A 70,853-nucleotide genomic window follows, 5' to 3' on the forward strand; every position below is an offset into this window, starting at 1 on the left:
ATCCTAGTCCTTTGTGCAAGCAGTTCTACAGGCCAGTGACTTCCGCGGCCCACACAGGTAACTGCACTTTCAATGCACTTGCTCTCACTTTGACCTTCCCGCGACAGCGCTACAGACGCGACTCATTGTCCCGCAGAGGCCAGCAGGTCTGCTGGGCGGCTGAGAGACTGGACGCGTTTAGAAGCTCTGTCAGCAACCAGACCCTGGGCAGGTATTTTCAAGTGGACGAGGAGATCATTTGAGCCTTGTAAGAATGCTGAAAGTTATTCATCTCACGCTGCAGAAAAGCAAACCCAGAGAAGGTTCTGGGAGGTTGAGGAGCTTGCCCATGACCTGACCAGGAAGTGGCAGCCAGGACTCAGGCTCTGTTCTGAGGGCTCCCGAAGCCCACTGTCCAAGACGGCACAAGAACTGAACCTGGCACTTAACCCTGCAGGGTGAGCCCTCGTTAATGTCTCTTTTCATACCACTATGGTCTTTGGGTTAATAAAAATATTTGTGGAAACACAATATTATACAGAAAGGCAACTTTTATTTATTCAAATTAAATTATAGTATGAGTTTCCTATACAAATAAAATCTTTTTGTAAATAAAAATACAAAATGCTACAAATCTCAATCATGTAAAAATGCAAAAATAATATCTGTATTATTATATACATATATTTTCCCTTTACCATGACCAAAATGTACAGTAGTTACACTCAGTTCACACCACATCTGGGAGACGGTCTCTCAAGCCTTCTGGGGTGCAAGAAGTTCAGTCCCTCGTCCACTTCCACGATGTGCCAGGAGGCCTTTCTTCCCACACACTGGGCTCAAGGCACTTCCGACGACCATCCCCCGTCAGGAGGGACAGAATCTAGCCTCTCAGGCTAAAGCCACCTCTGATGCTGAGCTGCTGATAGAGGACCTCACTGGTCCAGCTCGCTTTCATTCTGCAGCGTCTTCATCGCCAGCCCCCAGAGGGTCATGCTGGAGAAGAACTGTCCCTCCGAGTTCCTGTACGCAGGGGCGGATGCGCGGCTGCCCAGGGGGTCGGCGCAGTGATGGTCCAGGGCAGCCAGGGACGAGCGGATCGCGGCCATACCGTCGGCTTGCAGCGGCTCCGTGCCAGCCGAGGCCTCCACGTCTGAGTAGCTGTAGGCCTGGTGCTGTGCCTGCGGCACATGAGGCTTGGCGAGCTTGAGGGGACCCAAGCTGAGCTTCTCCTGCTCACTCACTCCATGAGACTGAACCAGGGACCGGAACTTACAGTGGCCGTCAAATTCTGCCACTGAGTCTTCTTCCACTGGGTGGACGGGGATTTTAACAGACACGGGCATCAAAGTCAAGGACACGTCCTGAGAAAAAGAATCCGAGCTCTGAGATTTCTCCAGGTCCGAGGTCTCGATGGCCTGCGTGAGCTCCTCCAGAGCGTCCTGCCCCTGGTCATCGGCCCTGCAGTGCATCTTCTTGTGCCGCCGCAGCACGGCAGAGCGGGTGAAGCACTTGTTGCAGATGTCACATGTGTATGGCTTCTCCCCTGTGTGAGTGCGGACGTGCCTGCGGAGGTCGCCGGATCCTCCGAAACATTTTCCTGGAAGAAGACAAAGGGATCTTTTCAGAGGAGAACATTCTGGAAGGAGTCCCCTCCACCCCTGCTAAACCCCACAGGACTCTGCTTTCACGTGAACTCAGCTGAGCCCTGCTGTCACCTGCTCACTCTGATTCCAGACTCTTCCACTCTTCTCTGGCTGTAGCCCCTCCAACCTGCAGCCTTGGTCTGGGCGTCTCGTGCAAGGGCTCTGGAGCCCCGTCTCCCTGCACAGGAGTGCCCGCTGGGTGGGCCTGGGCGCCTGCCCTGAACGCCCACACTGGGAAACCGCATCAGTTTTGTTCAGATTTTCATAAATCTAACACAGCCAATCTATAGTTTAGAAGCAACTTTTCTGAAGGTACTTATGTATTCAGCTTTTAACATAATTTTACGCATCTTTCTCCAGGTCCTATTTCCTTTCTCTGGGTATAAGCTAGAGGTAGGGGATCTAGTCCCATCATGAGAGTAGGTTAGAAGATCGGAAGAGAAAAACCAATAAATAACCTTATAGAAGTCATAACACATTTACCAAGGACTGAAACAAACTACACAATTTACATGGACACATATTTTAGAACTTTTCACTTATTCCTATGTCATTATATTTGAATTCTCAGCTATCCAGCCCTAGTCAAGCAACAGTGGGCTATCTGGGCTGCTTCCAACTGTTTGCTACTATACCTGAGGTTCAACTAACATCTTTCTTTTCATTGTTTCCTTAAGATAAATTCTCAGTAGTGGAATTAGTTGGCAAAAGGTGTTAACTATTTTCAGGGTCCTTAACGTGTATAAACTTCAGCCACAGTAGAGTTCCCAGTGAGAGTCGGGATATGGGAGGTGTCTCCCCTCTGCCCTCAAGTCAACACAGGGCAGCCAGGCTCGACGTGTGTCCATTGGGAGGTCACGGTGGGGCAGCGCTTGCCTCCAGGTGTGGGCCTGCAATCCCCCAGAGCACGGAATGTGAGTATGTCCCCAGATGGGAAGTGAGCCAGCCTGGAGCCTAAGAGGACTGCCTAGAGAGGCGACGGGGCGCCAACAGAGAAAGTCTCCTCGGAGGAAACTGCTTATACAAAACCAAGCGCTAAAGGAAAAAGTCCGGCTGAAAGAAAATGCACCTTTCCATCTTGGAAAAGTACAGCTGAGTGCTGGGGAAGGAGAACAGAGTGGAAGGGAAGGCTGTCTTTAGAAGAAGCATGAAATGCTGGAGAGACAGGGACAGGGACGGGGGAGGGAGGGAAGGAAGGAAGAGGCAGAGAGAGGACCAAGCTTTAAACTTAGCAAAGCTCAGAATGGGAAGCCACCTTAAAACGGAAACTGTCTTTTGAATCCAAGAAAATGAAAACATACATCCACACATAAACTTGTACATGAATGCTCAGAGCAGATTTGCTAAGTGAAATGAAGTCAGTTACAAAAGACCACGTATTACATGATTCCATTTATATGAAGTGTCTGCAACAGGCAAATCTATAGGGACCGAGAGTAGATTAAGGGTTACCTCGGGTTGAGGGGAGCGGATGGGGAGTGACTGCTAATGGGTGTGGGGTTTCTTATTTAGGGTGAGGAAAAGGTTCTAAGATTAGATGGTGGTGAGGGTAGCACAACGCTGAATACATCCAAACCGCTGAATCGTTCACTTTAAATGGCTAGATTTTATAGTATGGGATTTATCTCAATGAAGGTGTTATAATGCTTTGAACCTATCATGTAAGACCATTCCTGCTCCCTTTCTCTCTCCCCCTTTCCCTGAAAGCTGACCTTGTTAGGGTCAGAAACCATGGTCAGTGAGTGGCTGGAGGGGTGGAAACGAAGTGGGGGGAAGAGAGGGTCCTGCTGCACTGCTTTCTCTACAGGGTCTTAGCCAGCAGCAGGCCTGGCTGGGGAAGGAAGAGAACAGTGAACCTGAAATCAAGTTCGCAGTTGTAATAATAATTTAGAACTGACATTTTAAACTAGTGACTTGAGACTGCAATTGTGATTTAAAGTGATGCAATTTTATCCTTTAATAGTAATGGAGCTGTCGACATTGGTGTCTAGGAGATCTGTACACAGCGTAAGTGGGAGATACAAACAAAGCTGCCTCCCTTTGGTTACATCCCACGCGTCCTGCCCTAATTTAGACACCAACCACAACTAGAACAAGCCACTCCGAGGATGCCCCAATTCCAGGCTCCGCACAGCCTGACTCTGAGCATTTTTCCTATTTGTTCTAAACAGGTAATCATAAAAATGGTTATTCACTCATTTGCCCACGATTCAATCCACATTGTCAGGGGCACATTTGTGCACATGTGCACACCTGCACCACACATACATACAGGCCCTCCCAGTCCTTCAGAGGTTCGAACACTCTGTTATCACAGGTACCAGGAGACCTAACTTGCAATCCTAGTTTCCTCATCTGTGCAGTGATGTGCCTGGAAACTGAGAGCTGCCAGCCTTCCCTTTCCTTCCTGATGACTTTTCTGAGGTGTCAAATGCCGAAGAAATGCCCTTTGCTTCATGATACACAATATGATCTCAATATGATCTCTCCCTCTTGAGCCTACCGTGTGCCCCCGAGGCCCCAGCAGGCCACCATGCTCTAGCCCCTGCTGCTGCACCCCACGCTCTCCCCCGCTTTTCCAACCGCCAACACTCCACGGGCCCAGACCAGGAGCACAGGGCACCTGGGACTCAGCATCAGTCATCTGTGTAACTGGAGCACCCAGGACAGTTCCTGATACCTTGAAGACACTCAGTAAATGTCTGCTACACAAATGCAGACGAATCAGAGGACCAAGGTGGTTAAGAAACAGCATCACTTCCATTTTACCCATGAAAAAAGGGACGACTTATCTGAGACCCCTAACAGCCCAGGACGGGGTGGGCACAGACCCCGGTGCCCTCCCCACAGGGATGACCAGGTGACCGCGGGTCTGCGGTGGGCGGGAACTTACCACAGGCAGAGCAGCTGTAAGGCCGCTCACCCGTGTGCCGAACTCTGTGCTTTACCAACTTCCTCTGCATGTTAAAAGACTTTCCACACTCATCACAGGTGAAGACTTTATCAGCCGTGTGTGTCTTTTTGTGCTCCTTCAAATTACTGAAGTTACTGAACCCTAGAGAGACCACAACAGGGGTTAAATTGAAGGGCTGAGAACATTTTAATCAGAAATCTTCAAGGAGGAAAAGGGAAACCCTCAGCTATACCTCGACCACAGATGTCACACAAGTGTGGTTTTTCTCCTGAGTGAATAATGATGTGACGCTGGACATCACCAGAGGCTGCAAACCTGTAATGCAATTTGGAAATTCAATTAAGAGCCTTTCTACGTCACTGCAAATCTAATTGCAAGTCGCTGAGGGAGGAGATGGGCTGCTCCCTCTATTACTTCGGAAATTGATGAGGAGTGGCCTGATTTCATTTCAGAGGTTTAAAAAAAAAGTTTACTTTTTTTCTCTCTTTAAAGGAAAGTAGAAAACGATCCAAGTGTTTTGTTTCTAAAACATTTTTTCTTACCTACTTTCACTAACCTTTCTTCTTCAGAGGTGATCACTAAGTTAGCTTGGGGAGTAATTCCAACCCAACCCCCAGTATGAAGCTCTATGCTCTTTCCTTCCCACCACACTCGAGCAGAATAAGAGGTTGCATTTGGGGGAAGGTGTTGCATAGAGACATGATTTTAAATGCATGGAGCTCAGAAGGCTCACATTTAAAACACCCTGCAAAACAGGGACCCCAAGCGAAGCAGCAGGGGGCTTATGCTAAGAGGCGCCTCAAACAGGCAGTACATGTGACCTGGGCACTAAACCTGGCCTTTGGTGTTCAGGCAGCTACGGCAGAAAGGGAGACATGTCAGGCTAGGTAGCTTTTACTTCTTTGTTTTCTACCATCTGCAAAGACAACTGTCTTCCTGGAACCAAATCAAGAGTGCTGTCCCATCCTAGCAGAGGACTGTGACTATAGCTGTCCTATGCCCATCCCACCCCGCCCCCAACTCCTGAGTACGAACTTATCAGGGGCTGAGAATTTGTATGTTCCCAACACAGCATTTAGCACACAGTAGGTGACCAATAAATGCCAAGTGAATGACTGGTTAAACGAATGAAGAAAACACTGTGTGACTGGTATAGTCCTGGTTGTTGCCTGCTGTCCTAGAATGACCAACCAATAGATCACAGAGTACGTGGACTCCCGACAAACACCCCCAGTGAGGGGTGGGGAGTCCACGCTGCAGGCCGGTATGCCCAGAGGAGGGACCATCTCCTCATACTGCGCTCCACCTCCAGAGGGAGACTGTCACCAAGTCAAGTCTCACTTTGCAAGTCCAAGGCCTCCCCAGCCCTCAGGCTTGCCAGGCCTTCCTGTGGCTGAACTCTTGGCCCTTCACAGGTCTGGGTGCGCAGCTGGGGTGCCTCCTACCACCTCCTCTCCTGATTCCAGGTATTCAGGCTGCGAGTCTCATTACCCCTACCAGATAGTCACCTCCGTGGGGGCCAGTCATCTATTTTAACAGATATTTTTGTAATGAATGGAAATTTTAGCATAAGATAATGTTGTTTCATGTAAAATCACATTTCCTAAGACTTGTGTCCTAGATTCTCTTTCCTTTAATTAACATTTCCATTTCTTTTTGCTATTCTCACGTGTGTCACAAGAAAAGCCAGAGGGTTTGGCTTTACTGTGTTTCTGAGTGACAGTGAGCCCCTACGTGGCTCAGAGATGCCGAGACTGCTCCTGACGTGCGAATGAACAAGCCCGGCACTGACCTCTTCCCGCAGATCTCGCAGATGTATGGTTTCTCCCCAGAATGCCGACGTAAGTGAGTCTGCAAGTTACCCGCCTGTAAAAAAGGAAAAGAAAAAACATGCCAACAGTGAAAAAAAAATTTTAAGAGCACATAAATTCAAAAGGAAAACTGGCAGATTTAGCCAGGTTCCAGTCCAACTTCCAAATGAAGACTCCGGATGCACGACTCAGAAGCAGCCACATGCAAGGAGATCAAGGCCCCCCCTGGTTCTGAGTCAGGAGCGGCCCCGCCCAGCAGTGAGCTGAAAAGGGGAGCCTCTCAGCTCTGCTCCACGCCAGCCCCTGGTCCGTCCGCCTCAGGTGTGCATGGTGTTGCCCCCTCTAAAATGGGCCTGACACACTGTGGAGGCTGCTTTAGGGGTCGCTAAGCTTGGGCTGTAAACAGCTCTTGATGTATTTTATTTCATTTTTTTAAAAAACCTGGACCACCTATATGCAACATCATTTGAAAAAAAGGTAGCACTTGTACTTGGTTATTTCAGTATTGTTTCTTCCTGAAAAACAGCTTTTGTTTATAAAGAAAGACATTTCCAAAAAGTATTTCTTCTTGGCAGTACAGTTGTTCTGCCTGACAGGTTGGTCATTTTCACCTTCGTGCAAAAAAGCAAATCAGGAGATTCACAGTAGTCCTTCAGCTGCAGGCCTTTTACGTTTCTAATCTCTGAAACTAGCAGGGCTTTACGAAGAATAACTGATTTAAATGGAGATCACAAAATAGATTTCCATGTACTAATCAACAGGAAATCAATATTAAATTGCCTAAAGTACAGTGAAATTAAACCTGCAAATGCCTCAGATATTACAAAAGCTACTGGCAAATGTTTCAAATTAGGATTTGGAAACACAATCTCCCATTGTTGTAATTTAACACTCTCAATCTGTCATTTCCCAACTTAATTTTTTTATAGTTTTGTTACAAAAAATACTGAATAGGATGACTATATCCAAGGGTAATAATGTTGCAGGCCTTATGCACAAAATTAGCCAAAAAAAGAAAATGAACAGTAATACCCAACTCACAAACTTGGCTATGTAAAATTGCAAATTTGCTATGTATATTTTAAACAAAATGCAAAGATAGTTCATGGTTATAGGTTTGAAGGTGGTTCTGAACCTGTGGACAGGTATAAAGAATGTTGTCTGTAGATTTTATGTCATATAACATAGAAGATTCTTTATGTCTATCAGACTCTGGGAAACACTAAGTTAGATACCACATTTCAGAATATGATAAATATAGCTTAGGAAAAAACTTGTTTATTTTAGATAATCAAAGAGAAAGAATTTGGCAGAACACTGGGAAATACCCAGCTTTTAACTGAATGACTATTAATAACAGTAAAAAAACAGCAAATGTCAACAGCAATAGATATTTGGTCTACTCAGGCCTTTACAAGTACAGTATAACTAAATTACTCTTAGAAATTGGTATTATTATCTCTATTTTCTAGGTGTAAAACTGAGATTCAAATAAATAAATTACTTGCTCTAGTTACATGGTAGGCCAGAAATTAATATTAGTTTGTCTGAGTTTAAACTCTTGTCTTACATGAGGGCGTGCGAGTTTCTGTGAATAAACTAGCTTGTGCTGAATTCAGTATGACAAGCAGTCACTTTGCCATCCAGGAACCAGTTCACTGGAGTTGAGATAATGCACCACTGATGGCTTTAAATCAGTCATTTCCAAATTTCAGAAAAGCTTGTCATTTAAATAACAATTTGAATAGCACCATCTGCTCAACAGTTAAATTAGATCCCTCTTGTTTCAAGTTATTTTGTAAACTATGTATTATGATTGAAATGCATTCTGATTTGATTCTTAGCAATGCTGCATCTTTCTTTTTTAAATAAAGCATAACAATTACTTGTTTTCAAAGTAAACAAGTAAACAATTACTTTGGTTTTCAAAGTCAACAATTACTTGTTTTCAAACTGAATGATCTTCCACTTAAGATTATAGTACACAACAGTAAAACAAACTTTAAGATGTTTCCTTAGCTATTTAATACTGGACATGTCTAATGAAAGTAATTATCATTCCCCCAAATAAAGGAGCACAAATTAGTCTGATAAATGGTATAAAAGTAGATTAAATAATGGAAAGATTCAGGCAAAAAAACCCAATAATGCGTTCAGATAATTTATACCAAATTACACAGCACAGTGGGGCCCAGATTATTTGCCCTTTAGTCAGGAGTCTTTATTTTTGGTAAACTTTGCTATGCTTTATTACTAATTATACATCTTAGACATCATCTATAGTTGGATCCATGAAAACTCCAGTAAGTGCTAATACTAGTAACCCTCATTTATTAAGAGTTTACTATGAATGGAACACTTTGCTAAGCAGTTGCAAATAGTGTTTCAGTGAGTCATCACAATGTCCTCATAAAGTATAATTCACACATTACAGGAAGTAAACAGAGGCTCTGGGAGGGAAGCAGCCTCAGCCCCTATAGCAGGGATGGAATATTCTGATTCAGCTTTGTCTGTGGACTCAAAAGCTTGTGCTGCTGTTGGGCTAAAAAATATTAGCACAAAAGGAAGTTCCACCCTTTCTAAGTGGATACCATTTTAAATTAGGATGGAGTTGTCAGAATTTTGAAGTGAAAAACTCTGCTGTAGAAAAAAAGTTAACACCTGATTTGTTGAGTTTAAAAAATAAACTCCTTCTAATAGGTACCTGAAACTCAGTATTTAAACATGATCAAACCAAGCAGAGATTCTCTGTCAGAGTACTCTTCTAGTGGCTGTTGATTGTTTATATAAAAAAATAGAGAACCAGAAAGCTTTAGAGAAAGAGAACTCAGATCTTAAAAGTAATCTAGTTTAGAAGTTTTAAGACTTTGAAACAAAACAAAAAAAATATGGAGATTAACACAGAGATATCACCTAAAGAACAATGATCATTACATTGATAAAAGGACATTTAACACTGAAAATGTGGGAAATATCACCTCAGAGTTGAAAATATAAAAATTTAAGAAAAGTTCATTAAAATATTCTTATTTTTTGCATTTTCACCATGGATGGGATGACACTTTGCCACCCGTGGCATCGGGCCACATCAGTGCCCTGGAATGTGACTAAGCAGCCTCCTACGGGATACTGTATCCCGTCAGTCATGCCCTGGACACAACACAGGAGCTGCTGGGAGGGCACCGAGCCTCTCAGAACCTGTCCTTCTGCAGCAGCTGCCCAGTGTTTCTATTCTGCCTCCTTGGAGAGACAAAGCAACTCCATTCCTCTCCCCAAAGACAGCCAAATACACTATTTCCCTTTTCCTGTTTCTCATGTGACAGGCACTCCAGACCTGTCACTATCTTAGTTTTCTCCCCTGGATGCATCAAATGGCCCAGGTTCTCCTCCACACGGGAGACACGTGGCTCCAAATGGAGCCTCATTCATACTCTAAAGTACTGCGTGACTCTCACTTGCTGAGATCCAGGCCCATACAGTGTCCAGCATTATATTAATACGTGCATAGTTTGTTGTCACAATCTAGGCTTATCACAGCTTTTTAAAGCTGAGGTCTCAAACTGCTTGCTGACTCATAATTAAGGTTGTGGCTGACCTTTTTTTTAAAAAAAAGACTAACACTACGAAATACTACACAGCATAAAAGATTAATTCTTATTGGTAGGTCTGTTTTCTAAATCTTCCAGAAAGGAAAATATTTCCAGTCCATTGTAACCACACATACTCCAGTTCGTATGAGAAATGAAGGACAGGTTACTGAGTATCCGTGTGTAAACGCCACCACTGCTCTCTCCACCTGGAATGCCAGAGACTCTAGGCTGATCACTGACTCCCTGTCTTCAGTGCCCACCCCGCCCCCGCCAGCTTTCAGGTAGAAATGACTACTCTCTTCTTCATACTGTTGCCTATACAAGTGTCACGGCACTTGCAGTGTTTCATTGTGCTTTATCAGTTTATACAACTGTTTCTTCCTCTAAACACAAAGCTAATTGAAGCCTTACTTGTCTTTGTGCCCTAGCACATAGCAGAGCTTATTCACAAAATTTCATTACTTCATTATGAAATAAAACAGCGATATACATCTGTAAACTATAACTCTACATAACTTTACAGTCATAAAAATCTGGTAAACATTCAGACACCAACACAGAAGAGGAGGATTTCTGTAGCGTCTATCAGACAGGGCTGCCCTTGGTGGGACTCGAGAGGGAAAGTGTAGGACAAGGTCTGAAGCCATGGACAGGGCTGCCATCCAAACCACTGTATTAAAAAGTACCAACACTCAAGCCCCAGCCCCAACCAACAGAGTCAGAATCTCTGAGGGTGAGCCCCGGCATTAACGCCAGGAGAGAAGGCTGAAGGCAGACTCGATGCTTGAATGGCTGGGTACACTTTATTTGGTTAGCACTGAAGAGTCAAGGAAGGGTTCCAAGCAAGAAAAGGACAGAACCTAAATTATCACAATGTAAACGTATAAAGGACTTTCATGTCCATTTTTTCATTTAATTCTAATAGTCCCATGAGGTGGTATTATCCCTATTTTTAAGAATTAGAAAAATGAGGCCCAGAGTAGAGATTGCTAACTATTAATGGTCATTAATCCAGGTTTTACACTTTCCCACTACACCAAAGTAGAAAGGTTAAAATGGTGGGATGTGGGGTGGAGAAAGTGCACCTTAGGAAGACTGGTCTACAAGAGCAGAGAGGACAGAGAGGAGAGAAGGAAGGTGATGGCAACAGGAGGGACTAGTGACGTGTCCTGAGGGCTCACTGTGAGCCAGGTGTGATGCTGATCATCTCATGAACCACTGACTCCTCACACACCATGGGGGTCAGGGGTCGCACACCCTTGTTCTATAGATAAGAAAGCTGAGTGCCAAATGGTTAGGTAGCTTGTCCAAGGTCAGAGCAGTAAACCAGAGGCTGGATCCAAATCCAGACTGTCTGGCTCTAGAGGCCAAGCTCTGACCCCCAGGTGAGGCTGGTAGGAAGAAGCACAGCCCTCAACTAGAGAGGCAGGTAGAGCAACGACCCCTCCACTCAGTTCAGCAGAAGCTTACTGAACACTTGGTGGGTACACAGACCCTGCCTGGACTAGTAATACACAGGAATACGTTAGGATGAGGTGAATCACTGCCTGCAGCCAGTAGGAAGAGTGAGAAGTAATTAGATGGCAGGTCTGGGTGTGTGGGAGACTGATGAAGGGTAAATTGGAAGAGCTGGCTCCGTGGGAATGTGACAAAAGCAGGGGCCACGCTCCTGCTGTTCCCGTGCTCCGCGGGGCCACGTTGCCCTGCTCTCTCCACATTAGAGGGCTCGAGTCCTCCGTTGAGGCCCAGCCCCAAGGTCCTTCCCCAGTAAGACAGCATTTGCACACGCTATTTCTCCAGGCTTAACATGCGTGTGTAAAAAACAGTTGTGGGGTGACTGCTTCCTCTGCAGGACTGTGCACTGGGTCCCTGCGAGAAGCTTCTGGAATGCCAATGCCCGGCACGTGGCGGGGAAGAGTTACCTTCCATTTCAAAAGGAAAAGCAGGATCCCACAGCCATTCTATCATGTTCAAAATTTTCTCTAGAACATTCAATCTCTAGGTTTCTCTATGTCTAGTGCCCAGATAGTACAGAGCCCATAGGAGGACACAACACATGCCAGCTGAGTGAGAGAATACATGTGTAATGGTAGTGAAAGCAGGGAACGAAATGTGTTTGGTCTTTTCTCCAACATCCTAACATCTAGTGTCTCAGTAGGAATAAGGACATTTGTCTTGGATCCAGCCCAGCACAATCTGCAGCCCCCAAGTGGTGCTCAATATGGTTTACAGCACTTGTGGAAGAAAAGAAATATACTAGAAATGGACCCATCCTTAATGGGGGAAAAAGGTATTGTGAGAGTTCACACACTTATAAAAATGGTATTTTCTGCCCAATGAACTAGAAATTTCTTTTCTTGAAAATTATTTTTTCTTGACTTAGTCTGAAGTCTTTTAAGTCTTTTAAGTTACAAATATCATCAGAGGCTTCTCTCCCAAGTCCAAAAGTATGTTTTATCTGTAATAAAAATAAACACTGGGTTTCAGGTTTCCAATTATTAACAATAAATAAAAGTATTCCCACCTGAGAGAAATGTTTCCCACAAATGTTACATTCAAAAGGTTTCTCACCTAAAACAAAACAAAACAACAACTTGTAAAACCATGAGTAACACCTGCAGGATAGTTTTCTGTTTAAAATGTTTAAGCTGTCTCTTTGGTCCCACCTTTCAAACCACAGCATTACATACTTCATCATCAGAGTATGAAAATGGGGAGCCTCTGTCCTCATCCTCATCCTCTCTCTCGCCCTTAGATGATAGGCAGAGATGATAAAAGTGAAATCTATATTTACTTTTCTCTAAAAAATTAAATTGTTCTCCAAATTTACACCTGTGTTGAAATCAAACGAATTTATCTGCATTCAAACCATATTTAGGCTTTGGACACAGACTTTTCCTTCAGTTGAAAATCAAATGTGAGTTTTCTGGCTGAACAGCATGAACCTGGCCACCCGTCCTCAGCCTGACTCCTGCAATGACCACCGATTCCTAACAGAACCAGGGTGACTCATTCACACCACACGAGGTATGAACCTGGGACAGCCCAAAGCAGAGCGGGATCTCCTGAGAGTGTGATGGGAAAAATCCGCACCCCCCACTGCCTTTCAGCCTTGGTTGAAACGTGCTGACAGGGGAAAAGAAGATTCCATTATGAGACATGTTCCCCTACTGACTGCTTGGCCCCCTCTGATTTCAGCAACTCTGAATAATTACACTTTGGTACAGAATAGATGGAGAGAATGGACTCTACTACAAAGAAACCACAGCAGTTCTGAAGACAGTCTCTAGAAAATGATCTGTTTAAAAACATACTTCAGGTACTGCCTTTAACACCTCTAGAACCCTAATAAACAGACTGTGAAGACCAAGAACCTTCCATTTTTCCCACTCCCCTCAAATCAAGTGCTTTCATTAAGAGCCTTTTAAAAAAATAACACAAATGTTTCCCTTCCTACTGTATTGCTGGGGTGTGCCAGCTTTATGGGCTTCTGCTAAGGTACTTTTATTTTGATCTTTTCCTAAAAACTGTTTAATGGCTTCCTCAAGGATAAGGGGGGAGCTTCTGACCCCAACTACAGTTGACCCTTGGACAACAGGGTTTTAACTGCACAGGTCCACTCATACATGGATTTTTTTCAATAGTAAATATTACAGTACTACATGATGGAAGTTGGCTGAGTCTGCAGATGTGGCGGAACCAGTACATGGAGGACCAACTATAAGTTAGACTAGGATTTTCGACTGCTCAGAGGGTCAGCGCCCTTCAGCCCTGCGTTGTTCAAGGGTCAACTGTAATTATGATCATATAGATGCTGTATCTTGGACTACATTTAGGTCTGAAGTTATGGGGATAATAGATGTTACGTTAAAGTCCGCCCTATGAGATATGAGAGTCTGAAAAAAGAGATCACTAGTTCCTAAGACCCTCAAGTGACCAGGGTTAACAACCCTACTCCAGTGGTTCTCAAACTTTTTGTTCTCAGGACCTCTTTACGCTCTTAACAACTGAGGACCCTAAAGAGCTTTTGTTCATATGGGCCATATTTGGCAGTATAATCCATATTAGAAATCAAAACTGAGTGATTTTTGAAACAGACGACTAGACATTTTTCACTGGTCACCAGAGTGAAGGCCTCATCACAGGTCCTGCAGTCTTTAGCCGACTCCACTGTACACTTGTGGGAGAAGGAGAAGGAAAAGGCAAGGAGCATCCTACATTATGATACAAATAGTTTTGGCCTCAATGACCCCCTGAAAGGGTTCCCCAGATCATACTTTGAGAACTGCTGCCCTTCTCAATATATTTATGTCCCAGGAAGCAGCTGTGCCATATAACTGTATGACTACTATTATCCAAAGATGTTCTTGCAGAATAAACAATTCTTGTTTCCTTTAAAGCTAAATAGGTAAGTTTCTCAAAAATTGTAGTGAGGATTAGGCTCCAGAAAATTACAGAATGACCTAAATTAAGTTTTTACAGGGCAAAACTGAGTCAATGATACTGTTTTCATATGGAGTAATAATAATGATAGTATTTTATATTCAAATACACCAAAATTTATAAAGGGCTTTCATAAATATTAATTCAGTCTCAACAGTGCAATGAGGTAGTAAACACCTAAGCAAACAGGGAATCGAAAGTGGTAACAGGACATTACATCAATGGTCACAATTACACAAGTACCTTGAAAAGCAGTTACTTTAGAAGGATCCTATAACATATTCCTTCTCATGCCTCTAAGATAATTGCCATTAATTTGTAACGTGTACTAGAGTCATCATGCTTAAATGCAGGAAGGAAAGTAATATATGTATTATATTACATAATGTATATAACATTATGTATAACTGTATAACACTTTCTTTTAAAGCTTTTGGAAAAAATAAACATTTTGGAAAGGGGAGGTATGAATTAAGGTAACAAAACTTTGAAAATTCAATGCTCAGACGGAAGGATTTTCATTTGAAAATATCAAATGGTTAAAGCTGATCCTTATTAAAAGTTTTGCCTGGGCTTCCCTGGTGGCGAAGTGGTTGAGAGTCCACCTGCCAATGCAGGGAACACGGGTTCGTGCCCCGGTCCGGGAAGATCCCACATGCCGCTGAGCGGCTGGGCTCGTGAGCCATGGCCGCTGAGCCTGTGCGTCCGGAGCCTGTGCTCCGCAACGGGAGAGGCCACAACAGCGAGAGAGGCCCGCGTACCGCAAAAAAAAAAAAAAAAAAAAAAATTTGCCTCCTGCCTCTCAAATCACAATTTTTAAAATCTGACATTCAAATTACTTTCCAAAGCTTTCAGGATTACTCAAACTAAATTACTTCAGTCTGAATTAACCTACATTATGCTTTTAAAAAATAAACAATCTAATTCTAAAGAGAGAACTAAATATTGCTTATCTGTTTTAGAATTAATTTGAAAACCTGAGTGCATCAAAATAATCTGCCATACTTTAGAGATGGAAAGTTTCCCATATACAACCGCAATTAAAATTAAAATGAAAAGTGTACCATCCTTTTAAACTAGCTCTATGAAAGCATTTACAGAACTGAAGATTATTCTTTAAAAGGCATCACCAAAAATATAAAAAATAGCTAACACTCTTTGATTTTTTTGGGTAAATATCAATGACGTCATCAAGCAATAGCAAAACTTCTTACAAAAACAGGAGCTGATCGTCTGCATTATTTCCTTTCCTTTTGCCTGCGGGGACCGAATCAGTGTACCTGTATGAGACCGTTTGTGAAGCTCCAAATTGCTGGGATGTTTAAAAGGTTTTCCACACAATTCACACGCATACTGTCTCTGAGACTGAAGTGTCTGGGATTGGTCTTCCAGGGCCGCAGTGTCTTCGGGCCTCTCCATCTCATTCATGCAATTAAAATTCTCAGAACTGATGAGTTCTTCACTTTCTTTTTCTTCAGCACTTTGGCTGTTAACTTTCTCTACACTATGGTCACTGGCAGATTCTATCCTCTCGGTTAACCTGTCATCTGATTTGGGTTCAGATGGCTGCTCTGCAGATTTCTGTGACTTCAGGAAATTTAGCTTCTTAAGGTGAATGGCCTTCTTGAGCCTCATCTGTCTGGTAGGTTGTTGGCTTGCATTGTCTGGCTCAGGGCCTGGGGGAGGTTCACTCAAAGGCTGGGCCAGGAAGTTGGAAGGCAAGTGCTCGGAGGACTCCAGGACACACTCGGCGTGACCAACAGCACAGGGCTGGTGTTCCGCGACATGAAGGTCTGAAGATGTGCTGAAAGTGAAAGGCTGCTTGATTATTCTCTCATGACTGGGACAGGTGGCTTGTTTATAGTACTGCTTACTGTACAAGTTTCTGAGCTTGTAGTAATAGTTTGGCTGTTTGAAAGGCAGTTCTGTGCAGCTGCCATCTAATGTATCAGGGGCTTGTTTTGAGGTTTCAGCTGTGGAAGTATGAAGACCAGCTGAGGGTGGAGCATGAGAATGTGATTCATCCACAACTCTATCCTGCTGAACACCTGCTGAGCACTCCTGCAGCAAATGAGGGGCGTAGTTTTCACTGATAACACAGTTAGCGTCAGGAGTCAAAGCACTTTGCAGGGAGAATGTACTGTGACAAGGCAGGCTGGGTGGCTGGTCTACACCGGCTGACTTTAAGAATGTGTGACACAGATTCAGAACATTCTGAACTTGCAAACACTGTGCCGTGTCCAGCATGACTTGTATATTGTCCTGGTTAAGGTCCAGATGCGATGTGTACATGAAGTCCAGGATCTGCCCGATGCCGCTTACATTTTTAATATCCAAGTGAAAAACATCATTCTTCTGACCTGAAGAATTCTGAAAGAGGCTCCTGATAAAAGAAAGGATACCTGCTTACAGTGTTAACAGTTCATACATTCTGATAGCTTTTTTAAATAAATAATATTCATGTTAATATTCAAAATTACTATCCTTCTATAAATGCCAAGATTTTAAAATTAAGTATGCTTTAATCCTTTAAAAGGTTTTGGCAAGCCATCCAATAAAGCAATTAGGATGCACTGAATTAGTGTGTTGAATATCCAAACTTCCAAGGAAATCTCAACATAAAATTTTGAAATATACTCATTGTTCTTTTTTTCAAAATGCAATTATCCAAATGTATTACTAATTGCAGAGTATAGAAAACTAAAGAACACACATTTTTCAATATTTTGTGTTTAGTCTGACATAGTACATATCAGACCATAAAACACGTACAAAAATATTTCCATATCTGTCTTAAAAACATCTGAAAATAAAAATAGCTATAATAAACCAACCCTAGATATACACTCATTTTTTAAAATTTCAATTTGTTAATTGTGGCAAAATACACATATCAAACACTTGACTATGGTTCATATGATAAATTCAGTGGCATTAAGTACATTCACATTGTTGTACAACCATCACTACTCACCATTTCCAGCACCTTTTCAACATCCCAAACAGAAACTCTATACCCGTGAAACAATAACTCCCATTATCCCCATCCCCTCAGGCCCTGGAAACCACCATTCTGCTCTCTGTCTCTAGGAATCTGACTACTCTAGGTACTTGATAGATACTCATTTTTTAAGCGGTAATTTATCTGGCTGTCGGATGTTTCTCAGCAACCCAGTGGTCCATAAACCAGCAGTGAGAGAGCCCTATAAGTTAATGGGGGGAAAAGGCACCATAAAGCCCAGGCACTTTGTTCTGGGCACAAGTCAAGTTCACAGGTGAATGAATTTGTCGCATGTAAAACTACCAAGTTGAGTCAGGTAAATTGTCTTGCAAGTTTGTTAAAGACGTTTTGTCAAATGCAATCACCTGCATCCCCCAAATAGCCTTCAGTTCTGTTCTAACATGTACTTAAGGAAAGTACATATCAGAAGTAGAGTGGGGAAAACTCAAAATAGCCAATGTATCACAACATCTAAACCTAATTGTTCTATGAAAACAGAACAGGCAAAGACCAAGTAGGGGACCATTTTGCACACGGGCAAAAAGTGCTGCCTACCTCAGTGAGCCAATCCACTATAATACAACTTGTAGCATATATGACAGCTGGGATTTAATTTGATGATTCGGGATTATCAAGGAATGAGTAAATCCTGTTCCATATGTTGTTTACTAGAGCAGTAAAATAGTATGAATTTTAGGGGAAAAAAGGTACTGAAAAAGAAGCTTTAGTGCTTAAAGAGAGATAAATCTAGTTAATCAGAAAATGTACATAGAATATTTAATCTAATGTTAAAAATAAATGAAATACTATTGCTTGACATTATTATTTATAAGTAAATCTTTCACTGAGGCAAAAATGATTACAGGGGTAAGTAAATTGAGTTCAAACCTGTTTTCTTAGAATAGTCAAATGAGAAACAAAAACTAAAATGTTTTAATAAAAAAAATTAGCATATAGAATGCTCTCTGATTTCTTATCACAGAAATGTTCTTACCAGAAATTCTATTCCTCAATCTTTTTATCCTGAAAGGATAAGAAATGTATACAGAAGACAGACATTAATTGGAACTATTAAAATCAAAGACAAAGTGCCAAAATAGTTTCAAGTGCCCCAAATATATTTTAGTTAAAAGGCTCTTTCCCTCTCAGGTTACCCTAAATATTCAATACAAAAGCAAAAAACCCACAATGTGCTACAAAAGATAAGGAGAGTGAAATCCAAGGAGAAAATAAAATTTAGTCAAAATAGTTCCATTCTAGAAGAGCTTTCGCTCCGTACAATTGGAAGAACAAAGTCTAAAATATGTACCTAAAGTACTGGCTGAAAGCTGCTAGAACATTCTTATGTGCTTTAAAGCAGACTCCTTTCACCACCAACATACAGTCACAAAGCAGGCCTTGAATACGCTGCTCGTGCAGCTGCTGGAGGAGATGGCAGCTGTGAGTAGCAACTGGGTCCATGCTCCACCATCCAGGAGACCTAGGACAAAGGACATGGATAAGTTGTGATTCCTGACGCCATCACCAGAAATCAAATGGCACCCAAACCCAGTGGCTGACCTGTACTTCACTGTCATGATTCCCTGTCACAACAGTTTAAAAAAACGAGCAAAAAACACAGCTTCTGAAGCATCTAGACCAACGCTGTTCAGCAGAACCATCAGCAGTGATGGACGTGTTCCTTATCTGCACTGCTCCATACAGCAGCCGTGAGCCACACAGGGCCGCTGAACACTGGGAATGCGGTGAGTACGACCGAGGAACTGAACATGTAATGTAATTTATACTTAAATAGTCACCATATTTGGCAGTGCAAATCCAGAATATGACCATGCTAATACTACATGCACGTCTCTCATTTCTACTTAGATTACTTCAATGAAAAAGTATACATATATAATCACTTATGAGGTTGGGAAATGGCCAACTGGATAAGATGAAATCAATACTTATTGAGCAGCTGTATATGGGGCACTGAAGTAGAAGTTGAGGAAAATTACGAGCCTATTTGGGGAGATAAGACACAAGCCAAAATAAATGAACACACACCATAAGACGGCAATAAGAGAGGTACCGCAAGGCAGCACCTCCATCCATTCATCCCTCCAGCCTCTCTGACAAGGCACTACTTTAGCAGAGACCTGAGGAAGGAATGGGAATGAGCCGGGGCTCCTGGAACAGAAACACTGGCAATCATGAAGCCTGAGCCGGAGCTGAGTGGGCAGCTGAAGCCAAGGGAGAGGGAGGACCTGACACCAGGGGGAGGGGAGAGGCAGGGAGGGGAAGGACAAGCAGAGGGCCAGACCACATAGAGCCTTGTAGGGCTTTTTAAGAACCTTGACTTTGACTCTGAGTGAGACGGAAGCCATTATATGGATACAGAAAATTCATCACTCAACATCTACTTACTGACTCCTCTGTGCCAGGCTCAAGGGCTAAAGCAAAACACCCAGGTCCCCACCCTCATGAAGCTTACATTCTAGGGGAGGAAACACACACACAAGTACATGACAATGAAGCCAAACAGTCTGAGCTAGATACTTTATGAGTTAAGACATGGGCTCTGACGATGAGGAGCTCAGTCTAGTAAGAGATGGTTTTTGGAAGAGGAAAAGTGGGGAGAAATGGAGTCAGATTGAGATGAGACTGTGGAAGTTAAAATGGCAGTTTGGTAGTAAAAACTAAAAAGCCATTACCTGCTTTATTTGCTTTCATTCTCAATACATAAGCATTACTGAAAAAGTCACTAAACCATGAAGGCAAAATCTTTTTAACATGGCCTCTACTTTTATTGTTATTATTATTATTATTATTAGGCTTACTTCCTATTAATCCCAGGTGTGCCCTCCAAAATAAACTACCTGCAGCTCCCCAAACAAGCTGTGTTCCTGGCCAGTTTTGGACCCCTAGCCCACTACTCACTAGCTATACGACTGGGCAAATGACTTCTCTGTGTCCTACTTTCCTCATCCTATCTCACAGTTATTGAGATAATTGTGAGAACCCATGTGAACATTTAAAATAGCCCCTGGCATGTATTAAATATTCAACTCATGTTATCTAGGAGGAACACCTAGAGAGCCAGTTAAAATGCAGAGTCCTGGGGCCGAGGCATCTGCACTGTACGCATCCAGGTGATTCTGAAGCAGGTGGACTGCAGACTTCTGCCTTGCTCTCTTCTCAAAAGTCTCTGGTTCTGATACTTCCTGTCCTGGGAATACTTTATTGACAAATGACTCTCCCACCTTCCAGATAACGCCCACTCTCTGAACAGGGTTTGGCTGAGCTGTCACCTGCTCCTGAAGTCTTTCCGGCCACGTTTCTTCTTCCCCACCGTTCCCTGCTCAAGTCTGACTTTGGGGTCACATCTGTGCGATCTTACCGCATAAATACTTCAGTAAGATATCCTGTCATTATGTCCTATCACCTGTGTCTCCAACTCTGCCGTGAGTTCTGAAGGTACCATCTTATCCACCTTCACCTGGCACACAGCAGATACTCAACCACTAAAATGCACGCTAGCTGATCTCTGCTGCTGGTTAGTAATGTCTTCTATTTGTTTCTTTTCAACTCCGTCTACGTTCCCCACAACAGTGCTTCTGAATCCTTTCCATTCTCTTCATTCTCACCACGTCTGTCTCCCTCTTCCATAAAAATGACTGTGACCCTGACTTCACTAAGGTTGATTCTTACTATACCCTGAGTACCTTTAAATTCCTTTTGTGATTCCAAATTTTCCCCTCACCCCCCCAATCCCTTCACCTCAAAGGATGAAGTGCGCCTTCTCCTTCCAAAGCTAACTTCCCTTCTCCTCCTCCTCTAGGACTCTGCTTCATCACCCCTTTCAGTGCTCCACTCTGTCCTCCACTGGCTCACCAGTCCCTGTAAACACGCCAAGATGGCCCCGTGCTGAAAAAAGCAAAGCAAAACAAAACAGGACAACAAACCTTTCCCCCAGGTATATCTAATCATCACAGGCCCCCCCCTCACACGTTTGAAAGAGCAAGCTACACACCCTTTCTCACCACTCCTTTTTTCACCTTACAACCTGCTGCCCTTCTCACTGTGCTGAAACAGACTCCCCCCAGTGGCCTGCCCTCAGTCCCTTCCCCCCAGGCTTTCCCACAACAGGTGGTGGTGCAGCCTGCCCACCTCCACTGTGGAACTCCTCCTGCCCAGAAGGCTCCCGGTTCTCCATGTCCCTGATCTGTCCCATCTCCAGGCTGCACTTCTTCCCCTGTGGGCCCCCCACACGTTAATGTCCCTTAAGATTCAGCACCTGGGCCCTCTTCTCTTTCCCGTCACCATCATATCTATTCTTGGCTTTCACCTGTTCAGAGCAGACAATTCTTAAATTTGAAACTCCAGCTTCAGCCACCAGTTCCAAATGTCCAGCTTTCTGCTGAACATCTCCAACCGTATGACCCTTCAACTCAGAATCTCCAAATCTCACCTCCCATCATCTCACCTCCTGGTTCCTAAGCCCTGGAGCCCATGCTCTTATGTCCATGAGAAAAAGGACATTAAAAACACAACATAGAACCTTCCTCCAAAGACTTAAATGTTAAAATACAGCAAATATTCTGAATCTATATTAGACATTCTCTAGCTATAGAGAAGTGACACGCAAAGTTATGAACCATTCCACAGTTTACTTTGACTATAAAAATTGTAACTATTCTATATTACTTAGTATAGTTCTCTAATTGCTTCATGATGTCAATCCTGTGCCTCCCCAATAAGATTATAAAAAACTCCAGAAAACGAATTTGCATCTTGTATTTCTTATGTGTTCTATGAATAACAGCTATGAATAATGTATCATGTACCTAGTAACAATAATAACAACAAATATTTATCAAATGTTTCCTCTATGCCAGGCAGTATTTGAAGCTCTTTACACATATTAACTCATTTAATCCTCAGAATAACTGTAAAATAGATACTACATACTATTAGCTTCATTTTACAGATGAGGACAATGAGGCATTTGGTGGATAAAAGAGGTCCACAACTTCTCGACCCTCTTCCCAAGGGGAGGTGGGATCTAGGTCTCCTCTCCTTGAATCTGAACAGCCTTTACCTTAATCAACAGAACAGGTAAAAGGAAGGGTGTAAAGTTGTGCCCATTTCTGGGCCCAAGACCTACAAGCCGACAGCTTCCACCTTCCATGTTTTGGACACTGCCTCTGGAAGGCCTGAGTCAACAGCAGGACTGTAAGATACCCAGCTGGAGAGAGCACACGGCGCAGACGGGCTCAGCTGAGCCCAGCCTTCCAGCCATTCCTTCCCAGGTACCAGATATGGGAGCAAAGCCACAATGAATGCTCCACACCAGCCCTTCCAGCTGATCACCACTCCCAGTCCATACCATATGGAGCTGAAGAACCACCCAGCGCGGCCCTGCCTGAATTCCTGACCCACAAAACCGTGAGATAAAATAAAACAGTTTTTAAGTCACCAAGTTTTGGGATAGTTTGTCACACAGCAATAGATAACCTGAACAGAGTTACAGAGGACAAACACAGCTAATAAGTAATAGGTAATCAATAAGGCACAGAATTGGGATTTAAACCCAGGGAATCTGACTCCAAAGTCCACATGCTTAACCACTTCTCCAAGTTACATGCAATAGCTCAAAGGCCTTCCTTAGAATAAGTCAGTAGCCTCTTCAGTCTACTACCTATACCTGACTGTCCAGGTGACCCCAGAGATAAGCACCAAATTAAAGCACAGCACACATGAGGATGAACATGTGCAACACAGGCCTTGTGTTGTGATACAAGAAGCACGGGGCTCTCTATATATGTGCAGCTAACTCACTTTGTCACAAGGTAAAAAAATTCCTCTGTCTTGTTGATCAGCGTATCTCTGGTACCTAGAAGAGTGCCTTGGACACAGTAGGTGCTCAATACATGGTTTCAGGATGGATGGAGACTCTGGGCCTCAGTTTTTTCCTCTGTGAAAGTGGAGGGGTTCCCCCATTGAGTCAGATAATCTCTAAGGTATCCTCCTGTTCTAAATGCTACAAATCTATACCAAGATAGTATATATTACTATCTTGCTGACACCTTGACCTTGGATTTCTAGTTCCCAGAACTGTGAGAAAATAAATGTCTACTGTTCAAGGCCCCCACCAGGCTGCGGTATTTTGTTATAGCAGCCCTCACATACACCCTCTGTTCCATTCCCAACCCTGCTCACCTCCAGAATGAAAGCCTCCTTACAGCCCCACTCTAGGCCTAATGCTTCTCACAATTCTGTTCAAACCCCGTTCAACCTTCATTCACTCATTGAAGCAACACACAGTCTCCACCGCTGTGTGCGCGACCTGTCTTAAGGGCTGAGAAGAGCAGCCAAGCGATTAAGCCGCAGGCACTCTGAGTGCTTTACATTCACCAACTCATGAAATGCTACAAGAACCCCACCACGTAGGAACCGTTATTACACCCGTTTTACAGACGCGGAACCGAGGCACGGAGAGGTCTTACGCCAGTGGGGCTGGGGGGGCTAGGAGCTCTGTAGTCTTAAGCACTATTATCAACTACAGCGTGATGCAGCGAGCCGGGGCGGGGAGGGACCCGCTTCTTCCCGCGGGCGGTGCCCGGGCGGCCGGCAGCGACGAGCCGGAGGAGGCCGGGAGGGGACGCGGGTGGGGTTTCCATGCCGAGGGAGCTGCACGAAGGGGAAGGCCCCGCTCGAGGCCCCGGACCGGTCTTCGTCTCTGAGCCAGAGCACCGCGCGGCCACGGGTTAACACGCCTGACCCTGCAGCTCCACTGACCCTCGCGGTGCCCGGAGATGCGAGGGCGGCGGTGGTTCCATGCCCTGCCCGGCCCTCGGGAACCCGGCCGGGGTTCCGGGGTGCTCCCACCGCGCCGGACCCGCACGCCCTCGCGAGGCCGGCCTCCTGGCCCGGCGCCCACCTTCCCCTCGGAGGCCGCTCCCCGCCCCGCCGCCTTCTCTTCTCTTGCCGCCGCAGCCGCCGCAGCCGCCCTCAGCGCCGCTCGCCGGGTTCCGCCGGCAGCCGAACCACCCAGACAACGCCCCCTCAGCCAGCAGGATCCGCCTCCGGCTTCCGGTTGCGTCACTTCCGTCACGAGGTGTGGCCGCGGCGCGCAGGCGCGCGGGAAAGCGCATAACCGAATTTTGCTAGGGGAAGTTCTGGAGGGTGGTGGCGGCTCCGCTGGGCGGGCGGTGGCGATTCCACGTGCTCCTCGCGGCCGGTTGAAACCGTTGGCGGGCGCTGGCTCAGAGGTGAGGGGCGGTGGCCCAGAGGTCCGACCTAGGAGGCTGGGGCTCAGAGAGTGGGGCGGGGGACGCGCTGTGGCCGATGCCTGCGTTTCCACCGTTAGAGAGTCTCTCCTTTGGCTTATACGCATGGAAGGAGGAAATGCATTCAGGTCCCATTCGTACTCTGGGGAAGTGGAAGGAGTCCCGGATTTGGGATGACCAATCCCTCCGGGTTTTAAAATGGAAAGGTCTTCCTGCAGGGAACCCACAGAGGGGGTTGCAGCCAGGATAGTTGTTCACCGCTGTACTGGGCTGCAAGGCTTGCGGCATGTTGGGGACGAGGCGCTTGCCTTCTCTGAGTCTTGGGGAGCTGGGTCCCAAAGGAGGAGGCCTTAGGGCATAGTGGTTGAGAGCCCGGGACTTAGGGCCAGAATAGCTGCGTGTGAATCCAGGTTTGCCACTAACTGGATGTGTGACCTGCTGCAGGTTACTGAACCACTTCGTGCCTGGTCTGTCAAAAGGGAATAATATAGAATCTAACTCAGAGGATTCTTGTAAGGATTACATGAGCCCAAACGTGTTAACCGCCTATGATAGGGCTTGGCACATAGTAGATGCTCAATAAATGTCAGGATTTTCTGCAGCCCCTGCCTCTGAGGAGAGATTAGGGGCCTGAGGTGGGGTGTGAATGCGTGCAAGGCCGCCTTTCCTGCAGAGGGCCCATCTGGGACTTATTCAAAGAGCGCCCCCAGCCTTCCCCACCAGTGCCTAGCACGGTGCCTGACAGGTAGGCTTGCAAGATAGTTATTACACCAGTGTTTAAACCCGTGCTGGTGATGTAGTGTGTGGGGAGGGTGTGAGACTGGAACTGGGAGGCAGAGAGACACGGCTCAGCTTCTTCCAGCCTCAGCTGGCTCATCTGTCCAGTGGAGATGGGTGTACCTGCCTCCTAGAGTTTTTGCAGAGCAAGGGAGAGGTCCTCCCTGAGTGCACATCCAGACCCTCATCACCCCACATTCAGAGGTTTAGGTGTGATGGTGGACAGTTTGTACTTGTCGATCCTTCCCTTTCACCATACCCTTCGTTTCTTGGAATTCTCCCTCCTCCCTGCCACCCGCCAAGGGGCTCAGGGCTGGCGTAGTTGACGAGATGCATTGTTTCACAGATGGGAGAATTTAAGTTCTGAGGGTTGAGTGCTCAAGGCCACAGAGCTCACTGGGGGCTGTTGACAGCTTGGCCCCTCAGGTGGGCTGTTTCCATGTGTGATGGTGGCAATGGGGTTTAGGTCTGTGTGTGTATATGTGAAGGAATGTTTTAAGAATAGTTTTGTTTTTTTTTAATAAACAATACAAAAATGTGTAGGGAGGAAGGTAAAAAGTCACTCCAAATACAATCCCAGAACAAACCTGAGTTCATGTCATCAGGGAACACAGCAGTAGCGTGGGCACCCATGGGGTGGGGAGCCATAGGAGACTAGAGAGAGTTTATGAAGATGGATGGATGGACTGAGGGTCACATTTAAAGAAGCATGTGTTTGGAGGGGACTGGGAGCCATGTCACTGATGTGCAGATTAATAGATCACAAGAAATTCTACCATTGGGCAAGGCTCCATCACTGACATCTGGTATCTTATTTAACTTTCTCTATGATAGATAATAGACCCATTTTACAGATAAACAGAATCTGCGAAGTTTAGGTACCTCAAGGTCATTTAGTTTTCACTTGGCAGATGCGGGCTCCAGCTCAGATCCTCTGGCCCTGACTCCAGGCCCAGGTCAACAGAACTCGGCCACCGTCTTGATAAAAGGAGACTGAGGTGCCTGGATTGCTTCACAAGTTCCCGGGCCTGTACTGATCCTGTCTGTTGCCCATCAACTCAACGCTACTGTCCAATACCCATCATACTCTGCTGTGACAAGGGTGGTCTCCTTGCCCAGTGTGGCCCGGCTTTAGGCTAAAGACTTAGGTTTCCTTTAAATGGGCGGTCATGACATATGGCACCTGAACCCAGTAGACAGGTGTCCTAAAAGTCTTAATGCAGCCTGTTTTTAGCTTTTCTAACCTCGGAGCTACAAATGTTACAAATTTACCAAAAACATCATTTGAAAGTTTAATTATTTAAATTTCTTCCACATTTATTTAGTCTTGTGAAGTTTGAATGAGTTGAGTCTTTTGTTTCAGGAAGTGCACTGCTATCTTCAATTAGAGGAGCTGAATTTTCACAGGGTGTCTTTTTATAAGTTTGTAGCGTTTGCACTTCTGAAATTGTCAGCCCTGCACTCAGACTTGCCAGGCAGGCTGTGCAGTTAGGGTGGTTTTGAGCTTGCTGTTTTGTAGCCCCTCCCTCCTCTCCCCACACAGGCACACAGGCAAGTGTTTACTGCATAAAAGAAAGGGGTAAGCTCCTTACAGACCATATCTCCTTAGCAAGCAGGTGGCCACACTGCCCCCATTGCTCATCAACTCTAAAAATGCAGTAATGGCTCTAAAAATCCAGAGGCACCGTGAGACTGAGTTCTGGCTTACTGTGCAATCTACCCATTCTGCCTTTTAAAGAATCGCAACAAATTTCTGAATGTGAACATATGCCACAAAAGACCAAATGAAAACGTTTGGAGGGGTATTTTTCTGATGGACATGTGACCAAATTCTAATCCTCTCCTGAACTGATGTTTACACTGTGTATGGTTAATCCCCAGAGGTAAAACACGTCTTACGCAGATATTCCGAGCATCTTTTTTGTCAACATCACTGGCTTCTTTGAGTTGATAAATTTTGTCTCCAGCGGTCCTCTTTGGGCCTTTAATTCCTGACCTTCCACTGCAGCCTGCACCTCCCAACTGGATCTCTAAGCTTGCCTAAGCCTCCTCCCCTCCCCTCTCCCCCTTGATTAAGATGCAGAATAGACCTCAAAAATGAAGGTTGGAAAGCTTCAGTCCATAGCTTCAGTTTGAGGGGGTATTTTTTTCATTGTTGAATCTCATTATGAAAGTACTTTTAAATTTTCCAGCAGGTAATTTGGCTCATCGCAGCTGCTTCTACCTTGTGTTGTACAATGACAGTCCATTTCTTGGTGATTAATTAATGGTTTACTCTCATTCTTAGACCAAAGTGCCGCTAGAGACTACTTATTTGACAGTGTGGTGTTGGCTTTTGTTCTGGCCTTGTTCTTATGAGGCAGGGTGGCTGCTCTGTTGCCTGCCAGTAATTTATCATCCTGCTGGGTACAGAATGCTGGCTTCGGGGGAATAGGTCATAGTCCAAGTGATGCCAGCCCCCCAGGACTTGTGACTGTTTCACATGTCTTTACCATAATCAGGTGAGAAGATGGTCTTTGTTGGTGCGCATCCCAGAACAGTCAGGTTTGTTTTCCTCTGGATTCTCTGCTAGGCTGTAGCTGACCACATGTAACCCTGATGGTGAGCTGAGGAGGGGGTCCTGGGGTCAGGGACCCGCGTTTTGTGTGTAGCACATCAGGCAAACTGACATCTGACAGTGCTCCGCAGGGCAAGAGGCCCCCAAGAGAGACCAGCTGGGCCTCTGTAAACCCTGGAGTTGCAGCCAGGATGTACATTTCCATTCAGGTTTGAATGGATGGGAATAGCCCTGATCCTTGCTTAGGTATGTCCCCTCCAGCAGTGACTCAGAACGTGGGAGTGGAGGAGAGACAGTGATTTCATACATGAGAATTTTCCACGACCCAGGAGTCACTCATTTGTGCTGAAGGATTCTCGAATGAAGTCTTATCCTGAAACAAATTGTATCAGTTTACTTGATCCTTACCTTCACCATGAGGAAGAAAGTGCAGGGTTAAACAATTGTTCTCAATATTTTTGCTGTGAAACTTATTTATAATGTAAAATGACAATACTCTTAGAATCTAGTGATAAAAAATTATATAACCCTGGAAAGTTACTATGACTTCTGTCACACTTTTAGGTGAATTCGTGTTTTGTTGAGCACAATAGCATCTCCGTGAACTTTTTAAATGGTAGTTATGTGTAGGTGTGGACCCACTTAATCATGGAGCAGTGCTCGGGACACTTGGGTTTGGGAACACCCTCCAGTAATGTAGCACCCAGCATTGGGACACCTGAATATGGTCCCATTTCTTTCTTATTGATCTGACAGGGAGCCACACCTACTCCTGTCCATTAAAACTGAGAGGCACATCCTCATTTTTAACATCTGGGAGGTACATAGTTATGCCTATATGAGTGCTTTTTGTGCTTATAGAAATTATTTTTAGGCCTCTTCTCCACTTTCTAAACCTTCCTCAATTCCCCGTTTGCTGTGTTCTTATTGTATTTGGGGACTTGAAATAATTTGCAGCGCATACCTAGAGGCATTAGAAAGAAAGAGAACGCATGTATGCACTTTTAAGTTATTGGGAAAGGTAGGATATTTCATTTAACACCCCCAAAGCTCTTCATCTCTAGAGACAGCCTGTGAAGCTTAAATCCTGGTTCTGCTACTGTGTGACCTTGGACAAATTACTTAATCTCTCTGAGTCCCAATACCTCATGTAAATTGTGAACAGTAATAGTTCTTACCTCATAGGGTTGCTGTGAGGATTAAATAAGTTCATTAGCATAAAGCTCTTAGAATAGAGCCCAGCACATGGTAAGCACTCAACAAATGTTAGCCATATTATTATTGTTGGTTATAATTTTACTTATGTGGTGGTAGAGGTTTATGTGGATTACTAATCAACTTTGATTCTGTTGTGTTGTTTTCATGTGAAAAGCTAGCTGTCTGAATCATATATTTGGAAAAGAAGTTTCAGACTACAATGATAATTATCTTTTTTCCTTTTTGATTTTTTTTTAGGATAAGACTTAACACCTGTCTTGGATAAAAAAAATATTTAATCATTTAGCTAAAAATGGTATTTTTTACATGCAATGCATGTGGTGAATCAGTGAAGAAAATACAAGTAGAAAAGCATGTGGCTCTTTGCAGAAACTGTGAATGTCTTTCCTGCATTGACTGTGGTAAAGACTTCTGGTAAGTTCCACAGAATTCAGGTAGATCCATAGTAAAGGTCCAGACCAATTATGGAACCCCTGGTCCCACAAAGCAGTAAAAAAAACCAAAAAGAATAAGCAAGAGGCAAATCTGAGAAAAGAAATTAAGAAAAAAAATTAAAAGTGCCTTACAAGACCATTTGCCTTTTAAGGGTGATTTAAAGAGAAGACTCAGGGAAAGGGAATTAAGGGTTCGGTCATAATCTGTTCAGTCTGTGACACTTGCTGTTGTGTCCTTGGCACCGTTACCAGACCCAGGGAGGTGACCACGTGGAGTAGGGTTTCAGGGGTGTGGTGTGCTGATCACAGTGAAGAAATGGATTTATAGACCAGAAAATGAATTTATTAATTCACAGTGGAGGAGCTATCTGGGAGAAGAGGCTAGGCCCTCCCTAGAAAATCGGCGGTGATGGTGGCAGTGAAGCTCCTGGCCCCCCGTGTGTCAAGTGCTTCCACTGAGAGGGTCTCTGGAAAGGGGAGGACTGAGGGGAGGGGGCAGGATGGATCTTGCTCGTCCACTCTTTCTTCAGGAGGGTCATTTGCAGTTGGCCAAACTCAGCCTCATACGGATTCCCTTCAGCTTCAGGGGGTTCAGGTAAAAAGGTCATTTTTGGTGCATCTGCCCTAATGGCCTCTATGGCATTTGGGGGATATTTGCTGACAGTCCCTTTTAATTTCTTTCTAAAGCAGTGATACTTAAAAAAAGAAAAAAAAAGTTTGGAAACTGCTAGAGTCTTCATTCGTACCTAATCCTAGGAGGAAGGATATATAGAACAGGTGAAAATTGGGTGGTTTCTCCTTAGGGGACTTTGCCCTCAACCTTGTCCCAACGTTTCCCTGAGGACCCCATAGAGCTTCAGAAAGATCGTTTGAGACAGAATCGAGTTTCCTTTTTTTCCAAGACTCCTAGATCTTTTTTGTGACCTGATACCACCATTTTACACCACCTTTTAACTTAGTCTACAACTGTTTATTGATTGCCTGCTATACTACCAGGAAGTCCTACAGGTTTTGTAATTTAATATAAAGCCACCCTGTTGCAGAGAATTCTTTTCTTTTTTATTTAGTATATATTCACATATGACTAAGAAGAATGCTGCCTATCAATTTGATTTTAAGACATTTGTATATAAAAATAGGTGGAAAGTTTGGTGATGGGTTTTGAACAGTTGGGAAGAAGGAAAATGTGATGTGACCAGGAGGTTACCAGTATAGTAAGTTAAAGAGGTGAGATGGCTGTGCAGAGCACAGATGTGAATGTAATTGTGGATGGCAGAAGGCTGGGGCAGCGTGCTAGCTTTAGACGGAGACTCCAATTTGAGAATCAATCTAACGGTGGAACTTTCTCACTTTAAGGGGTGACGACTATAAAAACCATGTGAAATGCATGAGCGAAGATCAGAAGTATGGTGGCAAAGGGTATGAAGGTAAAACCCACAAAGGTGATGTTAAACAGCAGGCATGGATTCAGGTAAGGTCTTTTTTTTTTTTTTTTTAATTATGATTTTACTTGGACTGTATCTCTCTTTTTTTAAAGACTTCAACTGTTTTGTTTTTTTATTTTTTTATTTTTATTTTTATTTTTATTTATTTTTGGCTGCATTGGGTCTTTGTTGCTACACGCGGGCTTCTTCTAGTTGTGGAGAGCGGGGGCTACTCTTCATTGCGGTGTGCAGGCTTCTCATTGTGGTGGCTTCTCTTGTTGCGGAGCATGGGCTCTAGGTGCGCGGGCTCAGTAGTTGTGGCGCATGGGCTTAGTTGCTTTGCGGCATGTGGGATCTTCCCGGACCAGGGCTCGAACCCATGTCCCCTGCATTGGCAGGCGGATTCTCAACCACTGTGCCACCAGGGAAGCCCTGTAAGATCTTTCTAATTCATCAAGAAGCTTCATCTGACATCTTCTACTTTCTTGGGACACCTAAGAAACCAAGAATAAACGTATCATCCATGCAGGCAAGACCCAGAAATATCACGTCTTAGGATAGAGCTCTTTATTTCTCTTTCAGTGCAACTGCAGTGTATTTTGTCTTTAATCTACACGTTTTGCAGATTTCTTGCAAAAATATTTCCAAATTCTCACTGACTTTCCCTTGGCTACGAAACCAAACGGAAGCTTTCTAATCCGTATCTGTATCTAGTGATGATGCAACTTTTATAACTCAAACTATGTTAAGCTGTGATGTCTGTCATCAGAGTCGGGCAAAACAGAGACATTTTCATAAATGTGAGGAATTTTCTACTTCTAAAATAAAATGAAAGCATACATTATAAAAGTGGCAAAAGCAACGAAATCCCTAGTTTACTGAGGTATAATTTCCAGTATGTTATTCACCATCTACAGAAGAGTAGCAGGAGGAAAGATTCAGAAAGGAAGGTAGGAGAATGAAAAGACAAATGTCATCTGTGTGGAAACTGTATTTTCCTGGAAATCAAATAAATAGTTATTCTCTTTGATGACAGAGTTTAAATGTGAAGTTTCTGATGTTGACTAGCTTACTGAGTTAGAAAACTCCTGGGAGGGAAAATCGGTTCACGAAGGACTAACAAAGTCTGCCAGTGCAGATTGAGAAGCTAGTGAGACCCCTTGTCTTAACTGAGATATTTGGGCTGGCGGCCATCAGCCATACTTTGGGGCCCTAGGTCTGCTGTCCCTGAGTACCAGATGACATTCCTAGGCCCCTGAGCTGGAGGTACCTGGTGTGTGAGTTCTGTGTCTGTTGACATCACATCTTGAATGATCCTCTAGAGCAGAGGTCAGCAAACTACAGCCCACAGGTCAGATCCGGCCCACCGCCTCTTTGTAAAGTTTTATTGGCACCCAGCCATACCCATTTGTTTACACATTGTCGGTGGTTGCTTTAGTGCTTCAAGGACTGCACTGAGTAGTTAGGACAGAAACTGAATGGTCTGCAAAGCCTCAAATCTTTTCAGAAGAGGTTTGCCCACCCTTGTTCTAAACTGTCAGGCTTCAGCAGCCGTACCACTGTATTAGAGATCCGAGGACTTTGTTCCGGATTCTGTCCTGGTGCGCCGGTCCGCTCCCCATCTGAGTCCTCTCTAGCTCCCTAGCTGGCATCGTTAGCAGACACCTGAGACCGAATGTGGTCTGCTGGGAGAGTGCACAGGTCCTGCTGCAACCTGTCCAACAGACATGGATTTGGGTATTTATTCTTTTCCTTAAATCCTTAAATTCTCCATTTTTAAAGATTGAATTTTGGAATCCCATCAGTGTTAATGTTCACCGAGCATCCTTCCCAATGTCTCTGTGCTTACACACGGAGAGTGGATAGTGGGTCAGGGAGAAATACCCTATCTGGCATGGATCTCAGTGTTTTCCTCCAAACTTGGTCACCGGTACGCTTCTCCTCTGGTTCAGCACGCGGCTCTGGCCAGTGCTGAGCTAGCCTGACTTCTTCCTTGTTCATGCTTTCTTGATTTGTTTTTCTGCCTGGGTGCCTTATCCTCTTTGTATCCTGTATCGGTTTTTTTCTGGTCTGTTTATATATAGCTGCAGTTCTTCCCTAATGCAGGGACCCTTTCCTGCACTATATTTGTTTAGCTGCATTATTTGTCTTTATTTGTTGGCTCATAAGTGACCATCTTTCTTATGTATTGCCATCTCCCTAACTTTAATAATTACCTTTTTCCTCTGCCTTCACTGTGATTGCCATAAGCCCTTTCTCTAGATCACTTATTTATCTTTCATCTCTGTTCTTGCTATGTCATGTTTGTTTGTTAGATTTTAATATTGTTGTCTTGATCTTAAATTTATTCCCTAGTCCCTAGAATATCCATTTTTGTCTTATTCTTTTGATCACTTTTGGTTTGTTTATATTTTTTTCTTTCAGTTTTTAAAAATTGTGATAGAGGGCTTCCCTGGTGGCACAGTGGTTGAGAGTCCACCTGCCGATGCAGGGGACACAGGTTCGTGTCCTGGTCTGGGAAGATCCCACATGCCGCGGAGCGGCTGGGCCCGTGAGCCATGGCCACTGAGCCTGCACGTACGGAGCCTGTGCTCCTCAACGGGAGAAGCCACAGCAGTGAGAGGCCCGCGTATCGCAAAAAAAAAAAAAAAAATTGTGATAGATTATACATGACATATTGTTTACCATTTTCAAGTATATACAACTAAGTACATTCACAATGTTGTGCAACCATCACCACCATCTGTCTCCAGAACTTTTTCATTTTTTGATAGGTATTACATTTGAATCTGTAGCTCTCTTTGGGTAGTACTGACATCTTAATAATATTGTCTTCAATTCATGGACATGGGATATCTTTCCATTTGTTTATATCTTTAATTTCTCTCAGCAGTGTTTTGTAGTTTTCAGTATATGTCTTTCACCCCCTTGGTTGGTTAAGTTTGTTCCTAAGCATTTTATTTGTTTTGATGGTATTATAAATGGAATTGTTTTCTTAATTTCTTTTTCGATTTGTTTACTGTTAGTGTATATAAATGCAACTTGATTTCTGAGTGTTGATTTTGTATCCTGTAACTGCTGAACTTGTTAATTGGCCCTGAAGATTCCTTTTGTGGAATCTTTTGGGTTTGCACCATATAAGACTATGTTATCTGCGAACAGAGATTATTTTACTTCTTTCTTTCCAGTGTGGAGGCTTTTTATTTCTTGCCTAATTGCTCTGGGCTTTCAGTACTATGTTGAATTTGTAAACATAGACATTAATACAAAATCTATACATGAAGTGTGAACCCTTTAGTTTGACTTTCTTGCAACTCATCTGTCAATTATTTATTGTTTTTGTTTTATCTTCGTTTTTTGCAGAAAATTAATGAATTAATAAAAAGACCCAATGTCAGCCCCAAAGTGAGGGAACTTTTAGGGCAAATTAGTGGTTTTGACAACGTTCCCAGGAAAAGGGCAAAATTTCAGGTATGTATTTGATACGATTTCCTTGAATGGAAGGGATATGGGCCTATTGGTGACAGCTTATGTATACCTGTCAAAATATGGGATAAGTGGGTTTTTTTCTTTTTTTTTCCATACAGAATTGGATGAAGAACAGTTTAAAAGTTCATAATGAATCCATCCTGGAGCAGGTGTGGAATATCTTTTCTGAAGCTTCCAGCAATGTAAGTCAGATCTCACTCTAGACTTGCAGTGTGGCAAAAATGATTAGTAATAATGAAATGGGAATGTCTTATTTTTGGAGGTCAAGACAGCCTTCTTTTTCAGAGAGCCTCTCTGTGCCTTCATTAATGGGAAGGAATAAACAGTGCACTGCAGAGATTTCCTTATTGTGCCAAGAAAGGTATTTAATCCCAATGTTTGATAATGATACCAGCTAACATGAATTGATCCGCTTAGAAATCAGGCAGCGGGAAGTGTTAGAAAGAACAGGACCTTCGGGTTTCTGACAGACCTAGTTTGAATCCCTGCTGTGCTGTTTGCCAAGCGTTTGATCTTGAGCATGTTATTTAACCTCTCTGAGCCTAAGTTTCCTTATCTTAAATAAAAGTGGGTATTTATACTCAATACTCACTGGGTACCTGATGTGTGTCAGGCCCCAAACGAAAAACAGAAAATATCTCAGGTGTGATAGTGCCACCAAGAAAAATAAACAGGGTGAGGACAGAGAGGGTGACTAGGTGTTCTTTTAGGTGTGGGGTGAGGGGTCACGGAAGGCAAATGAGGGTATACAGGCATCCCAGCTCATGCCCAGCAGGTAGGGGGCACTTGGTAAGTGCTGGTCTCCTTCCTTCTGCTGGACGGAGAAGTCATTGGAGTAAATGAGTCAACCACCTTCAGTCAAAATGGTTTGATGAGAGAGGTCCCAGATGTGGAATACACATGCAGAGAGTCTTCCTTTGATATCTTGTAGGCACATTCTTGGTTACATTGTTAAACATTTTTGTCATTAATTCAGTTGCACTTAGCTCCTACTTGGAGCTTAAGTCCCATCTGGAGACATATTGTTAGTGTTTCAAAAAAAACAGCGGGGTCTGACTGGTTTTTTATTCTAGTCACCTTGTCAGCAATTGATTTGCTTTTTTATGTAGAGAGAATAGTTTTGGCCACAAATTGGGATAAAAATGAAACTTTCTCTTGGCAGTGTATCTAGCGTTTGTCTCTAAACATACAAACTAGGCCTTTAAAACCTTATAACCAGTCATTTAATTGGCAGTTATGTGGCACCTGCTTTTTAAAGGTTATTTACATTTTAACTAATAATCAGAAGTTTAAAATTACTTAGTTTAACTCCAGAGTTCAAGAAAAAAGTGTTTTCCACTTTCCTTTTTAAAGCTGTGAACATACTAAGAATTAAATAAAATAACCAGGAAGCAGCTCGTGGTAAACTCTGAGCTCTGTAAAACGAGGCTTGTTATTGCATTGCCTTTGTGCAGTAAATGTCCCAGCACGTGCCTAGAGATCGTGGTGCAAACAGTTCAGAGGCCCCGGAGCTGCTGGGCTGGAGGCTTTGTATTCTTCTCAGCTGCAACACTCTCTGTACCCTGGTGTACATCGCACCTGGTCACTGTGGACGCAGCCATCCTCAGGCCCAAGTCCTGCCCTCCAGAGCTGTATTCTAGTGGGGGAGACAGACAGCTGCGTATAAGGGTTGATGCTATGGTGTCAGGTGGTGATACGGACCAGGAAGCAATGGGAGGCAGGAGACGGGGCAGAGAGTAAAGGAGGGTGCTCTGTCAGGAGAGAGTCGGTGAGGTCGTCCCTGAGGGGACCACGCTGGAGGAGAGCCTGGAATGAAGTAGGAAGTAGATGGGGAGTGAATTTGTTCACTCATTTATTGAGTGGCTGCTGGGCTGGTGAATATGTATCTCCCTCCCTCCTTCCTTTCCTCGCTCTCTCCCCTCCCTCTCTCCACCTTCTTCCAGCAGCTGGGGGATTGGTTTGGAAGTGGAGGCGAGGCAGCAGCTGGAGACTTAGCTGAACGGGTCAGTCTCGGGGCTGCGGCGCTCAGACCCTGGTGTGAGCATGCTCGCTACACACCGTACCCTAGGAAGGAGCTTGTAGGACAGGGTGTCTCTCTTCCTCCTGAGATCCTTTCTGAACTCATCCCCTGCCTCCCCCGCATGTACATGGGCGACTTGACTTCTCTGAACTGCTGCTGAGTAAACTCCAACTATTTAGTTTAATCTTTAGTATTAATATCCTAAATGCTACTCTTGGAGCCGGGGGCTGGGCATTAAGGGTTGCCTGAGGCGGGAGCTCAGTAGACTTCTTGTTTGTCAGTGAAAGCCAGTCCTTCATTTGGTCCAGCTTGGGGGCAGCATTCCCCCCTTGTGACCTCGCCTCTCAAAGGAGGAGGACTGCGGTGACTTGTGCCAGTCACCTGGCCGGTAACTAACAGAGATGGAACGTGGGCCCTGGCCTTGGACTGTCCACCACACCTGCAGCAGCCCCGCAGCCGCCAGCACTGACCTTGGCCCTGTCCCTCCAGATGCATCAGGACTCCCCGAGCAGTTCAGTGAATTGCTCCACATCCTCTCTCGAGAAAGGGCAGGCCTAGAGACTGCAGCATATTTATAGTCAGAGGACAGCAGGCAATGGGGCTGGCTTTGCTGAAGTCATTTTTTAAAACAATCTGTGTGCTGGTTTGAATAAGGTGGTGCAGTAAATGGGAAGTTTATCTTATTCCAGCTCATATTTCCATGGTTCCTTACTCGCCACTTTGTACTCTGTCCAGGTGTTCCTGACAGTCCGCTAAGGGTAACCATCAATCTAAACACTGATGATAACAGCGCCTCTGTCTAGTACTCAGTAGTTTACAAAACTCTTCCCGTACATCTGTCTGCTTTACTGAGCATCGCTTTTCTCATTTCATTCGTACAGGAACTGTATCAAGTAGATATCACTAGCTTTCTTTTCACAGATGAGGAAATAGTTTTGGAGCAGATAAATAACTTGCCCTGAGTTACCTGGCTAGTAATGAACAGAGCTGGACCTTGAACCCAGGTCTGCAGATGCATAAATCTGGTGGTTTCAGCCACACCTACACGCTCATCTTCTACCTAAAAGGCAAATAGCGAGCCAGAATTAAAGGTCTGGCTTTTACGTGGCATACGGATTCTTCACTTTTCCAGTGGAATGAAAATGTTAAGTGCAGAGAGGAATGTGGACTGGGGTAGTTTTTTCCATTTTTGTATATTTACTGCCACATGTTAACTATTTTTTTGAGGGGGGGGGTCACAGTTGTAAAATGGTAAGTAATAACAATTTCCTTAGAAGAATTTATTCAGTAGATACATGAGATGATGTGTCTGGAATGAGTATTTATGTGTTTCTTTGTTTTGCTTAATAATAAGGAACCAGTCAGTAAGGGGCAAGATCAGCAGCCGCTGGAGCAAGCGGTCAAACTATGTGCAGAGAACAACGCCAAGGTCGCGTCCTCCAAAGCAAATGACAGCATGGAAGAGCCAGCAGAGATGAAGAAGAATAAGAGAGAAAGGAAGGAAGAACGGCAGAAGAAGAGAAACAAGGAAAAGAAAGAACTAAAATTAGAAAAACACCAAGAGAATTCAAAGAGTCAGAAGCCTAAGAAGCGCAAAGCAGGACAGGAGGCCGAGCAGGAGGCTGCAGGGGAGGCTGTCTTCGAGGCCGCCGGCTCTGCAGGGAAGAAGAGCCAGAGGAAGAGGAGCAAGGCTGAGTGCACCCAGGACGGGGCGGTGGATGGAGGTGTGGAGCGGGAAGGAGAGACAAAAACCAGTCTAGGGAAAAGAAAGCAGAAGCATTCGGAAGGTTTGTGGCTAGCTTATGCTCCAGGGTTTGTTTTTTGTTTTGTTTTGGTTTTTTTTATAAATTTATTTATTTATTTTTTGTTTATCTTTGGCTGCGTTGGGTCTTCCTTGCGGCGTGCCAGCTTTCTCTAGTTGCGGCGAGTGGGGGCTCCTCTTCGTTGTGGTGCACGAGCTTCTCATTGCGGTGGCTTCGCTTATTGCGGAGCACGGGCTCTAGGTGCTCGGGCTTCAGCAGTTGTGGCTCACAGGCTCTAGAGCGCAGGCTCAGTAGTTGTGGCGCACGGGCTGAGTTGCTCCACGGCATGTGGGATCTTCCCGGACCAGGGCTCGAACCCGTGTCCCCTGCTTTGGCAGGCGGATTCTTTTTTTTTTTTTTTTTTTTTTACAACTTTATTGGAGTATAATTGCTTCACAATGGTGTGTTAGTGTCTGCTTTATAACAAAGTGAATCAGTTAATACATTTGTTCCCATATCCCTTACCTCTTCCGTCTCCCTCCCTCCCACTCTCCCTATCCCACCCCTCCAGTAGGTCACAAAGCACCGAGCTGATCTCCCTGTGCTATGCGGCTGCTTCCCACTAGCTATCTATTTTACATTTGGTAGTGTATATATGTCCATGCCTCTCTCTCGCTTTGTCACAGCTTACCCTTCCCCCACCCCATATCCTCAAGTCCATGCTCTAGTAGGTCTGTGTCTTTATTCCTGTTTTACTCCTAGCTTCTTCATGACATTATTTTTTCTTAAATTCCATATATATGTGTTAGCATACGGTATTTGTCTTTCTCTTTCTGACTTACTTCACTCTGTATGACAGACTCTGGGTCTATCCACCTCATTACAAATAGCTCAATTTCATTTCTTTTTATAGTTGAGTAATATTCCATTGTATATATGTGCCACATCTTCTTTACCCATTCATCCGATGATGGACACTTAGGTTGTCTCCATCTCTGGGCTATTGTATACAGAGCTGCAATGAATATTTTGGTACATGATTCTTTTTGCATTATGCTTTTCTCAGGGTATATGCCCAGTAGTGGGATTGCTGGGTCATATGGTAGTTCTATTTGTAGTTTTTTAAGGAACCTCCATACTGTTCTCCATAGTGGCTGTACCAATTCACATTCCCACCAGCAGTGCAAGAGTGTTCCCTTTTCTCCACACCCTCTCCAGCATTTATTGTGTCTAGATTTTTTGATGATGGCCATTCTGACTGGTGTGAGATGATATCTCATTGTAGTTTTGATTTGCATTTCTCTAATGATTAATGATGTTGAGCATTCTTTCATGTGTTTGTTGGCAGTCTATATATCTTCTTTGGAGAAATGTCTATTTAGGTCTTCTGCCCATTTTTGGATTGGATTGTTTGGTTTTTTGCTATTGAGCTGCATGAGCTGCTTATAAATTTTGGAGATTAATCCTTTGTCAGTTGCTTCATTTGCAAATATTTTCTCCCATTCTGAGGGTTCTCTTTTGGTCTTGGTTATGGTTTCCTTTGCTGTGCAAAAGCTTTGAAGTTTCATTAGGTCCCATTTGTTTATCTTTGTTTTTATTTCCATTTCTCTAGGAGGTGGGTCAAAAAGGATCTTGCTGTGATTTATGTCATAGAGTATTCTGCCTATGTTTTCCTCTAAGAGTTTGATAGTTTCTGGCCTTACCTTTAGGTCTTTAATCCATTTTGAGCTTATTTTTGTGTATGGTGTTAGGGAGTGATCTAATCTCATACTTTTACATGTCCCTGTCCAGTTTTCCCAGCACCACTTACTGAAGAGGCTGTCCTTTCTCCACTGTACATTCCTGCCTCCTTTATCAAAGATAAGGTGACCATATGTGCGTGGGTTTATCTCTGGGCTTTCTATCCTGTTCCATTGATCTATCTTTCTGTTTTTGTGCCAGTACCATACTGTCTTGATTACTGTAGCTTTGTAGTATCGTCTGAAGTCAGGGAGCCTGATTCATCCAGCTCCGTTTTTCATTCTCAAGATTGCTTTGGCTATTCGGGGTCTTTTGTGTTTCCATACAAATTGTGAAATTTTTTGTTCTAGTTCTGTGAAAAGTGCCAGTGGTAGTTTGATAGGGATTGCATTGAACCTGTAGATTGCTTTGGGTAGTAGAGTCATTTTCACAATGTTGATTCTTCCAATCCAAGAACATGATATATCTCTCCATCTATTTGTATCATCTTTAATTTCTTTCATCAGTGTCTTATAATTTTCTACATACAGGTCTTTTGTCTCCTTAGGTAGGTTTATTCCTAGATATTTTATTCTTTTTGTTGCAGTGGTAAATGGGAGTGTTTTCTTGATTTCACTTTCAGATTTTTCATCATTAGTGTACAGGAATGCCAGAGATTTCTGTGCATTAATTTTGTATCCTGCTACTTTACCAAATTCATTGATTAGCTCTAGTAGTTTTCTGGTAGCATCTTTAGGATTCTCTATGTATAGTATCATGTCATCTGCAAACAGTGACAGCTTTACTTCTTCATTTCCGATTTGGATTCCTTTTATTTCCTTTTCTTCTCTGATTGCTGTGGCTAAAACTTCCAAAACTATGTTGAATAAGAGTGGTGAGAGTGGGCAACCTTGTCTTGTTCCTGATCTTAGTGGAAATGCTTTCAGTTTTTCACCATTGAGCACGATGTTGGCTGTGGGTTTGTCATATATGGCCTTTATTATGTTGAGGAAAGTTCCCTCTATGCCTACTTTCTGCAGGGTTTTTATCATAAATGGGTGTTGAATTTTGTCGAAAGCTTTCTCTGCATCTATTGAGATGATCATATGGTTTTTCTCCTTCAATTTGTTAATATGGTGTATCACGTTGATTGATTTGCGTATATTGAAGAATCCTTGCATTCCTGGAATAAACCCCACTTGATCATGGTGTATGATCTTTTTAATGTGCTCTTGGATTCTGTTTGCTAGTATTTTGTTGAGGATTTTTGCATCTATGTTCATCAGTGATATTGGCCTGTTGTTTTCTTTCTTCGTGACATCCTTGTCTGGTTTTGGTATCAAGGTGATGGTGGCCTCGTAGAATGAGTTTGGGAGTGTTCCTCCCTCTGCTATATTTTGGAAGAGTTTGAGAAGGATACGTGTTAGCTCTTCTCTAAATGTTTGATAGAATTCGCCTGTGAAGCCATCTGGTCCTGGGCTTTTGTTTGTTGGAAGATTTTTAATCACAGTTTCAATTTCAGTGCTTGTGATCAGTCTGTTCATATTTTCTATTTCTTCCTGATTCAGTCTTGGCAGGTTGTGCATTTCTAAGAATTTGTCCATTTCTTCCAGGTTGTCCATTTTATTGGCATAGAGTTGCTTGTAGTAATCTCTCATGATCTTTTGTATTTCTGCAGTGTCAGTTGTTACTTCTCCTTTTTCATTTCTAATTCTATTGATTTGAGTCTTCTCCCTTTTTTTCTTGATGAGTCTGGCTAATGGTTTATCAATTTTGTTTATCTTCTCAAAGAACCAGCTTTTAGTTTTATTGATCTTTACTATTGTTTCCTTCATTTCTTTTTCATTTATTTCTGGTCTGATTTTTATGATTTCTTTCCTTCTGCTAACTTTGGGGGGGGTTTGTTCTTCTTTCTCTAATTGCTTTAGGTACAAGGTCAGGTTGTTCATTCGAGATGTTTCCTGCTTCCTAAGGTGGGATTGTATTGCTATAAACTTCCCTCTTAGAAGTGCTTTTGCTGCATCCCATAGGTTTTGGGTCATTGTGTCTCCACTGTCATTTGTTTCTAGGTATTTTTTTATTTCATCTTTGATTTCTTCAGTGATCACTTTGTTATTAAGTAGTGTATTCTTTAGCCTCCATGTGTTTGTATTTTTTTTACAGATCTTTTCCTGTAATAGATATCTAGTCTTATAGCATTGTGGTCGGAAAAGATACTTGATACAATTTCAATTTTCTTAAATTTACCAAGGCTTGATTTGTGACCCAAGATATGATCTATCCTGGAGAATGTTCCATGAGCACTTGAGAAAAATGTGTACTGTGTTGTTTTTGGATGGAATGTCCTATAAATATCAATTAAGTCCATCTTGTTTAATGTATCATTTAAAGTTTGTGTTTCCTTATTTATTTTCATTTTGGATGATCTGTCCATTGGTGAAAGTGGGGTGTTAAAGTCCCCTACTATGAGTGTGTTACTGTCGATTTCCCCTTTTATGGCTGTTAGTATTTGCCTTATATACTGAGGTGCTCCTATGTTGAGTGCATAAATATTTACAATTGTTATATCTTCTTCTTGGATTGATCCCTTGATCATTATGTAGTGTCCTTCTTTGTCTCTTGTAATAGTCTTTAAAGTCTATTTTGTCTGATGTGAGAATTGCTATTCCAGAGTTCTTTTGGTTTCCATTTGCATGGAATATCTTTTTCCATCCCCTTACCTTCAGTCTATATGTGTCTCTAGGTCTGAAGTGGGTCTCTTGTAGACAGCATATATATGGGTCTTGTTTTTGTATCCATTCAGCCAATCTGTGTCTTTTGGTGGGAGCATTTAGCCCATTTACATTTAAGGTAATTATTGATATGTATGTTCCTATAACCATTTTCTTAATTGTTTTGGGTTTGTTATTGTAGGTCTTTTCCTTCTGTTGTGTTTCTTGCCTAGAGAAGTTCCTTTAGCATTTGTTGTAAAGCTGGTTTGGTGGTGCTGAACTCTCTCAGCTTTTGCTTGTCTGTAAAGGTTTTAATTTCTCCATCAAATCTGAATGAGATCCTTGCTGGGTAGAGTAATCTTGGTTGCAGGTTTTTCTCCTTCATCACTTTAAGTATGTCCTGCCAGTCCCTTCTGGCTTGCAGAGTTTCTGCTGAAAGATAGGCTGTTAACCTTATGGGGATTCCCTTGTGTGTTATTTGTTGTTTTTCCCTTGCTGCTTTTAATATGATTTCTTTGTGTTTAGTTTTTGACAGTTTGATTAATATGTGTCTTGGCGTATTTCTCCTTGGATTTATTCTGTATGGGACTCTCTGTGCCTCCTGGACTTGATTAACTGTTTCCTTTCCCATATTAGGGAAGTTTTCAACTATAATCTCTTCAAATATTTTCTCAGTCCCTTTCTTTTTCTCTTCTTCTTCTGGAACCCGTATAATTTGAATGTTGGTACATTTAATGTTGTCCCAGCAGTCTCTGAGACTGTCCTGAGTTCTTTTCATTCTTTTTTCTTTATTCTGCTCTGCAGTAGTTATTTCCACTATTTTATCTTCCAGGTCACTTATCCGTTCTTCTGCCTCAGTTATTCTGCTATTGATCCCATCTAGAGTATTTTTAATTTCCTTTATTGTGTTGTTCATCGTTGCTTTTTTCATCTTTAGTTCTTCTAGGTCCTTGTTAAATGTTTCTTGCATTTTGTGTATTCTATTTCCAAGATTTTGGATCATCTTTACTCTGATTATTCTGAATTCTTTTTCAGGTAGACTGCCTATTTCCTCTTCATTTGTTAGGTCTGGTGGGTTTTTATCTTGCTCCTTCACCTGCTGTGTGTTGCTCTGTCTTCTCATTTTGCTTATCTTACTGTCTTGGGGGTCTCCTTTTTGCAGGCTGCAGGTTCGTAGTTCCCGTTGTTTTTGGTGTCTGTCCCCAGTGGCTAAGGTTGTTTCAGTGGTTTGTGTAGGTTTCCTGGTGGAGGGGACTAGTGCCTGTGTTCTGGTGGATGTGGCTGGATCTTGTCTTTCTGCTGGGCAGGTCCACGTCTGGTGGTGTGTTTTGGGGTGTCTGTGGACTTATTATGATTTTAGGCAGCCTCTCTGCTAATGGGTGGGGTTGTGTTCCTGTCTTGCTAGTTGTTTGGCATATGGTGTCCAGCACTGTAGCTTGCTGGTCGTTGAGTGAAGCTGGGTGCTGGTGTTGAGATGGAGATCTCTGGGAGATTTTTGCCGTTTGGTATTATTTGGAGCTGGGAGGTCTCTTGTGGACCAGTGTCGTGAAGTTGGCTCTCCTACCTCAGAGGCACAGCACTGACTCCTGGCTGCAGCACCAAGAGACTTTCATCTACACAGCTCAGAATAAAAAGGAGAAAAAGTAGAAAGAAAGAATTAGGAAGAAGGAAGGAGGGAAGGAAGGAAAAAAGAAAGAAAGAAGATAAAGAGGAAAAGGGGAAAAAATCATAAATCTTGGCTCTCAAAGTCCACCTCCTCAATTTGGGATGATTCGTTGTCTAAAGGAGGGAAGGAAGGAAAGAAAGAAAGAAAGAAGATAAAGTAAAATAAAATAAAGTAAGATAAAATAAAATAAAGTTATTAAAATAAAATAATTATTAAGAAAAAAAATTAAAAAAAAAACAGACGGATAGAACACTAGGACAAATGTTGGAAGCAAAGCTGTACAGACAAAATCTCACACAGAAGCATACACATACACACTCACAAAAAGAGGAAAAGGGGAAAAAATCATAAATCTTGCTCTCAAAGTCTCCCTCCTCAATTTGGGATGATTCATTGTCTATTCATATATTCCACAGATGCAGGATACATCAAGTTGATTGTGAAGCTTTAATCCGCTGCTTCTGAGGCTGCTGGGAGAGATTTTCCTTTCTCTTCTTTGTTCTCACAGCTCCCGGGTCTCAGCTTTGGATTTGGCCCCGCCTCTGTGTGTAGGTCGCCGGAGGGTGTCTGTTCTTCGCTCAGACAGGACGGGGTTAAAGGAGCAGCCACTTCGGGGACTCTGGCTCACTCAGGCCGAGGAGAGGGAGGGGTACGGAGTGCGGGGCGAGCCTGCGGCGGCAGAGGCCGAAGTGATGTTGCACCAGCCCGAGGCGTGCCGTGCACTCTCCCGGGGAAGCCATCCCTGGATCCCGGGACCCCAGCAGTGGCGGGCTGCACAGGCTCCCCGGAAGCGGGGCGTGGGCAGTGATCTACGCTCGCACACAGGTCTCTTGGCGGCGGCAGCAGTAGCCCCAGCGTCCCACGCCCGTCTCTGTGGTCCGCGCTTTTAGCTGTGGCTTGCGCCCGTCTCTGGAGCTCCTTTAAGCAGCGCTCTTAATCCCCTCTCCTCGCGCACCAGGAAACAAAGAGGGAAGAAAAAGTCTCTTGCCTGTTCGGCAGGTCCAGACTTTTTCCCGGAGTCCCTCCCGGCTAGCCGTGGCACAGTAGCCCCCTGCAGGCTGTGTTCACGCCGCCAACCTCAGTCCTCTCCCTGCTCTCCGACCGAAGCCCGAGCCTCAGCTCCCAGCCCCGCCCGCCCCGGCAGGCGGAGCAGAAAAGCCTCTCGGGCTGGTGAGTGCCGCTTGTCACCGATCCTCTGTGCGGGAATCTCTCTGCTTTGCCTTCCGCAACCCTGTTGCTGTGCTCTCCTCTGGGACTCCGAAGCTTTCCCACTCCGCCACCCGCAGTCTCCGCCTGCGAAGGGGCTTCCTAGTGTGTGGAAACCTTTCCTCCTTCACGGCTCCCTCCCACTGGTGCAGGTCCCTTCCCTATCCTTTTGTCTCTGTTTATTCTTTTTTCTTTTGCCCTACCTAGGTACGTGGGGGAGTTTCTTGCCTTTTGGGAGGTCTGAGGTCTTCTGCCAGCATTCAGTAGGTGTTCTGTAGGAGTTGTTCCACATGTAGATGTATTCCTGGTGTATCTGTGGGCAGGAAGGTGATCTCCGCGTCTTACTCTTCCGCCATCTTCCCTGGAAGTCCGGCAGGTGGATTCTTAATCACTGTGCCACCAGGGAAGCCCCCCAGGGTTTGTTAAATACTTTTTTTTTTTTTGCGGTACGCGGGCCTCCCACTGTTGTGGCCTCTCCCGTTGTGGAGCACAGGCTCCGGATGCGCAGTCTCAGTGGCCATGGCTCACGGGCCCAGCCGCTCCGCGGCATGTGGGATCCTCCCGGACCGGGGCACAAACCCGTGTCCCCTGCATCAGCAGGCGGACTCTCAACCACTGCGCCTCCAGGGAAGCCCCTGTTAAATACTTTTTAAGCTGTGATTTTGGGATGTCTAAAATCTGTTAGACCTTACATTTTGAGCCATGTAAGGCAAAGAGCATGAGGTTTGGGATTAGACCGTCCTGGGCTTAGTCTGGGCAGGTGCCATCACCTCACAACTGCCCATTTTGTCATCTGCCTTGGAGGAGAAACCCCACGGGGCTGGGGTGCTTGGGGAATGAGCAGGGTGATGGATCTGAGGGGCCTGGCCATGTAGGCCTCTCATTAAATGGTAGCCGCTAGTATAAATGTGAAATATTTTTTTAAATCTTTCTAATTACTTAGTTGAAGCAGATTCTAAGAAGAAAAAGATTAAGCTCCCGGGACATTCTGAGGACGGAGAACCGGAAAACCATGAGGCTCCTGCCAAAGGTATGGCTGCCATCATTTGGAAGCTCTGCCCTCTTTAGGTTGGGGGAGGAGGAGGAGAGCTGGGCCCATCTGATGGTCATGCCCTCCGGCGGCACAGGCATGTGGAAGAGCTTGAAGCAAAATCCATTCTCTAGGGTGTGACTGCTAAGTAATGAGTGAGAGCTGTGTGAGTTGGTCTTACAGGGTCTGTCCAGCTTTTAGGATGGAATGTAAAGCTGTTTGGATTGGAAGCATGTGTTATCTTTGGAGCTTAAAATAAACCCTGGTTCTGAGGCCCTGTTCGCTCTCCCTGCTTCCTTGTCCCTGCCTCTCATCGTCTCCTAGAAGTACCCTGAGGTCCAGCTGGGCTTGGCTGTTCCTCCTCCCGTCTCTGTGTCTGTCCCTGCTGTCCCCGTGCTCGGAGCCCCACGGCCACCCCGTCCCTCAGCCAGAGTGTGCACTTGTCAGCTCCAAGGTTCCTCTTAAATGCTGCCCCCTCCGCAGAGCTGTTCCCACTGCTCAGGCCTAGAGCCCTCCCTAGGGTCCTGCCAGTTAAGAACAGGCCCGAGGACTCGATGGGAATCAAGACTTTATTCACAGAACTTCAGTAACTGCCCAAGTTGGGTTAGATTTCTTAGCTTGTAACTTTGATTATGTGAAGCTTCTCTTTTTTTTTTTTAAGTTAAGTTTTTAGTTTTTGAGATAATTGTAGATTCACGTGCAGTTGTAAGAAATAATACAGACTTACGGATCCTTCTGTAGCCTTTACCCCATTTCCTCCAAGGCTGATACCTCACACAGCTGTAGGACAAAACTCCACTGGGCTGTTGACCTCGTACAGTCAAGAGACAAACATTCCTGTCCCCGCGAGGACGCTCCTGTTGCCCTCTTATAGCCACACCCACTTTCCTCTCACCCCACCCCCTCCTTTACCCTAGAGGTCAACACTGTCGGTTTACCTCTCCATTTATATAATTTTATAATTTCAGAATGTGACATAAATGGCATCATTTAATATGTAACCTTTTGAGATTGGCTCTTTTCACTCAGCATTATTCTCAGGAGATTCATCCAGGTTGCTGCACATCTCAATAATCCATTCCTCTTCATTGTGAGCAGTGGCCTGGTGTGAATGTACCACAATTTGGTTATCCATTCATCTGTTGACAGACATCTAGGTTATTTCCAGTTCAGGGTTATTATGAATAAAGTTCATGTACAGGTTTTCCTGTGGACATGTGTCACGTTTTCTGGAATAAATGTTCAGGAGTGCAATGGCTGTCTAGTACGGTAGTTGCATGTTTAGTTTTTTAAGAAACTGGCAGCTTTCTCAAGAGTGGCCGTACCATTTAATATTCCCACCAGCAATGTGTGAGGGGTCCAGTTTCCCCACACCCTGGCCAACATTTGGTGTTACTGTTTCTTATTTTAGCCATTTTAATGGGTATGTAGTAATGGCTCATAGTGGTTTTAATTTGTATATCTCTAATGACGTTGAATATCTTTTCATGTACTTATTTCCCATTTGTCTATCACTTCATTAAATTGTCTGTTCTTGTTCTTTGCCCATTTTCTAATTGGATTGTTTGATTTTTTTTAACTGTTGAGATTTGAGAGTTCTTTATATATTCTAAATACTAGTCCTTTGTGAGATATGTGGTTTGCAAGTTTTTTTTCAGTCTGTAGCTTGTCTTTTTATCCTCTTAACAGTATCTTTTTGTAGAGCAAAAGTTTTTGATTTTGATGAAGCCTCATTTGTCAGTTTTTCCTTTAAGAGATGATACTTTTGATGTCACCTAAGAACTCTCTTTGCCAGCCCTAAATCCCAAAGACTTTTTTTCTGTTTTTTCCGAAATGTCTTAACAGTTTTAGATTTTTTACACCCAAGTCCATGATCCATTTTGAGTTAATTTTTATGAGGTATGAAACTTGGTTCAAGGTTCATTTCTTTGCTCATCAATGTCCAGTTGGTCCACACCATTTGTTGAAAAGGCTGTCTTTTCCCTCAGTGAAGTGCTTTTGCACCTTTGTGTAGTTCTGTTCTGGGTTCTGTTTCATTGGTTTGTGTATCCATCCCTCCACCACACATTCTTGACTAGAGTAGTTATATTCAAAGTTTTGAAATTGGGTAGGCTTATTCCTCTTGCTTTATTCTTTTTTAAAATTAGAAGATTTAGAATAATCTTTCCTATGTCTGCAAAAAATCTTGCTGTGATTTATATAGGAATTGCATTATACCTGTATATCAGTCTGGGGAGAATTGATCACTTTACTGTGTTGAGTCTTCTACGCCATGAACATAGCATGTCTTTCTGTGTATTTAAATCTTTGATTTCTTTCATTAGCATTATGTATCTTCAGCCTACATGTCTTCATCTTCCCAGAAGCAGAGGTTCCCTAGATTAGTCCTAACCTGCTGACAGTAATTATTTGTGGCTGTCCTCTCTGGTTCAAGGTTCAGCCCCTTTTGCTCATCTTTGCCTTGCTTACTGTGCTTAGAAAGCCCCTTGATCTTAGTGGATCCTTAGTAAATCTTAAGTTCATTAGATACAAGTCCTATCTTTTTATAGGAATTTATAGGATGGTGGTACTTAATGATACTTAGTTAACCTGCTCACTCTAAGAATGAGTTCTGTGGGTGGTAGTCAGCGCTTCTCGGCCACTGTGATTGGACGGGTCAGGTGTCTGCAGCACGGTACTGTGGCATCCTGTCCGTTCCGGGCTTCTTTTTTTTTTTTTTTTTTTTTTTTTTTTTGCGGTACGCGGGCCTCTCACTGCTGTGGCCCCTCCCTCCGCGGAGCTCAGGCTCAGCGGCCATGGCTCACGGGCCTAGCCACTCCGCGGCATGTGGGATCTTCCCGGACCGGGGCACGAACCCGTGTCCCCTGCATTGGCAGGCGGACTCTCAACCACTGAGCCATGAGGGAAGCCCCTGGGCTTCTTCATTCCTGGATAGCAGCAAATAGATGGTGCAGAAATGGTTTCTTAACCCTTTTGGTAGTACAACAAAATACAGTGTTTTACATATAATTCTCTATATTGTAGGTAAATTCAACTGGAAGGGAACTATTAAAGCAGTTCTGAAACAGGCCCCAGACAACGAAATAACAATCAAAAAGCTAAGGAAAAAGGTATGAAGTATGAACCAGGTATATATAAGCTGGGGAGAATCAGTCTATTTTAAAATGTACAGTTTTGTTCTGTTTTTCTAAATCTGAAATACTGTAGTGTGTATGTGTGTGTCTCAGTGACTTTCAAGTTGCTCCTTTTAGCCCCTCAGGGCTTGTGGGGAAGGGATGGAGCCAAACCCCACCCACACTTCCTCAGCCAGAACAGCGCCCACATGAAATATGAAAACTACTGCTCTGGATATGTTGCTATCTTTTGATTATTGCAGAACATTGTTTTTTTCTCATTGTAACTTTTTATCCATGTCTGAAACATGCAGCCAAGTGCTCACACGTGTACAGCTACATGAATTGTCACGAGCAGGACACCCTTGTGTAACCAGTACCTGAGTTCTTTCATTTGTCCCTGTCGGCCTTATTGTGGGTCAGAGAAAGAACATTGTAGGTCAATTTTCAGGACAAATACACCCATTTGACAGTTGTTTTTCTTTGTGAAGGTTTTAGCTCAGTATTATGCAGTGACAAATGAACATCACAAATCTGAAGAGGAACTCCTGGTCATCTTTAACAAGAAAATCAGCAAGAACCCCACCTTGAAGTTATTAAAGGACAAGGTCAAGCTTTTAAAATGAACATTTTTATATTTAAAAATCGAATCCATTTCGTTGATCTTCTTCTTTCACAACTGTTTGTAAAACATGTAATGATTATAACAACTCAAATTTTGCTTTCCAAAGCTGTATTTTTAAGTTAAGAAAAAATATATTTTGGTAGAACTTATATGAGAAAATAAAATATATTCTTGTCCCAAGTTCTAAATTTGTGGTAGTGAAAATATTTTTAAATGTGACAGGTCAAAAAATAACTCGGTCAGACTAGAAAGCAGTTGTTTTGTTTTGTTTTGTTTTTGTTTGTTTGTTTTTTTGCGGTACGTGGGCCTCTCACTGTTGTGGCCTCTCCCGTTGCGGAGCACAGGCTCCGGACGCACAGGCTCAGCGGCCATGGCTCATGGCCCAGCCGCTCCGCGGCACGTGGGATCTCGCCGGACCGGGGCACGAACCCGTGTCCCCTGCATCGGCAGGCGGATTCTCAACCACTGCGCCACCAGGGAAGCCGGAAAGCAGTTGTTTTAACTAAATCACTTCTACACATTTTCAATTAGAGGGTTTTGTGGGTTAGTTTTTTGCGTGGTTTAGTGTACATGTGAATTGTAGTATTTCATCCAGGAACAGTCGAAACAGTCTTTTGTGTGTCATAGTACTTGCCCAGCCAGAAGTTCTGCTCTTTAGAAGGGATTTCTCTTTAACAGTTTGGCCCATCCACTCTGGCCCAGTCCATCTTCGGCCACAGATGGCAGATTTGTTGGTGACTAGATTTTGGGGTGTGGCCTGTGACCAGGTATAGAGAACCAGCTCGTTTGAAACTGAATCCATTATTCGGTGCTCCAGTTGGATTGGCATGCTTTCAGAACTGGTCCTCTAAATCCTAGTTTATTGTGCAGGAGGAGAGCCAGGCCACTCTTTGATATTTGAGTAGGTTTTGCCCACAAGTCCCTTCACAGCTGGTGTGTGTGGTAAGAATCACCCCTTTAACCAGTGTTAACTATCATCGTTAATACCTCTTACTACAGGTGAAAGCAAGAATGGGGCATGGAACAAGTGTTAAAAGGATTGGGGGGGCATTAATAGGAGCGGCAGGGGGGTGGGCAACAGGGCAGACAGAGATATGCTGTGAGCCTCTGAGTTCCAGATGAGCCAGCTTTCCTCCTGCACTTGCACTGTGTTCTGTTCTGATTTGGGGATGTGCTGCTGGGATTCATGGCGGGATTCAGTGGCACTGTGTCAGGAGCAGTGAGGACCCGGGCTTTAGAATCAGGCCTGGAGTCAGGCCCTGGCTTGGTCCCTTCATAGTTAACTGCTCTGAACCTCACTCTTTTCATCTGGACAGTGGAACAGTAAAGGTCCCTCTTGGGTTGTGAGTGAAGGGACTAATTTGTGTAAAGCTCACAACACCATACCTAAGCCCAGAGACACCCATTCAGTGGTTGCCATCACTACTGTCAGCAGGAACAGTTTCTGAGCGACGAGAGGCTTTAGACGTTTTGGAAGCAAAGGGGGGAGAAAAGTGGGAAAGTGAAGCTTGACCCAGAACACATAGAGGGACAATGCAGAGCCCTGAGTCCAGTCCAGGACGTCCCTGTCCCAGCACTCCAGGGAGCAGAAGAAAGCACCGTCGTCCTCCGGGGATGGGTGTGGAGCTACAGCACTACTCCCTGTGGGTACTACAGGCACCACAGTATTTCAGGATTTGTGTTGATTTCTATTTTTCTGTCAGTTTTACTGCGTTTAAGTAAAACTGCGTTTAAGGCTGTTCCAGAATGCTAGCAGAACGTTGGGCCGGAGGACGTAGCCCCTCAGCTCCCTTGAGCTCTACGAGGATGAAGCAAGGCCAGCAAATGGCGATTCTGATGGTCAGTGTCATGGGCAGGTCTCTTCGTTGGAAACTGCAGTTGGTGGCAGGAACGTCTCTCCATGCCTGTAGTTGTCCCATGGCTCTGGCTGCAAAGCACAATCTACAGATCCTTCCCAAGGTCTTAGCACAGAGACCACCCTTTGGTTTTGGCAATTGCCTGCCTGACTTGAGCTCAAACACAGATGATATTGGAACTCTGGGGGCTTTGGAACCAATCTAATGACATTTGTTTGGGGCTTTACAGCTTCATTTTGTCTAAGTTGAGTATAAGATTGAATTCTACCATGTTCCGCCTGTCCCTATGCTGGTCCGATGGGTCTGGCACTTGGGTTTCCCCAAACCTGCCAGGCATGCATTTTGACACACTTAAAAAAAAATTTTTTTTTGATAACATCCTTTCTGGCGTTCCTGGTATTTGTCAACTGTATGCACTGGCCATTTTCTGTGATGCTGTTTACAAATAGGATTTGGGAGAAGATGGGCTGTATTCTGCCTGCCAAAAGATTAAGATGTGTTGCCAGCTGGGGTCCTCCTTTATGTCAGACACACAAGGCATTTTGCAGTCTGATGAGGAAACTGAGGCTCAGAACAGTGAAAGGGAGGCCAAGCAGGAGTGAACCCAGGGCTGCTGTTTCTTCTGATTGGCTGTGACAGCCAGACTTGTGCTGATGCAGAAGTCTAAATAGTCAAGCAGCTGAAGGCAGGGGGCATTTAGGTGGAGAGAATTTAAAAATTGCAAAACCACTCAAGTTTCCCCAGGTTAATCTTGCTCCAGGCAGGTACGAGTGGTTTGTTACCTGGGTGTGAAGTAAGAAAAAAGAGGCTTTCAAAGACCCTGTTCCTAGTTCTCTATTTAAACCCACCTCACAGGGTGGTTATAAGAATAAACTAGTAAAAGTCAAGGTTAATCGCATTGTAACAGGTCTGCAAATTTTTATGAATATCCTTTAAAAATTATTGTATTATCCTTCTAAACATGTCATTTTTCTTTCAGAGTTAAACCTTGAGCTGACCAGGTCCTATTAAAACAATTTGGCCAAACAGTTCGTTCGGGTCTATCCATAACATCTTACAAAAAAACCTGAACAGACTTGTTGGCCAACCCAGTATCAAAGCAGCCTGAATTTCCTCTCTTTTCTGAAATAGATTTCTAGGACTTGGGGAGAAAAAAGAAGAAGCAATCTTTGGTATAGATTGTTTTCTTTTAGATAGCACTTTTGCAGTTGAATAAGGAAAGTTTTAAGGAATCAGTAGTTTTATTCAGTTCACCTCCATTGGTGAAAACGTGTAGTTCTTTATTCCACCACTGAAAACTGATCCTCCTAGGTGTTTTTTTGTTTTGTGTGTGTGTGTGTGTGTGATGCCCCCTGCCCTGTCTCGGTGATGAAACTGGACTCCAGCATAAAGTAGATAATCGTATATTGTTGACTTTTACCTGGATATAGAACCATGACACCATAGCACTCTTAAGATTATAACTCCTTCCTTGTGGAAGGAAATTAGAGATCAATTATGCTCAGATAGGAGAAAAGGCATTTTATATGTACTTACCAGTTCTTTGTGGTTACTGGAACTCTGTGTATGTTCAGCCTTTATCCCTTCTTCTAATTAAGCTTTCAAGATGGCTAGAATAGGCCTTCTAAGTTTCTTTTCTCCTTAGCCAAGGAGAGTGTATTGTATTTCTCATTTCCTAGGTACAGCAGTGTTAACTTTATGTTGATTCCTAAATGACACATGGGCAGGAGGTGGGTTGTGTAGTTAATCCTCACTCTCTCTCAGGTAAGCTGGATTTTGGCAGAAGAGTTGGTACACGTGAGAACCTCGCCCCTCTCAGGTTCGGAAGAGGAATCACTGATCATAAGCATGCAGTGGGATTTCACAATTAAGGAGATTCTGTTGGGAAGTCGTGTGCACTGATTTTTGCCTTTCCTCAAAAACATATGTTTGGACCTGAATCTTCCAGTACCCTAAGAGCCTGCAGTTCTGCTCTAAGCCCTCTTGTTGTTAAAATTATTCTAAGTCACAGGGACTAATGAGGTAATTCCAGAGTGCCCACCCTGGGCCAGGCTCTGTCCTGTCTTCAGGGAGAGGGAAACAGACAACCTCAAGGCAAGCACAGTAAGAAGTCCTGCGGATGAACCAGCTGTAAGGTACACCCAGCGGGAGAGGGAGTCATTCCGCCTAGGGTGGGGATGGAGGCTGTTAGGTTATTACTGGCCCTCTGGATTGAGTGACAGGTATTTACTAACTCCTTGCGGGCTCGGGTCATCTTTCTCTTACTCCTGCCACCTCACTGTAAGGAGGACCCTGTGAGGCCTTCCTGGAAGAGGTCCCCACCCACGTCCTCCGCCTGCCTTTTGTCTTAGAAAAACTTTAGTCAAAGAATAAATTTAATCAGAGAACTGAGAAAATGCAGAAAGAAAGGAACACAGGCACGACAAAATAATCATACTTTAGCCATTAAACAAAGTCAAGGACCTTTAAACAAAGTCAAGTTCTTCCTCAAGGACTGTAGATAATATTCTGAGCCATGTCCTTTGAGCTGTTTTGTAGACTAAAACCCTCACCAGGTAGAAGAAATGAACTGTATGCTGCCCACAAGCCACGGAGACCCCAAACCCGTTGGAACCTGAACGTTGATGATGCTGATTCCTGATTACTTCACCACCAACCGATCAGAAGAACGTCATGAGCTGATCACGTCCTGCTCCTTGAACACTGTTAGACCCCTCACTACACCCTCCAGTGGGGAACACACAGTTTTGAGGGTGTTAGCCTGCCGTGGCCCCCTTTGCCTGGCAAAGCAATAAAGCTATTCTTTTCTACTTCACCCAAAACTGGCTGCGTTTCTATTTGTCACTGGTGAACAGAGGCCGAATTTCGGCAACATCACCTACTTTCACCCTGACTCTCATTCCCACCCACAAGGGAGGCAGTGGGAGGCGGTAAACGCTAAACAGGGCTCCATGTGCCAGAATGAGACTTGACATTGAATCTGACTTCATCTTATTAGCCAAGGGCAGGTTATGTAGCCTCCCTGAACCTCAGGGGTTTTGTCTATTATACTGCCTTCCTAGGGTAGACAGAGTGAAATTAAAATATTGTACATGAGGTGTCCGGCACATAGTAAGTATCTGATAATATTTCATCTTCCAGTGTGTGAAGTCTGCCCAGACGGCACTGTCTACCATGGATTGTCTGAGGCACTGGCACCAGGGAGAGGCCACATCCTCTAGATACCTTGCTTTTTTCCAGCACATGGCTTTCCAAGTGACTGGGCTGTTAAAGCAAAAAAGAACCACAGTGGCCAAACCGAGCAGTAAGGCAGCATGTTTTAATGTAGAAATCCACTCTAATTCTGAAGTAATACTCTAGTTTTCAGTTATATATCATCATTTTTCAAGATACAGATACAGCCATAAGACTGTCACACAAACTTATATTTTTGATAAAAGCTTTCTATTGAAGTCTATACATACAGAAACATAAAAACTTGCATGGACAGCTCAAAGCATTTCACAGAGTGCACACACTTAAATGCCGTTACTACCCAAATCAAAGAAATAGACTCTTTAGCCGAAGGGTAAGCATATCCTTACTTCTGTCAGCATGGATTGATTTAGCCTGGTTTTGAATTTTATGTAAATGGAATCATAGGGCATGTACCCTTTGGTGTCTGGCTTCTTTCACTTAAGATTCCATGAGAGGACTTCCCTGGTGGCACAGTGGTTAAGAATCCGCCTGCCAATGCAGGGGACATGGGTTCGAGCCCTGGCCCGGGAAGACCCCACCTGCCGCAGAGCAACTAAGGCCATGCGCCACAACTACTGAGCCTGTGCTCAAGAGCCTGCGAGCCACAGCTACTGAACCCGCGCGCCACAACTGCTGACGCCCACGCACCTAGAGCCCGTGCTGTGCACAAGGCAAGCCACCACAATGAGAAGCCCGTGCACCACAACGAAGAGTGGCCCCCGCTCACCGCAACTAGAGAAAGCCCGCGCACAGCAAGGAAGACCCTACACGGCCAATAAATAAATAAATTTATTAAAAAAAAAAAAGATTCCATGAGATTCATCCATGTTGCTTTGTAACAGGAGCTTATGCTGTCTTTATTGCTGTCCAGTATTTCTCCATTCTACTGTCAATGAGATGTTCAGCTTTTCCTGTGGGGCGGGGGCGGGGGAGGGCAGCTGAATATCTAATGAAATCAACATCTACACGTATACTGGTGCATACACTTTCTCATTTCTGCTGTGTGCCTGCCTTGGAGTGGAATTGCTGAATCATCAGGTGGATTTCAGCTGTAATAGATACAGCCAAACTGTTTTCCAGGGTGCTTTTCCCAGTTTACATTGCCACCCTCAGTGTGTGAGGGGATATGTGTTTATTTTGCCCCAAAATGCGCTGAAATGGAATATTTCTCAAATTTCTATCTCTGTATCTAGCTCCTCTAAATAGCTGTTAAATTTAGTGCTGTCAAGTATGATCCCTGGGGGTTACCACTAGATTATAAAACTGGAAAATGTCATCTCCAAGTTTTCAGATTTCAGTCTCGAATGATGTTAAAAATAAATCAGAATAGCAATTTCCCTCAGCTTAAAAAATGACAACTACTTAGATACTCTATGACTGTCCTTTTAGATTTTAGATTTTTTAACTTGCAATTTGGGGCTGAACCTTCCTTCTGTCTGTCTTGGTTACAGACAATGAGGATTTCAGAGAAACCACTGTATGCCCCGGTGAAAGAGAAGTTTCTTTGTTTTAGAGGTGAAAGGCTAATGTAGCTTTTTTTCTTCTGGGATCCAGAGAAGCTTTAATTTATTCCCTTTGATATAAGTGATTAAACTGCCCTTTTAGTAGCTTAAATTGTAGTTGCTGAGTAAATACATGTGTTTGCCAGAGTTGAAAGGTCAGACATCGCTGCGAAGGTCAGGCCATTGTTTGGCCACAGAGCCAGTATTGTGAGCTGCTGAAATACGACCTTTGCTGCTGTGCCTTCCTGGTGACCTCAGGCCAACTTCTGTTGGCGGCCTGTGGTGGTCCATTTATTATATTTCTCCATTGTAGATCAAAGGTAGGTAAAGACTCAGTCCTACTGGGTAGTTTGAACAGCGTTGCTCTTGGGATCTGGCATCAAGTTCACATCGGGATACTAATAGTAATGTAATAGGATAGCCCTGCTCCAACCAATTTTATCCTGAACAGAGAGGTATTTTACAGCTAAAATTGAAACGGCAATCTCTCAGTTTTAGAAAAAGTTTAAGGTAATAGAATTTTCTCAATTTTAAGGTGTCCCTGCATAAAATTTCTTAAGCTTCTTGGCCCTTGTCACCACTTGATTCTAGTTTAGATTCCGTGAAACCTGGCATAAACTTTTATAGCACTTGGTTATTTTTTGCTTAATTTATCCATATTTCATGATATCCCCCAAAAGTGGTACTCTACTGTATGAGGATGTTTGAGAATAGTGGGTCTAGAAGGAGAGACGGTGGTTCCAAAGCATTGTCGTGGTGGCAGGTACTGCATGTAGGTCCCTAATATCCATCTTCCCGTTTCATCCAGCCTGATGCTGGGTTTCATGGTGTGGCCGCCCTTCCCTTGCAGCCAGTTCTGCTCTCCGTTGCCAGTCTTTTTTTTTTTTTTTTTAAAGTTGATTTACAATATCGTGTTAGTTTCAGGTTACAGCACAGTGATTCAGTTTTATATGTATATATATGTTAATAACCTGTATATATAGGTTATATACAGGTTATTAGAAAATATTGAGTATAGTTCCCTGTGCTATACAGTAGGTCCTTGTTGGTTATCTATTTTATATCTAGTAGTGTGTATATGTTAATCCCAATCTCCTAATTTATCCCTCCCCCACCCCCCTCTCCAATGCCAGGCTGGTGTTTTCCCCTCCTTGTTCAGTTTTCTTAACCTGAGGGCCTGCAGGTTCCTCAGGAGTTGTGGCCGTGCTGGTGGAGGTGATGCCCAAGGGGAGGTCACAGAGCCCAGCTGACCCTCTGTGATCAGGATTTGCCCACCAATACAAAACTGAAGCACCTTGATTTTCCTAAGGTTGGCAGGGGGGCCTCCTTATGGATTCTGTTTAATATATGTATGTTTGCATATTTACTTTAGTGATTTTCAGTTCATCTAGATGAGTGAAGTGAGTCTTTTAGGGAAGATTCTTAACTGATATAAAAGCAGTCCCCAGCTAGCATTCTGTACTGTTGTCTGGCATGTCCCAAGCCCTCAAGCTAATACAGCTAATAGACTGTATCTGACCTATCAACTCCAGTTAATTGGGGGTTTTCTGGTGTTCTTGAGGATTTCTTGGTTTTCTGGTGTTCTTGAGGATTTTGAGCCCTTATCCCTCTCTTAGGAAGGGGAAGAAATGCTGTTTTCTGTTAGCAATGCCTGCCATGGGTTGGGTAGGAAAGGGGCAACCAGGTCACCACATGTTCCCTTCTGGGTTTCTAACAGGATAAGGGAGTCTGGCACCAGGGAGCCAGCATTCGGCAAGAATGAGCCCTCCGGGCACTCTGACTTTTCCACAGTTTCTGTTCTGAGAAGCTCTGAGTCATTAGCACGGCAGCTCAGTGCTTAGGCTGGGAGCCTAAACCGCTGTGGGTTCAAATCCCAGCTCCACTTCACTAGCTGTGAGTCTTGGCAGAGACCTTTACACTCTGGGAAACTAGGTATTCACTCAGCAATTACAATTAAACTGCCAAACAGGTAGTTCAATCACACTCAAACCTTGTTTTATTGTAATTTGCAAACACTTGCATTTTTTACAAATTGAAGGTTTGTGGCAACCCTGCATCAGGCAAGGCTATGGGTGCCATTCTCCCAAGAGCATTTGCTCACCTTGTGTCTCTGTGTCACATTTTGGTAATTCTCGCCATAGTTCAAACTTTTTCGTTACTATTATATTTGTTATTGTGATCTTTCATGTTACTATTGTAATTTTTTGTCTTGCATTTTAAAGTTCAGGTATGTGCATTGCTTTTTTTAGACATAATGCTATTGCACACTTAATAGACTACAGCATAGTGTAAACATAACTTTTAGATGCACCAGGAAACCACAGAATTCATGTGACTCACTTTATTAATTTATTTTTTAAAACAATAGAAATGCATTCTCCCACAGTTCTGGAGGCTAGAAGTTCAAAATTAAAGTGATGGCAGGGCGGAGCTCCCTCTGAAGCCTATGGAGGAGAATCCATTCTTCCCTCCTCCTGGCTTCTGGTGGCTGGTTGTCGATCCTGGCGCTCCTCCGAGCTCCTCTGCCCTCCTCGGCTCACAGTGTATGCAGCACTTCAGTCTCTGCCTTCCTGGTCACAGGGCATTGTCCCCTTGCCTCTCTGTGTCTCTCTTCTTCATATAAGGACAACAGTCACTTTGGATTAAGCCCACCCTTCTCCAGGATAATCTCATCTTTGCTAATTACATCTGCAATGACCCTATTTCCAAATAAGGTCACATTCTGAGGTACTGGCGGCTAGGGCTTCAACAAAGCATCTTTGAGGGACACAGTTCAACCCATAACACTCAGGGTTGCTTCCCAGTCCACTGTCAGTTCCCTTAGCCCTGCCCCTAGCTTGTTAAAGAATCCTTTCATTGAACTTTCTTCATTTACCCCTTTGAGTGTGCGATTGATTCCTGCTCTGAAATGGATCTTTGACCCTTACGAGTTGTGTGACCTTGGGCAAGACACTTAACCTCTCTGAGGTTCCTTCACCTCTAAAATGAAAATAATTTTCGTACCTTCCCTACCTAATTCACTGAGTTGCTGAAAGGTCTTTGTAAACCAAAGAGGCCCATAGCACTGACGGGGATCATTATCACTCTGTGTGTGTTGAAAGGTACGGCTAGGAAAGGGCCATGTCTAGATTGTTCTCTTTGATCTGAACGGAACCTAGCACCACATACCAATACATGCTGAATAAACGCTTCTTGAAGTTGTTGATGACCTATCTTGTGCATCGTGGCCAGTACTGAGAGGCTGAACACTGAACTGCTCCCCGGAAGACATGCTTTATTGAGGACATTTAGTTCCTCCTCAAGGGCTATAGATAATATTCTCAGCCATATCCTGCGAGCTGTTTTGTAGATCCTGAAACCCCTACCAGTGGGTTTCTTGTAGACAACAACACATACAGTGATGGCCTTGGCACCTGGGAAGGGAGTCTTATCATCAAAGGAGGACCAGCATTGGCATCCCAGGAAGAGGGGCATTTAATCTTTATTTTTAAAACAGACATTCTTTACATCTGGTCAATGTGCCCTTTTCTTTAATAATTAAAGCAGATGTACAGGGCTTCCCTGGCGGTGCAGTGGTTAAGAATCCGCCTGCCAATGCAGGGGACACGGGTTCAAGCCCTGGTCCAGGAAGATTCCACATGCCGTGGAGCAACTAAGCCTGTGCGCCACAGCTACTGAGCCTGTGCTCTAGGGCCCACGAGCCACAACTACTGAGCACACGTGCCACAACTACTGAAGCCCTTGCACCTAGAGCCTGTGCTCCGCAACAAGAGAAGCCACCGTAATGAGAAGCCCACACACCACAACGAAGAGTAGCCCCCGCTTGCCGCAACTAAAGAATGCCCGCGCGCAGCAACGAAGACCCAACGCAGCCAAAAATAAATAAATTATTTAATTTAAAAAAATAAAACATGTACAAAGTAGGTTTGATAGGCCACAAACAGGCTATTTTAGTTAGCATAAAATTCTAGTTAACTCATGTAGAAGCCAGAATGATTTCCCTATATCTCAATATGTAAAAATTTCTTTTATCACCTGCTATGTGCCAGGTGTTTGCAAAGCATTGGGGAGCAGCTATGACATGGTTGTAGCCCCCCGTCAACTGGGAGCGCACAAGCAAAAGGAAAATTGCAACAAAGAGTAACTGGAGCCCAAGGAGAAGGGAGTAACTGATGAGGAGGTAAGCAGGAACCAAATCCAGAAAGCCTGGCAAGGCCAATTAATAACTACTACTGCTTGAACATGCGAGGCACTAGCCTAAACAATTAGTATACACTTATCTTCACTCTGGTACCCACTGTGTCACAGATGAGGAAACTGATACTTAGAACAATGAAATAACTTGCCCAAGGAATCCTGAGTGATGGAGCCAGGATTCAATAGTCTATGAACACCTTGGATTTAACCACGTTGCTAAGGGAAGGCCAGCAAAGGTCACAAATTTATTTTTTCCCCAAAAGTAACCCAAAGTCAAAATGAAATTTCTTGGTTGGTAGCAATCTGATATCATACATCTATCATTTCGGTGCACAGTACGCACATTGAAGAACTTATTTAATGGGCCCTAGCAATGAAGATGTGGTCATTAAATACTGGATTTTTTTCCAACCTGCTTTTAAGTATCATCAATATGGTCTTCAAGAAGTGCATTTAAAATATCGGGGGCGGGGGGGAAAGCTAAAAGGCATTCGGATACAAATACAAAGGCCCTGAAACCACCAAAGGGGAAACTGATATGACCCGAACATACTACATATGGAAACCCTGGAATGGTTGTGATGCTCTGGGGAATATTCAATTACAAGGGAGACCCAGCACTGACCTTTTTACAAGGAGACAATCAACAGAAGACTGTATTTGATAAGAGGAATTCACTTCCTGTTAACAAGGCTTCTAACCCTGTACAAGCAAAAGGAGAAGGGAGGGCAAAGACCCCAGGTGGCTTTGAAGAGATAAACCCTGGTTCTTTAGGAGTCTGAAAAGAAAAAGAAAAAAACAAAATGGGAAAAAGGAGGTATTGTGTAGAAAGGCCATATGATCCACCCAGTTGTTAAATCCTTTGCTCCAAAGGGTTTGCTACAAGGGCTGAAGAAATGATAGAAATAAACCTGTAGAAACTTGACATTCTTTTCTTGAATATTTATTGCATTTCTTCTGGAAACACTCACAACACATAGAGATATTAAAGAGTGCCTACTAATTCAGATTTTACTTCCTGGGTGGCTTTCTGGACTATCCATCCCTGTATTCAACCTACCTCAAGCCACTCTCCCTGGTCCCCACGTACCACAGCAGAATGAAGGGCTGCCCTTTATTCGGTGCTACCATAACCCCATATGCAGTATCTCTGTTATGGCATTGGATGGAAATCTTCTCCACCACTAGATTCTAACTTGCCCCTGTCCTCAACATTTTAGCAGATGTAGCTGCTCAGAAAATGTTTGTTGACTGAATTAATGAAACGCTTCCATACATTTATAAATAGTGCTTTCTACTGTACTAGGTCTCTGTGGTCATTTTTGGCCCTGGAGCTCCTCAAGGGCAACGTCATGTCTTATCCATCTTATCTCCATTGCCTCGCATGGTGCCTAACAGTTCCTAGCAGACAGTAGGTGCTCAGCAAAAGTTTGAAGGGTTAAGCACAAAATTTCTCAACATATGACACGGTAGGAAGGAGGCAGGAGAGTAGCAAACAGGATTACTGATGGAGGAAAACTTGTTAATTAGTGACACAGTCTTTTTCAGTTTATGAGCGTGAGTGATGGGAACTGACGGATTTCTGGGAAAGTACAAATTTAGCTTTCACGTTTCTGGCTGGAGGCAATTTCTTACAAGCCGTAAGAAGGGGGCTAACACGAACCACATACGGGTGCTTCACATTTAAAACCCCAGAACAAATCCATGCGGCAGGTATAATCCCCGTTGTACAGAAGAGGAAACAGGCCCAGAAAGGTTTATTTCTTGCCTGAGCCCACCCGAGCGGTCAGCGCCAGGCCGACTCCACCGCAGGTTTCCGGGCCCGGCCCAGCGGTCCTTTCCTCCTCCTGGGTGGCCTCTGACTCTTTCAAGTCTAGCTGGGCGACTCCTGAGGAGGAGGAGGAAAGAAGCTGGGGGCTGAGATGCTTTGGGCATACAGGAGCCACGAGGTTCAGGACGCAGAGCACAAAAGCTACGAAATGCCCCCGTAGGGCCTCGCACACCCGCCCGCGCGCATTCGCCGGCATCAGCGAGCTAGACCCTTCTGGGCTTCCGTAGTTCGGAACAAACTGGATATCTTTAGGTGGGGAAGGATAAATATTTTGAAGTTCAAATCATGTTTGCGGATTTGAGCACTAAGATAGTAAAGCCAAACCCTCCATACGTTCTGACGAACTAAAACCACAACAGTCTCTCTCCTTCACAAAAGGAAATCCCTCCCTCCCCCGGCGAACCGATGCCGGAAGTTCCGGTAGGCTTGACGTCACTACCGCCCAGTTTCTGGGCGGTGCTAAGATGGAAGCCCTACAGGCTCGGGAGCGACTCCGGCGGAGATACCTGTTCCCGCGGGACGCGGCGGTCCAGGTGGACCGCGAGGGCTACGCCGGGCCGGGTGAGGCACCCACCCTGGCGCGCTCCGAGTCGCGCCGAGTTTCCCGGAGGCGAGGCGCCGGATACGGCCGGCCCCGCGGGCCTCTCGCAGCCCTACCCAGTCAGGAGGGACCGGGTTTCGTTTTTTCAAGGCTTACCAAGTAGTTTTGCAAGTCGGGTATTTACTGTCGTAAAAGACCCTTAGAGATCAGGTAGCCCTGCGCATCTTGGTCTTCAGGATTCCCAGGAGAGCTGGTTTAACACCTGTTTGGCAATATCCATTAAAATAAAAAATATCCGCAGATTGTATTTCTAAGAACCTAACAAAGGAGCGTACTCGTAGCAGTACACAAGGGCGTGTGTGCAAAGTCTTTCATCTCAGCTTTGCTTGTAATAGCGAACGACTGGAAACATCTAATTGTCCGTCAGCAGGGAGCTGGTTAAATACACTTGGCTGTTTATACATGACAGCAGGCCGACTTTTATGTACCAATGTGGATGCTTTTTAAAGGGAGGCGCAGAACAACGTATGGTATGCCACCATTTGTGTTCAAACCAGATACCATGCGGTGTGTGTTCACCTGTAGATGCATAGAATATGCAAGAATTCAGTAGACGTTATTACTGGTAGCTGCTTTGGCGCTGGGGAACTGGGGTTAAGGGTAAAGAGAGAGATTTCGCCTTAAATCTTTTTGTCCTGTATGTTGTAAATCTTGTGTATTTATTACTTTTAAAAAGTAAACGCAGAAAACATCATGCGCAGGCATGCTGGTTTATAAATTTCGAGGGTGTCTCGCAGAATTTGTATTATGAATAAGCTTCCCAGGAATTCTGATGGTCAGCTAAAGGCTCGGGAACCTTGGCTACATACTAGTGGTGTTCACATGAACTGAGAGAGAGGGCATGTCAGTCACATGAGGAACTTGTTAGACCCCATTTGACCCATTCTTTCAGATTGGGTCCCACATGGCAGGAATTTGGCTTGTCCATCACCTGTCTAAGACAGTACCATGTTGGGACTGGACCTCCAGTGTGCCCTTTCCACTTTTGAGCTGCCCCAAAAGGTTGTGTTTGTTTAAAAAATTAAAATATGTACTTGTAAGTAGTGTTTTTGGAAAATCAAGTCCATTTTGTGTTCTAATGTTTGCCACTTGCATTTTTCTTAATTAACAGGACTAATCACTTTCCTAGACTATATGTGAAGCATAGCATTAAAATTCCTATACTACCAGATGGCATTATTCTTTCCAAAAGACTATATAAATAAATTTGGTTGCAAAACTCATTTAGCGGCAAAAAAATTGACTATATTGGACAGGTTTTATGGCAGGCTCCTATTAATTATTTCTAAAAATATAAACCTATTTTGGTGGTTTTACAGAAGAAATTGGTACTCTAATGGGAGAGAATGTGGTTCTTAGAAAGCTCTAGGAAATTATTTTATTTGACTTAAAATAGGTGTAATTAAAAAAAAAAAGGGGGTGGTGGAATTCCCTGGCAGTCCAGTAGTTAGGACTCCACGCTTTCACTGCCGAGGGAGCAGGTTCAGCCCCTGGTTGGGGAACTAAGATCCTGTAAGCGGCACGGCGTGACCAAAAAAAAAGGTATAATTCTTCCTGTGAAGTTAATGGTTACTTCATAAGTTGCACTCTCCGTTATTTGCAGAAACCTCTACACCTGTTGAGAAAAAGGAGAAACCTCTTCCAAGACTTAATATCCATTCTGGATTCTGGATTTTGGCATCCATTGCTGTGACCTATTATGTCGATTTCTTTCAAACCGTTAAAGAAAACTTTCACACCAGCAGGTAAGAAAACTTTATTGCTTCGTAAGTTAAACACCCGTGTTTTATTTTTCACGTTTTGTGAGCCGAATTCTTCAGATGTTTAGTAGGCACCTACTTTCTGCCGGGCATGGTGTTGGAGGTGCTGGTGACGCAGAGTTGAAAAAGAGAGTGTGTGTTCTGGGCACGTACCGCAGAATGGGTGAGGCTGGAAATTATTTCAGTGGGCTTTTTCAGCACAGATATTTTGTAGGATGAGGACGGTAGTGAATTTAAGAAGGACCTAATCCATTTGTAAACCATGCAGAGAGAATGACTGAAGGTCTTTAAGAAGATCAAGTACACGAGCATTGGGAGGAGGGAATGAGAATTGTGGTGGGTGGGAATTGGGCCTCAGAGCTCGTTTTCAGAGAATAGTTACAGCCAACAAGTTAACTACATGTACAGGCTGTGACTGAATTAGAGTTGCGGTCGCTGGTGGGAGGAGTCAGGAGCTTTGAGGCAGGATGTCAAATAGTCCATCGTTCATGAGGATTGAAATCTCTTCAGTATAATCTAGGAGTTGACGCGGAGGGGAAGGTTGTTCATCACACTCCTGAGTCCTCACTGAACATTGGAGAGTGTTCTGGAGGCCCCTAGATAACAGAAAAAGAGGGAGAGGCGTTGGTGAGCATCGGAGCTGGCATCGAGAGGGGTGGTTTGCTTAAAGTGCAAGTGTAATTGTTTGGAAGTACCAGCAGGGCTAGAAAGGTGCAGACGGGACTGTTTGATCCGGTGATATCGTTGGGGGTTGGGGGACACACAGTCTCTCCCGCAGAGGCCCTCAGGAAGAGCAGTGACTGCTGGAAGGGCGCCTGAGGAGAGTGAGGGAGCAGGTGGTCTGGGGAAAGCAGGCGAGGTGGGGGATGTTATGTAAACTATGGGAGAGAGAGAGCTTGTTCCCGTTCCTTACTTCCACAAGCAAGAGCTTTCCCTAAACACTCCCATCTTCTGGCCCTTCCCCTCACTGGCTTCTTCCCTGGGAGGTGCTAGAACTCCTGATAGAGTTTGGGAAGAAGAACCAGACACGTAGCTCAGCACCTTCTTCCTCTTGGGAGCCAGCTGCCCATGGGAAGCACAGATTCTGGGCTGCTTTTCTGCACCATTGTTTTATGGGGCGACCCTGACATGAGAAGGTCTCTAGGTTTTCACTGTGACTTGAAACCCAGTGGGTAAGTCTGTCTCTGGGTTTCAGTGTGAGGAAGCACGTTGTCACCATTCACCAAAACTGACTTCTTTTTGTAGCTCTATCAGTAAAAAAGCTGACAGTTGGTCTTTATCAGTTTGGTTTCTTTGTGTCTTTCAATTGGTCTAGAACTTGGGCTGGGAAAAGAAGGGATGGTTGTTTCAGACACCATCAGTAGCACCTGCTGCTTCGTTCATGAAATATCTCAAGAGAGCCTAAGATGTATCCAGTTATGGTGACAGTGATGAACAAGGCACGTTTCTCACCCTCCACCAGCTCATTTTAGGCTGTGATAGATGAGTAAGTCATGTGGTGCGTACTGTTTGCGTGTACGAGGGTATGTGCGGGATGCCGTGAGTGCACCTAGAAGGGGCACCCAGTCCAGCCCAGCCTCAGGAGGTAGGCCTTTTTGAGGTTTCAGGAGAGATGAGAGGATTTATCCATTTGTGTCCTATGTATCCTTGTATATGAGAATACTAAGTATTCTTAGTAGTTAAAGGAGATGGTGAGGTAAGGAATAGCTCACTACACTGTAAGGTGTTTGGGGGCGCCCACAGGAGTAGTGGCACCCAGTAGCCCACCGGTGGTATGGGACAGAGCCTGGACTCAGCCTCCAGACCAGGACTGGGGGGCATGAAAAGAAAGTGGGAGTCATAGGCCTGTCCTCAAAGAAGTGTCATCTTAGAGGAAAAGAGACAGAAACGCATGGCCGAAGGCTGAGGATTTTGAGTAGAGTAGTGTTGCATTCTTGCTGAGGCCTCGGTAAGCAGCGGGGAGTTGGGGCAGCTGTGGCGGGAGAGCGCTACCCAGAGGCATTCCGTGCAGGCTGCCTTCTGCTTTCTCGAAAAGGGTTCATTGCTCTGATTCTCCAAATCTGGCCTCCTCCCATGACCCGCAGGGGCTGGAAGGAAGGGGCTGATGAGCTTTTTGTCACACACACTGAGCCAGGTCTCGTGTGGAGTTGGAAGGAGCAAAAAGCCATTGTCCCTTGGGGGAGGACCGGAGATATTCTAGGAACGGGAGGGTTTCATTTAGAAATCTTTTATGAGAGGCAATATGAATTAACTCCTTCCAAATTGATACTCAGTATTTCAAGAAACCCTGCGTAACTTGGAGGAGTTGATGGCATCTGTTGAAATCTTTATTACTCTCACACTCAAAACTTCAGAAACAACCAGAAAGCCGCTCGCTTTCCTGTATGTTTAAGGAAAACATCCTTTTTTGTCGGTTAGTTTATGAAAGTGTGTGTGTGTGTGTGTGTGTGTGTGTGTGTGTGTGTGTGTGTGTGTGTGTTTAGAGTCTTCCTTTTTCATCCTCTCACGTGTCTGACTCTCATCTCTACCTGCCCGCCTCCTATTAGATCTAGACCTCCTGCAAGCTGGGGCTGAGTACCTGTGGGTGCCACTGCCCCTTCCCCAGTTGCTATTCTTCTTAGAAATAGACATTTAGTCTATTAATGAAAACTCTTAAGATACCTGATTTGTTAAGTGCTGTCAATTAGCACTTTTTTTTTAAACTACTTGATTTTTGTGTATATATTTGCTTAACAATCACTGAATTTCTAGTCAGCTTCAGGTATCTGAAGAGCCTTTATAAGTAGTTTATATTGTCTAGACTCAAGGTATGCTGCACACAGTCTGGAGCAAAATTGCAAATAACATCTTTCTAAAGATAGGCATAGAAATTCTGATTCAATAAGTTCAGATGCTTCCTTTCTGTAGTAGCAGGGCCGAGTCATACCTGGCTGGTAGGCCCTGTGTTATGGGACAGGACTCAAAATTCAAATCACCTGTATTCAAAGGTAAACTTACAAAACCTTTGTCAGATACATGCACTGTCAAAAATGGGATCACTGCCATTGGTATGGTAAGCCAGCAATGATATGAGGCTATGTCACATTTCAGATGTGTCAGAAAAGATTATTTACTATTAGGCTGCAGAGGATGTAAAAGAGGATAATAGAAGGGTATTATTTTTGTCTCTACAGTTGGTTTCTGTTTGGCGGTGCCTTGTTGCTTGTTAGCTTATCGATTGCATTTTACTGCATAGTCTATCTGGAATGGTATCGTGGAATTGAAGATTATGATATCAAGTATCCAACGTTGATACCTATTACAACTGCTACTTTTATTGTAGCAGGAATTTGGTAAGTTACCTTTGGAATGAAAATTTTTTTGATCAGGTAATGAGGTACGTGGTACAAAATTCAAGAGGGAAAAAAAAGGGAATAATGGGAAAACAGTCTCCTTGATTCCCTTTTCAGTAGTATCTTTCTTTACTTATATATTTAGTTATTTAAAATACAAATGGTGACATGCTATATATATATATTGCATTTTGCTTTTTAAATCATTTTCATTGTGAAGTATAATACAGACAGAAAAGTGGAAGAATCTAAAATGTACAGCTGAATTATGCAGTGAGCCTTGGTGTAAACCCTAACGAGGTCAAGAGATCTGTGCCGGCCCCCTCTAACCCTTTCCATGCCCCCTCCCAGTCACTCTACCTTCATTCCTGCCCGCAGGTAAACACTGTCCCCACCTTCATGGTAACTGCTTTCTTTTGCATCTCTTATAGAAATGGGTTCATATAGTATGTACTCTTTTACATTTGACTGTTTACATGCACCATTATGTATGATTCGTCCATATTGTGCATAACAGTTGCTCGTTTTCATTGTTGTTCAGCATTCCATCTTATAACCAAATCCCAGTTTATCTGTTCTGCTGTTGATAGCATTTGGATTGTTTCCAGTTTGGGGTTATTATGAGTGATGCTGTTAAGAACATTCTTGTGTATGTCTTGTGTGCCTGTGCATGTTTCTGTTGGATGTATATGTACATGCATACATATATACATATCTCTAGAAGGGAAATCGTTGGCTCATCGGGTATGCATACCTCCAACTCCAATAAATAGTGCCAAACTGTTTTTCCAGAGTGATCTTTTTTTTTTTTTAAATTGAGTTTGGAATTCTTCCATACCAGTACATATAGATGTGTCTCATTCTTTTTAACAGTTACATCATTATCACTGCATGGACATACCATGATTTATTTAACCAGCTCCCTGTTTTTTTTATTCTTTCGCTGTTATAAATAATGCCACAATTAACATCATTTTACATAAGCTAAGAGGTTCTCAATGAAAAGTTTTTTTTATTTTTATAGAAGTATTTTATAACTTGCTCATTAAAGAAAAATCTGTAAATTACAGAAAAACACGAAGTAAATCCCATGATCCTGCCAACCAGAGAGAAAACTACACTGAACATTGTGTATGGCCTTTTAGGTTTTTTTCTCTCTTTATATTAATTGCATTTTAATTTGGGGAAAACCACACACCTTTGTACACATTCAGTTTAAATGTATTTTTTCTATTATGTATTTTCTGTAGTTGAAGTTTATGGGTGTTTGACATATGTTGCATTGTGATGCGGTTTTTTATTAACCCTTCAGTGACGAGTGTAGACAGTTGTCTTATTTTACAATTTCTTATAAGGCTAACATCACCCCCAGAAATATTGTATGTTTTAGAACAATAGGATTATAGCTATTTAAATTTCTACTTCTCAAAATAGTATGTTAGTCATTAACTATCTGAAACACTTATTTAATTGACTATAATTTTCCTTTATTAACTTCTGCTCTTAAAAATTCAGTTCATAAAAATCATTGCACTTAGAAAGTGTGTTATTCTTACCTTGGTGACAGGAATAGTGTTTTTCTCAATGGAAAGTTTAATAGCAGCTTATAAATGATTACTTTTTCATTCTGTTTCTAACAGCAAAATACTTTAACCGTCTATTTTTTTTTTTTTTTTTACCATTATAGTTTGGTAGTGTGTGAGATCGTAAAAGCAGGCTGTAGTCATTTTATTTCATGTTCCTTTACAGATACTAATGTTAAGAGACTGAAGTCTCTGTTAAGCCAGGCCAGCTCTCGTTAGAGGAGCTTTAGTGATTCCAGTTCTGAGTACTTTTTGAAGAAATTATGGTATTTCCAATATTGGCTAAATCACATATCTGAGAAACATGATTTATATATAGAAAGTTACTGGCTGAATGAACTTTCCCAAACCGGGTAAAAGTGAGTCCTTTAAATCTAGATTCTACAGTAGAATATAGTTGTATAGAGTATAGCTATAGTTGTGAACTGTGTGGCTATTTTGTCCTTTTCTTTTCAGCTTCAATGTTGCTTTATGGCATGTGTGGTCATTTTTCACTCCACTGCTGTTGTTTACCCAGTTTATGGGGGTTGTAATGTTGATCTCACTCCTTGGATGATTTCTAAAG

General features: G+C 43.7%; 3 protein-coding genes across 7 annotated transcripts in view; 2 read left to right on the forward strand and 1 right to left on the reverse strand.

Moving 5' to 3' along the window:
- Positions 1–535: 535 nt before the first annotated feature.
- On the reverse strand, positions 536–24,416 carry ZBTB49 (zinc finger and BTB domain containing 49). Of its 5 annotated transcripts, XM_082611761.1 has the most exons (9): positions 23,589–24,416; positions 21,147–21,266; positions 18,694–18,864; positions 15,598–16,766; positions 12,465–12,511; positions 6,332–6,405; positions 4,772–4,854; positions 4,519–4,680; positions 536–1,579 (listed from the first exon to the last, which is right to left on the reverse strand). In XM_082611761.1, the coding sequence occupies exons 2-9, from the start codon at positions 21,218–21,220 to the stop codon at positions 915–917; spliced, it is 2,445 nt and encodes an 814-aa protein (XP_082467887.1). In that variant the 5' UTR covers positions 21,221–21,266; positions 23,589–24,416; the 3' UTR covers positions 536–914. The 5 variants fall into 5 exon arrangements, with proteins under 5 accessions (XP_082467887.1, XP_082467889.1, XP_082467890.1 ...); XM_082611763.1 differs by lacking the exon at positions 21,147–21,266 and having other exon boundaries at positions 24,310–24,416; XM_082611764.1 differs by lacking the exon at positions 21,147–21,266.
- A 79-nt stretch (positions 24,417–24,495) lies between these two features.
- LYAR (Ly1 antibody reactive) lies at positions 24,496–50,515 on the forward strand. The gene is made up of 9 exons (XM_082611765.1): positions 24,496–24,640; positions 29,448–29,624; positions 31,001–31,115; positions 34,432–34,539; positions 34,656–34,739; positions 37,932–38,364; positions 46,565–46,651; positions 49,676–49,761; positions 50,256–50,515. Exons 2-9 carry the CDS (start codon positions 29,503–29,505, stop codon positions 50,388–50,390), a joined length of 1,170 nt encoding a protein of 389 aa, XP_082467891.1. The 5' UTR covers positions 24,496–24,640; positions 29,448–29,502; the 3' UTR covers positions 50,391–50,515.
- A 12,945-nt stretch (positions 50,516–63,460) lies between these two features.
- The window catches only part of TMEM128 (transmembrane protein 128), a 9,292-nt gene continuing 1,899 nt past the window's right edge, over positions 63,461–70,853 (forward strand). The window contains exons 1-4 of the mRNA XM_082611549.1: positions 63,461–63,573; positions 65,217–65,358; positions 68,547–68,705; positions 70,745–70,853. Coding sequence (XP_082467675.1) covers positions 63,477–63,573; positions 65,217–65,358; positions 68,547–68,705; positions 70,745–70,844 — 498 coding nt within the window. The 5' untranslated portion in view covers positions 63,461–63,476 and the 3' untranslated portion in view covers positions 70,845–70,853. The remainder of the gene's footprint in view (positions 63,574–65,216; positions 65,359–68,546; positions 68,706–70,744) is intronic.

Source organism: Mesoplodon mirus (assembly GCF_964341445.2).
Source record: "Mesoplodon mirus genome assembly, chromosome: 2".
Classification (NCBI taxonomy): Eukaryota; Metazoa; Chordata; class Mammalia; order Artiodactyla; family Ziphiidae; genus Mesoplodon; species Mesoplodon mirus.

Bases quoted from the DNA above. Each gene is read 5' to 3' on its own strand.
- ZBTB49 (XM_082611761.1), bottom strand. From the start codon at position 21,220: ATGAAGCAGAGTCCTAGAGGAGGAGGAGAAGGGAAGTTAGCTTTGGAA. The intron at 6,406-12,464 runs GTGGGAATACTT...CCTTTTTTACAG, and splicing joins GTGGGAAACATTTCTCTCAG to GCGGGTAACTTGCAGACTCA. The intron at 4,681-4,771 runs GTATAGCTGAGG...TGGTCTCTCTAG, and splicing joins GTGTGACATCTGTGGTCGAG to GGTTCAGTAACTTCAGTAAT.
- LYAR (XM_082611765.1), top strand. From the start codon at position 29,503: ATGGTATTTTTTACATGCAATGCATGTGGTGAATCAGTGAAGAAAATA. The intron at 34,740-37,931 runs GTAAGTCAGATC...CTTAATAATAAG, and splicing joins TTTCTGAAGCTTCCAGCAAT to GAACCAGTCAGTAAGGGGCA. The intron at 49,762-50,255 runs GTATGAAGTATG...TTCTTTGTGAAG, and splicing joins TCAAAAAGCTAAGGAAAAAG to GTTTTAGCTCAGTATTATGC.